General features: G+C 37.5%; 5 protein-coding genes, 1 long non-coding RNA gene and 1 pseudogene across 8 annotated transcripts; 5 read left to right on the forward strand and 2 right to left on the reverse strand.

Annotated features, from left to right (window-relative positions):
• Nucleotides 1-3,825: 3,825 nt before the first annotated feature.
• On the forward strand, nucleotides 3,826-26,181 carry LOC122036749 (sodium/hydrogen exchanger 7-like). The gene is made up of 13 exons (XM_042596155.1): nucleotides 3,826-3,871; nucleotides 8,847-9,031; nucleotides 14,368-14,421; nucleotides 14,498-14,605; nucleotides 15,024-15,255; nucleotides 19,274-19,576; nucleotides 20,663-20,760; nucleotides 21,030-21,161; nucleotides 21,258-21,476; nucleotides 21,571-21,777; nucleotides 22,116-22,380; nucleotides 25,273-25,574; nucleotides 25,661-26,181. The coding sequence occupies exons 1-13, from the start codon at nucleotides 3,826-3,828 to the stop codon at nucleotides 26,009-26,011; spliced, it is 2,502 nt and encodes an 833-aa protein (XP_042452089.1). The 3' UTR covers nucleotides 26,012-26,181.
• LOC122036755 lies at nucleotides 18,380-18,526 on the reverse strand (annotated as a pseudogene).
• A 3,018-nt stretch (nucleotides 26,182-29,199) lies between the features above and the next one.
• LOC122036753 (F-box/LRR-repeat protein 15-like) lies at nucleotides 29,200-42,733 on the forward strand. Of its 2 annotated transcripts, XM_042596157.1 has the most exons (17): nucleotides 29,202-29,576; nucleotides 30,768-30,999; nucleotides 31,094-31,226; nucleotides 34,496-34,595; nucleotides 34,685-34,882; nucleotides 34,973-35,243; nucleotides 35,331-35,429; nucleotides 35,505-35,593; nucleotides 35,677-35,776; nucleotides 35,886-36,053; nucleotides 38,297-38,449; nucleotides 39,857-40,017; nucleotides 40,098-40,296; nucleotides 40,676-41,139; nucleotides 41,228-41,291; nucleotides 41,875-41,964; nucleotides 42,309-42,733. In XM_042596157.1, the coding sequence occupies exons 2-17, from the start codon at nucleotides 30,823-30,825 to the stop codon at nucleotides 42,378-42,380; spliced, it is 2,538 nt and encodes an 845-aa protein (XP_042452091.1). In that variant the 5' UTR covers nucleotides 29,202-29,576; nucleotides 30,768-30,822; the 3' UTR covers nucleotides 42,381-42,733. The 2 variants fall into 2 exon arrangements, with proteins under 2 accessions (XP_042452092.1, XP_042452091.1); XM_042596158.1 differs by lacking the exon at nucleotides 38,297-38,449 and having other exon boundaries at nucleotides 29,200-29,576.
• A 903-nt stretch (nucleotides 42,734-43,636) lies between these two features.
• LOC122036751 lies at nucleotides 43,637-46,744 on the reverse strand. Its single transcript, XM_042596156.1, has 7 exons — nucleotides 46,482-46,744; nucleotides 46,357-46,396; nucleotides 46,104-46,174; nucleotides 45,219-45,313; nucleotides 44,483-44,550; nucleotides 44,295-44,405; nucleotides 43,637-43,965 (listed from the first exon to the last, which is right to left on the reverse strand). The coding sequence occupies exons 1-7, from the start codon at nucleotides 46,687-46,689 to the stop codon at nucleotides 43,830-43,832; spliced, it is 729 nt and encodes a 242-aa protein (XP_042452090.1). The 5' UTR covers nucleotides 46,690-46,744; the 3' UTR covers nucleotides 43,637-43,829.
• A 295-nt stretch (nucleotides 46,745-47,039) lies between these two features.
• LOC122036754 (stress enhanced protein 1, chloroplastic-like) lies at nucleotides 47,040-49,685 on the forward strand. The gene is made up of 4 exons (XM_042596159.1): nucleotides 47,040-47,190; nucleotides 47,275-47,367; nucleotides 49,024-49,202; nucleotides 49,481-49,685. The coding sequence occupies exons 1-4, from the start codon at nucleotides 47,127-47,129 to the stop codon at nucleotides 49,583-49,585; spliced, it is 441 nt and encodes a 146-aa protein (XP_042452093.1). The 5' UTR covers nucleotides 47,040-47,126; the 3' UTR covers nucleotides 49,586-49,685.
• Nucleotides 49,686-59,699: 10,014 nt separating this feature from the next.
• Nucleotides 59,700-60,690, forward strand: LOC122036750. Its single transcript, XR_006127431.1, has 3 exons — nucleotides 59,700-60,036; nucleotides 60,128-60,408; nucleotides 60,646-60,690. It is a non-coding gene; the product is annotated as an uncharacterized LOC122036750 (long non-coding RNA).
• Nucleotides 60,691-60,990: 300 nt separating this feature from the next.
• LOC122036748 lies at nucleotides 60,991-64,605 on the forward strand. Of its 2 annotated transcripts, none has more exons than XM_042596153.1 (7): nucleotides 60,991-61,074; nucleotides 61,234-61,270; nucleotides 61,752-61,817; nucleotides 63,032-63,133; nucleotides 63,215-63,368; nucleotides 63,919-63,995; nucleotides 64,305-64,605. In XM_042596153.1, the coding sequence occupies exons 1-7, from the start codon at nucleotides 61,022-61,024 to the stop codon at nucleotides 64,368-64,370; spliced, it is 555 nt and encodes a 184-aa protein (XP_042452087.1). In that variant the 5' UTR covers nucleotides 60,991-61,021; the 3' UTR covers nucleotides 64,371-64,605. The 2 variants fall into 2 exon arrangements, with proteins under 2 accessions (XP_042452087.1, XP_042452088.1); XM_042596154.1 differs by having other exon boundaries at nucleotides 60,996-61,074; nucleotides 61,729-61,817.
• Nucleotides 64,606-64,626: the final 21 nt, after the last annotated feature.

Raw genomic sequence — 64,626 nt, forward strand, 5'->3', positions numbered from 1 at the left:
TTAACGGTACCATGTTTTCTAATAGGTTATTGGATCCTGGCTTTGCGTGTGAGTAGTCTTGCCCCAACATGCGGCACTGAATAAAGATCATCTCCCTCAGTATCAGTTTACATATATATTTTTCAATCAAAATTATTGTCGTAGTTGGTCCCCTTCGATCACATAAAAATTGGGGTTATAAATAAGTCTAAGGTAAATTCAAACAAAAGCTTTAATTGTAAAAGATTTAATAATATCTAAGTAAAATTCAATTTAAAGACACTCTTCAGAATTTTTCTTTCGAAAAAAAATTTAAGTAAAATATTTTTCAGATAAAACAGTCATAAAAAAAATTTTAAGTTTGAAAAAAATTTCAATTTTCTAATTAATTGAAAAAATTCTAAGTTAATATTCATAAGAAACAATTCTAAGTCAATTTTTTTTTAAAAAAAAAAAAATTATAAGGCAATATTTTAAAAAAATTCTAAGATAACTTAAAAAAAAATTCTAAGTCAATTTTCATAAATATTTCTAAGATAATAAAAAAAATTAAGAAAATAAAATATTTTCTAACACAAATTGAATAACTCTTTTAAAGCATCAAGTAATTTAAATTAATGCTTTTTCAGTTAGTCAATTAAACTTTTCATTTCGATACTTGGCTTCCAGGTCGTAGCGAGGCACTAGGCCTTCTTGGTTATTGGAGCAACAACCACTTCCTTAATTAAAGCCTCATAAAGAAATTAGTTGTTTAATTTTCTTGCTGAAAATGCTAAGTCTAATTTTAATTTTAAATTAAACAGGTTTTTAGAACCCAACAGAGGTTCCTACCTACAGGATTAACCAAGTATTTCCTAGGTATATAGATTTTTGATATATTTCTAATTTGACTTTGATGAAATCTATAATACCAATTTAAACCTCCATAATTTCTAAAAGTAGAAATATTTGAACCATTAGATTTTTTCAATCTTTCTATTTCTTCTTTTAGTTTTTCATTTTCAATTTTCAATTTTTCAAAATCCTCTATAAGACATGATTTTGCCAAAATTCTCTTTGCTTCTAAAATTTCATTTTCTAATTTCGCATTTTATTTTCTAATTTATACATGGATTTAGTCATAGCCTGATACCAAAGTAAAGTTCATCAGGTAAGAGGCACACCACTTACCATACTCCTGACTAAGCCCCGACCCCCGCCGCTACTCCATCCGAGGTCGCCCCTTCATCGACATGCTCGACAGATTATTCTTCGGCTCGCCATCGCAATCCCCGTGACATTCTCGAGCTTCTGTCTGGAAGTGTCATCCCAAGTCGCTTTTAGGTCAGGTTTCGTGTCTTCATTTTAGCCTCTCGAGTTCGCGCCTCCTCAGTGTCCCTCCTTCCTTCCGACATCGAGCAGCACCGCATCTTTCTTCTACCTCGATTCTTTTTATTCTGTGATTTTAAATTTATTGATCTAAAAACTTTAAAGTTTCTTACCACGACGCTTCGATCATCTTCCGAGTCCGACCTGGTTCATCCGCTGTCATGTCACCATAGTCCGGTCAGGTCCTTCGATATCTCCGCATATCTAGTTTCGTGTAATCCAAGGCAGAAAACACTCTAAAGTACTTACCTGTGTCTTCGAGACGTAGTAAGCATCACGATCATGTCCATTCCGAGTTCTTAGAACGCATCGAGTTGGCAACAATAGTATCCTGCCATACTGCTTCACCCAGATTTTCGAGACCAAGAACTAGTTCTTTACCTTCAGATGTAAACCCGCCACTTTCTCACCTTTCTCCGCATGATGTTCATCGTTGTCATGGAGGATGTCCTTCTAGCGAGCTTCATTTCGACGTGCCTTTTTCGAGTTCCAAGAACTTCCCAAAGTTCTTTAGCGTATAAACACTCGATGCGGCTGACCTCTCGAGGCTGTGAACATCAACAGTATGTTCTGCACTACTGTTGCATACCGACTCATTCCTCGCCCTTCTTCATTCAATCGCTTCTTTTTCTTTTCCATCTTTATTCATCGAGCTACAAAACCATATTTCATAATAAACCGAATTTCAAAACTGCTTTTAGAATACCTCCACGACGCCCAACATGGTTCTCCTCGAATTTCGTGGGACAACACTGGTCCGCCATCTGCTGCTCGATCGGTTAGTCCTCCCAAGCTACTGCCTCGATACCACTGGCTGTCCCTTCGAGGCCTGCAAGAGGGAGGGTGAATCGTCCTACAAAATAAAACTCAACCTTTCTGATTTCAACTATATAACGAACACTTGTAATAAATAAATAAAAGAGACTAAGTAAAGAAAAGCACACTTAGTTTTACTTGCTCGCAATCGTGATCATAATCCAAGGAACGAAGCTGACTATCCGATTCTCCTCCGCGAGTAGCCTCTTTACAACGCCGACAAAGACAAACGAAGAAAGAATGTAAGGACGTATGAATTGATTATGTTAGTTTTTCTAATCAGGCAAACCAAAGGCTATATTTATAAGATTGGCCGGGGCGCCTGGGGGTTCCGGCACTGGGGGATAAAACTTATCCCCAACGCTCGATCGAGCTCGACTCGATCTAGTCAAAACCTCGCCCGGCACGGAGGGTCCGGCCTGAGGTCCAGCAGACCCCAAAAGTCAACTCGTCGACTTTTTCCATCCGGCCGCCTCCGCTCGGGTTCAGCCTCGTCTTGTCGGGTCTTCTGCTCCGCCCACTAGCTTGGGTGATCTCGCCATCCGAAATAGGGCTCACCCAACCCATGTTCCGACCTTCTCCTCGGCAGCCTTCCTTCCTGCCGCCCTCGAACGCCAAGACGCTCTTCTCGCCCACCTGTACTCTTCCGCTGTCACCTTTCCTGACGCACCAAGCCCGCTGGCCTCTCCCGTGCTTCCTTCTCGCAGCTCCTGCCGACTGTGTTCCTAAGCTCCCGCACACTTAGACACAAGGGTTAAACAAACGCAGGACCTAACTTAGCTTGTTTGATCACATCAAAACACCTTGGGGTTCCAACAGTGTCTTCTAATGAAGACTTTGATTTCAACTCTGTGTGGGCAAATAACTCGTACAGTGGGTATTCATTCTGACCTAATGAAATCAGACCCAAAACTTGGATTCTTTTGGTCTTATTTAAGCTGCTATACAATGTTGTAAATGACAGTAGACGGTGGCGGTCATTGACCGCCTAAGCACCGCCTAGACGGTTGAATTTTTTATTATTTTTTATATATAATGTTATAAATAGTCATTATTCTTATATTTACTTTTAATAAAATATATTAATTAAAAATAAAAAAATTAATCTAAATATTTAAAAATAAAAAATAAAATAATTTTTAAAAATATGTATATTAAATTAATGGGATAATTTTATAATCTTTTATTAAGTTTATTTAAATTATCCCAATCATAGCTAGGAGTTGATTAAAATTATTAACCTAAAGTTTAATTAAACCGTGCACCTTGTTTTGGCCAAGCGAAGAGTCTGATGATGCGTCGAGCTCGGGCGAGCCCATCGCAAGCTCGGGTGACGTGTTTGGGCTAGCTCAATGCGTTCGAATGCGTCGCCAGGCTCACCCGACACGTTCGGACGTGTCGCAGACCAAGGGACGTGTCTGGGTCCGTCGTCGGGCTCGTGCGACACGTCCGAGCCCATCGCAGGGCTCATGCGATGCGTTCGAGCCCATCGCCGGTCTCGCGTGACGCGTCCAGGCCCATCGCAGGGTTGGGCGACGAGCATGTCATTGTGGTGCTTGGGCGATGCTTTTGGGACCATTGTCGAGCACGGATGATGCGTCTGGGTTCACACGACGCATCAGACTCGTAGTTGGGCCAGGCATCTCTTCCTAACGTGTCGCGATGGCAGCGGAGGTGGCAGTTCCCAGCGCGGTGATGATGGAAGGAGGTGAGTTACCCCTTAAAGCACCGCCTTTGCCTGAGGTGGTGCGGTTGATACCTGCCTATTGCCTAGGCAACCACCATTTAGAACACTGCTACTATAAAACGTGATCGACTGGTTTATCAATCTTTCTTTTCCTCAGACACCAACCTTGTACGCACTTGCTTATCTACCTCTACTCATGTGCTATTGATTGTGCCAAGAACATTTCTTGCTAGCAAAAGCAATCTGGTGGTCTGTTTTACTGGCCAAAACATGTATATATCCTTCTGGTTCAGTTTAGTTGTTTGATTCAAAATAGCAACTGTTATAACTTGACCTATGTTTATTACATATATAATATACCATTTGCTAGCTAAGTAATTTACTGTATCAAATTCTTACTTGTTGAATTATAATGTCAGTAATAGTAATGAAAGAGTGTTACTAAATTTGACAATAATTTTGGACTTAGATATTGCATATTTCAATCATTTCCCTTAATTTCAACCATGTTCACATAATAAATCTATGCTTCTTGACTTGTTCTATGGTCCAATTAGAATGCTAATACTATATGGCCAGTACAATAAAATATCATCAGTGGAACCAACAATTTGTTAGTGTAGTATTTAAAAGATGGAATATATAGGGAACTTAAAGATAGTTTTAAAATAGATCACTTAAATTTTAAATAATCAACTACAACAACCAAGTCTCCCACTAGGTGAGGTCGGCTATATGGATACTTTTACACCATTGAGTTTTATCTTCTACCATATCATCATCTATAAAAAAGATAGCCCGGTGCACGAAGCTTCTGCTATGCGGGGTCCCGAGGAAGGATCCATTGTACGCAGCCTTACCCTGTTTTTTGCAAGAGGTTGTTTCCAGGATTCGAACTCACCTTTTGATCACAAAGCAACAACTTTACCATATCATCATCTATACTTAAATAAATTTTATCTTGTTTTATTATTGCTAATCAAATTTTTTTTTTGTCTTCTTCTTCGTTTGATATGCATGTTTGTCATATTTTCACATCACCTAACTGTACATGCCCGTATCATTTTAAACGTGTCTCTCGAAGTTTCCTTTCAATAAATGCAATTCCGACTTTCTTTCTAATGTTCTCATTTCTTATTCTGTCTATCCTCATATGTCCACACATTCACCTTAACATCCTCATCTCTGCAACTCTCATCTTCTGCTCATGTGCTCGAGTCATAGCCCAACATTCAACTCCATATACCATAGCAGGTCTAATTGTGGTTTTGTAAAACTTTTCTTTAAGTTTTAAAGGTATTTTACGGTCACATAAAACACTCGCCGCTCTCCTCAAAGACATCTCTCTCAATCCTTTTATCGTTTTGTAAAAATGATCCTAAATATTTAAAGCATTCGGTTCAGGGTAACTCGTTACCTCCTATCTTAACAATTGTCTCATTACGTCTAATATTAATAAACTTAAATTCTATATATTCTGTCTTTATTCTACTAAGCCTAAAACCTTTCCCTTTAAGTGTTTCCCGCAAATATTCTAGTTTAGCATTTACTACTTCATGTGTTTCATTTACCAAAACAACATCATCTGCAAACAACATGCATCATGGTACTGTGTTTTGAAAGTGTGCAGTGAGTTTGTCCATAATTAGTGGAAAAAAATAGAGATTTAAGGATGATCCTTGATGTAATCCTATCTTTATTAGAAATGATTTAGTTATTCTGTCTAAAGTTTTTATTCTGGTTGTTACATCTTTGTACATATCCTTAATTAGTTCAATATATGTTTTGCTAACACATCTCTTTTCTAGAATTCTCCATATAATTTCTCTTAGGACTCTATCATAAGCTTTTTCTAAGTCCATGAATACCATGTGTAAATCTTATTTTTGCTCCCGATATTTTTCAATTAATTGTCTAAGAAGATGTATAACTTCTTTGGCGACCTTCCAAGCATGAATCCAAATTGATTTTTGGTCACCGAAGTCTCCTTCCTTAATCCTTTTTATATTAGTTTTTCCTAAAATTTCATGGTATAACTCATTAGTTTAATACCTCTATAATTTGCATAATTTTGTACGTCTTCCTTGTTCTTATATAAGGGAACTACAGTAGTTATCCTTTATTGATCAGACATTTTTTTCATTTTCAATATCATGTTAAATTAAGTCATTCAATACCTTGTTTCCTTAGGCACTTCCATACCTCTATTGAAATATCATCTGGTTCAACGACTTTTCCATTGTTCATCCCATTTAAAGCTTGTTCTACTTCTGAAGTTTGAATTTTACTATAAAAAATTAAATTTTTATGATCAATTGACCTACTTAAATTACCTAAGTTAAGTTGGTCACCTAAACCTTCATTAAAAAGTTGATGAAAATACCTCTTCCATCGCTCTTTTATTTCTCCATCATTTACTAGTAATCTAGTACATTCATCTTTAATACATTTTATTTAGATAAGATCTCTTGTCTTCCTTTCTCTCACTTTAGCTATTCTATAAATGTCTCTTTCCCTTTTTTTATCCAATTTTTGATATAATCGTTCAAAAGTTTCATTTTTTACTTCATTCACTACTTTCTTAGCTTATTTCTTGGCTATTGTATATTTTTCTAAGTTTTCCTCGTTCTTACAAATATATAATTCCTTATAGGTTATTCTTTTTTTCCTTCACTTTTTCTTGTACTTTCTCATTCACCACCAGGATTCTTTACTTAATGGTGCATGTCCCTTTTACTCACCGAGTGCATTCTTAGTTATTATTTTCAACTTTTATACCATCTTATCTCATATTGTATTAGAGTATTATATATTTCACATAATGTTTGTACTTGTACCTTCTCCTTAAATATATTTTGCTTTCCGTCCTTTAACTTCTACCACTTAATTTTAGGAGTCGTATATATTTTCCTTCTATTGATACTATGTTTGAGGCGCATATCCAACACTACTAACCTATATTGGGCAGTTAAGCTTTCTCCAAGGATAACCTTGTAATCTTTACAAATCTTTCTATCCTTCTTCCTAACCATAGGAAAGTTAATTTATGATTTATTATTTTCATTTTTAAACGTGACTAAATGTTCTTCTCTTTTTCTAAAAAATCGTATTAGCTAATATAAGGTCATATGTTATTGCAAAATCTAGCATAGTTTTTCTTTCCTCGTTTCTTGTTCCAAACCCATAACCTCCATTTACCCTCTCATATTCATCATTTTTCACTCCGACATGCCCATTTAGATCACCTCCTATTAAAATCATTTCATTTGGCGGAATATTTTGTAATATCTCATCTAAGTCGTCCTAAAACTTTGATTCGATAGCTTCATCTAATTTTACTTGTGGTATATATACACTAATTATGTTCATAGTTTCTTTTACCACTATTATCTGAAGGATTATAATTCTATCCCCTTTTCTAACTACTGCAACTTCATCCTTTAACGAACTATTTACAACAATACTCACTTCATTTCTTACTTTACTTTTTCTCGTGTATCATAATTTAATACCCGAGTTCTCTATCATCTTAGCCTTCTTGCCTCTCATTTTTGTTTCTTGTATACAAAAAATACTAATTCTTCTCCAAATCATCGTATCTACTACCTCCATTGATTTACCAGTGAGGGTTCCTATGTTCCATATTCCAAATCTTAAATTATCAGTTATCCTATCATATTTGTTTTTATCTAACTTATGGTGTGAGAATTCTTACCTATTTAACACTACACCCAAGTTTTTTTTTTTTGAGATATAGCTGTCCTTGCCGAAACGTTACAATCGGATCCTGCAACGCGAACTCTTGCATATTTAACACTACACTCGAGTTCTGGAGATGTAGCGGTTTTTGTCGAGACGTTACAGTCGGACCCTGCAACGCGTTCCTTCTGGGGAATAATATAGTATTAACACAATAGTTTAATGGATTCATTCATTGAATATTTATCATAGTTTTAATGTTGGTTGACAACCTAACGCAACCCTCCTCCTTTATCTGGACTTGGAATCGGCCATGACTGGTTCGTCATGGGCTTGGGACCTTCCTTTAGATAATCAAAGTTTCCAAAAAGTGTGCACTAGTGATATGTGGTCCACCCACATGAGATAGTGCATATACACTATTTTGGAAACATATGTGGGTAGTATTAAAAAAATGTTTATATTGATTAAAAGGACTGCATGTTATACAATAAAGAATATTGGTAAGGATACTTCCACATTGAGAAAAAAACAATTAATCAAACAATGTGAGACACATGAGCATGAAGTATAACAATCAAAAATAAAATACAGTGCAGAATAGATGAAATTTAAGATGCATATACATGGCATTTGAAGATTTAACAATTAAATGTTACAAAACATCAAATATAGTAGCTTAGGATTGTAAGTCATTTTTGGTTCAATTTAAACTAGTTCAAATGAATTAAAAAAATCAACTGCATATGCAAGGCCTTGTATTTGCAGCTACTATGCAACTCCCTTTCAAATCTTTCTAGCTGATCCATGAATTACATGGAATAATTTGCTGGCATTTTGCACATAACTCTTATTGTTACCATTTAATTTTGATTATTTTTTATATAAACTTCACAAAATGTTTCTTTTAACTTAGCTGTCTCACAGGAGCAGGAAGCTGTCTCTTAGCTGTCACCTAAAATAAATGCTTGATGCTTTGGAATGAATAGTCACTATATTTATGCAGATTTTACCATTCTAATCATGCTAGTACTCTGAATCTCTTATACTGTTAGGACTGAACATCAGTTAGCATTAAAAGAATAGTTCGTGCTCATAACTTATGTGTCTTTTTTCTTCTCTTCTTAGTTCCCCTAATCCTCCTTAATACCAGCAATATTCTAATTAAAGAAATGTGAAGGATTAGGATATTGTTGGAATATATTTGGTAGTATCTTCGTCAGACTGTAATAGCAGTTGTCGAGTTGGATATGGAAACACTAATTTTACTGTTTTGTTGTCAATATATTTTAACCAGGGAGTTCGTGGGGCTATGTAATGTTGCTCTATGTTTATCTTCAACTCTCGCGAATCATTGTTGTGGGGAGTTTGTATCCCTTTTTACAATACTTTGGCTATGGTATTACATGGAAAGAGTCCATAATTCTTATCTGGTCAGGATTGAGAGGGACTGTTGCATTGGCTTTGTCACTTTCTGTTAAAGTAAGTAGGTCCCTCTAAATGTTATCCATCTACAAGTTTTATTTACAGTCCTCTATGCAATATAACTACTGAACTTTCTTCTGAAACTACTACTCATATTAGAAGTCACTTTAAGCACTTTTCATAACTTTGCTATGACTGAAATTGTACTAGTTACTTTGCCATTCTTTTCAATCTTATTTATCAATTTGACAACAGAATGGTCTTGGGCCTTTGAATGGTATCTGTGACTGCATTTTTTTTCTGACAATTGATAAAGTCATGATTCAAGTATCAGGTAATATGGCCAAACGACAATGAACTAGAATGACCTGCCCAATTTAGCTTGAGGACAGGCCTGATTGAGAGTTCCTCACTGGTTCAGCTCATCTGAAGTGTCTGTAGTTTTTCCAAGTCACCTTAGTTTGACCAAAGGGACCACAATTAGACTGAAATATACCTTGATCAAGTAGCCCACCGTTTGTTTGAAGCACTACTGTGCCCCATGCAATCACCCAGGGTTCTAATGTGGATCCAGAGACAAATTGATTGTGAGGAAGCAAAATTCTAAGGAATGATTGAGCCAGAGTCAAAGACCAAAAGCTCTAGTCTCCATAAATATCAGTATTGGTACCCTTTTCACTATAGCATCAAGTCCTCTTTATAGGCCTCACGTTCAACTTCAAGCCTCCAAGTCATTACTAGAGGTGTCACGTGGCTCAACATGTGATGCTTCTATAACAATCCTATCATCTAATGAACTCTCCCTCTTGTCCATTGATTACCGCTTTATGTGCTAACTTGTAGTTGCCCTTGCTTTCTTCCTTAGGTTGAGCTCCTCTTCCCTTATGTGTGTGCTTAATTTTCCATGTGTATTCCTCAACAACAACAACAACAACCAAGCCTTATCCCACTAGGTGGGGTCGGTTATATGGATCTTTTTATGTCATTGAGCTCTATCTCCAACTATACCATCATCTATATTTAAATAAAGTTTATCTTAATTTATCGTGGCTAACCAAGTTTTTTTTTTGTCTTCCTCGTTTAATATATGTGTTTGTCATAGTTTCACATCACCTAACCGGAGCATTTATTGGTCGTTTAAGTACATGTCTGTACCATCTTAAACGTGTCTCTCGGAGTTTTTCCTCAATAGATGCAACTTCGACTTTTTCTCTAATGCTCTCATTTCTTATTCTATCCATTCTCGTATGTCCATGCATCTACCTTAACATCCTCATCTCTGCAACTCTCATCTTCTGCTCATGTGCTCAAGTCATAGCCCAACATTCAGCTCCATATAACATAGCAGGTCTAATTGCGGCTTCGTAAAATTTTCCTTTAAGTTTTAGAGGTACTTTACGGTCATATAAAACATCCGACGCTCTCCTCCATTTCAATCATCTTGCTTGTATTCTATATAAGACATCTCTTTCAATCTCTCCTCTCAGTTCCAGGCAACTCGTCGTCTCTTATCTTAATAATTGTCTCATTATATTTAATATTGCTAAACTTAAATTCTATATATTCTGTCTTTAGTCTACTAAGTCGTCTTTAGTCTACTAAGTCTAAAATCTTTCCTTTCTAGTGTTTCCCACAAAGTTTCTAGTTTAGCATTTATTCCTTCACGTGTTTCATCCATCAAAATAATATCATCTGCAAATAACATAAACCACGATACTGTGTCTTGAATATGTGCAGTGAGTTCGTCTATAATTAGTGTAAAAAAATAGGGACTTAAAGCTGGTCCTTGATATAACCTTATCTTTATTAGAAATGGTTCAGTTACTCCGCCTGAAGTCTTTACTTTACTCTAGTCATTACATTCTCGTACATATCCTTAATTAGTTCAATGTATGTTACGTTAACATCTCTCTTTTCTAGAATTCTCTATATAATATCTCTTGGGACTGTATCATAAGCTTTTTCTAAGTCAATGAATACAATGTGTAGATCTCGTTTTTGCTCCCGATATTTTTTTAATTAATTGTCTAAGAAGATGTATAGCTTCTATTGTCGACCTTCTAGGCATGAATCCAAATTGATTTTCGATCACCATGGTCACCTTCCTTAATCTTTTTTCTATTATTTTTTTTTCGAAGTTTCATGGCATGACTCATTAGTTTGATACTTCTTATATAAGGGAACTAGAATACTTATCTTCCATTGATCAGACATTTTTTTCATTTTCAATATCATGTTAAATAATTTTGTAAGTCATTCAATACCTTGTTTCCCTAGACATTTCTATACCTCTATCGGAATATCATCTGGTCTAACGGTTTTTCCATTGTACATCCCATTTAAACTTGTTCTACTTCTAAAGTTTGAACTCCACAATAAAAATTTAAATTTCTATACTCATTTGACTTACTTAAATTACCTAAGTTAAGTTGATCACCTAAACCTTCATTAAAAAGTTGAAAATACCTCTTCCATCGCTCTTTTATTTCTCCTCGTTTCCATGTGTATTCATGCTAGTAAATAATCTTATGACAATTATACAACCATCAATTACTCTCCCTATTATTATATTTTACACGATTCAAAATATTACCCTTGTGCTTCTACTAAATAGCCCACTTTGAGGAATTAGCCTATTAATCCTCTGTCTTATTTCCATAATAAACCCTTGCATGCCTATAAATTCAAGATCTTTGAGTAATTTTTTTTACCTTTCATCCTGTAATCCTTGTTTATCTTTCCTCATCAGTGTTCTAAATGACGGTCGAGGCGGCCTCCTAGGCGGGAGGCGGGCATCAACCGCACCGCCTTTGCCGAGGCAGTGCTTTAGGCGGCAACTCACTTTCTTCCACCATTGCCACACATAGAGTCGCCACTGTTGCCATTTCGCCACCGCGATACATTCGGATGCATGGCTTGGGCCCGACGATGAGTTCAGATGGTCGCGCGAGCCTGGAAACAATGTCTGGCCTGTGACGCGTTTGAACGCGTCATACAAGCCCGAACGTGTCGCCCGAGCTTGGCGATGGGTCGAGAAGCGTCGCTCGGGCCCAACGCTAGGTCTCAACATGTTGCTCAGGCCAATGACGCATCCAAACTCATCGTGCGGTCCCGACGATGTGTCAAACACTAAATAGAGTAAGTTGTAAGTCAGGATTTAATTAACTTACTTTATGTTAATAATTTTAATCAACTTCTAACTATGCTTGAGATAATTTAAATAGACTTAATTAAAACCTAATAAAATTATCCTATTAATTTAACCGGCTAAGCACTACCTAGGCACCGCCTAGGTGACCGAGGTGGTAGGCGGTCACTGACCGCCCCGCTACCGCCTGCTACCATTTACAACATTGTTCATTATCTCTTATGGTCTTATCTTCTTTCTCCAATTTTCATCTTGCTTCTTAAGTTTTACTTTTTGTGTCTTCATAAGTTTGGTAAGCACTTCTATCAAGTCCATACACACTTTATGCACACATTTGAAACATAATTCAAACATAATTTAAACCCTAAACATAAGTGAAATCTAACTTAAACTCTTTGCCAAACACATAAAAACCAATTGGTCAAATCCTTCCACTTTGGAGCATCATTGCATCACCACCTTAGGCTAAAATAATTTTTTTTGTATGGTTGCGGTATGATTTGTTATACTTTAAGAATAAGACTGTTGGGTCGATAAGAAACAACACATAAAATAGATAATGCAATAAAAATTAAAATGTTAAGATTGTTGTGTGAGGTTTCTAAAAGGATATACTAAAAGATGCTAATATTTGAGATGAATTAGGTATAGTTTTAATATATAAAAATGCTAAAAATATAAGGTAAGATGATTTAGATTGTTCTAAGGCGATTGATACATTTTTTTAATTAGAAGAGTCAAATTGTTTAGAGTAGAACCCATGCAAAAAGTAGAGAGACTAAAGAAAATTTTACTAGGTGTAATAAAATATAGTTTAGTTATTACTAGCGATATAGCCTTTACATTTAGATTAATTAAGGAATAAAATGCATGTAGTAGACTTTAAATAGTTTGATGATGATGATGAACAGGGTTTGAAATCTCGAGCCATATTGAAGTTTCAGCTTTTGACTGTAATGACAATTTTGATATTGTGTTCAAGTGTCAATGCATGATGCTAGTACAGAATTGGATGTGAAGCAAGGAGGATGATGAAAAAAAAAGAGAAAAGACAATTAAACACGGGAGCACAACCAAGTGTAAAAGTATTTTATTGGTGTTTTGAACTATAACTGGAATGCTATCATTATAACACCATGTTGTGTTGACATGCAATACGCTTTGTCATACATTGAAATATTTTGACATATTATAGCATGACACGATGAATTTAGATGAGTTTTACTTATTTAGTCCACTTTCACTTAACTTCTTTACTTTGATAAGATTATTGTTAATTGAATTTTAAAAAATTATTCATTTTTACTCCAATGCATGTTGAGAAGTATTATTTGTAATTGTACTTTTCTTACTTATAAAATAATAACTATTGTGCATGTTATGGCATGTTAAGTGATGTATCGTGTTAGCACGACACAATATTTATTCACCTAATCAACACAGGTGACATAAAAGAGATTATTTGCATTGGCTAGTATCGGATTTTAGTTAATTACTAGAACAATATATTTCAACCGTGTTGCCATCTCATACTATGATTATTATCTTGAACTGGTCCAACTCAATTCTTAAATTGGTTGTATTGGATGATTTGGTCTGATCATAAAACATTGATGTAATCCAAGGTGCATTGTAAGTCATACTTACAGAGATAGTAGCCTTCTAGCCCTACCAATTACCTTGAGTAAAGCATTGCTTTGGATGGTGTGGCTCAGCCCCATGACAAACCGACACTTTAGTTGGCCTAAACATTATGTTAGACCTCTGTAAAATGGTTCCCATCCTAAAATATCAAGCTTTTTTCTGATGCATGTAGTTATCCAGTAACTCAAACACTGTGACATTGTTACTGATTAGGAATGGGCACCACGTGTTAAGTCGGATAGAGACGGTTTAATGAAGAATGGAGGGTTCTAAATTAATGATAGAGAAAATAGATGAATAAAAAATTGCACACTAAAGGGGGGAAAAAATAAAGACTTTGATCTTGGTTTTAACTAGGTCATTATCAGTATGTTTACATTCCATATGTCTATACCTCAAGACTCTAAAAACACCCATGCCAGCCTGCTATAACTTGCTGGTCATAGGCCACATTTTGACTTTTGGGATTAATGCGCTTTTCAGTCCTATGCATAAGTCATTCTGTGAGTTGCCTTGAATGGATAATTATTTATTTGCTACTTGAAAAGGATTATCATCTCTTTGGATGCTAATGTAACACTTTTCTTTTGCTATTCTTCAGCGTGACAGTGACAACTTGAATCAAACAATTCTCACACAAGAGATAGGGATCCTGGTATGTTTTTTAGAGTTGCTATATTTAAATGTGCCAACAAAATTACCTGAAATATGATATTGTTTGTTTGATGCAGTTTCTATTCTTTACTGGCGGGGTTGTTTTGTTGACATTAATTGTGAATGGATCAACTGTACAATTCTTGCTTCATTATCTAGGCATGGATAAGCTCTCGACAGAAAAGGTTAGTACTTATATTAGTATCAATCATAATCATTTTCTATGCGAGTTATTACTTTGGACGGTCAAGTGAATCTAGCAATTTTTTGATATATTGTTAAAATTTATAACTCACACGCATTAGACCGGTTGGGTTTTTTTCTTTTTGGCTTGGCCAATTTTTATTGTCTTTGATAAGACGAATCAAAATAAACCCTTTCACAAGAGAATGTAACTAAATATTTGTTAGGAGTTTTAACTATAGCCTTCCCGGTTCCTTCATCATTTCCTTAATTTCTAGGCTTTTTTATTTTGGTATAGATTGAACAGGATGAATGTCTTTTATGCAACACAATTTAGCTAAAGAAAGTTTACAGTTTTCACATTATTGCTGGTTCCTTTACAATCTCTGTCTAAGTTCATTTTGTTATGTCACCTTGCAGATTCGCGTACTAAACTATGCAAGATATGAAATGCGGAACAAGGCCTTAGAATCTTTTGGTGATTTTAGAGATGATGAAGAACTTGGGCCTGCTGATTGGCCCACTATCATTAGGCATATCACATGCTTAAATAACTTGGATGAAGGTCAAATACACCCCCATAATGTTGGGGAGGGTGAGTCTTACTTGCAGACAATGAACCTGAGGGACATTCGTGTGCGTTTTCTGAATGGTAAGCTGCTTGTAAAATATGTGTATAATTAGTATATACTAGGACTATCAAGTTGGTCATTTTTCTTCTTTAGCATGCATGGTCAGCACCTTGCACATGTATGTGTTGGCCATTAAGTGTTAGACAACATAACATCAACATGTTATGCTAGAAGCTTAATGAAATGTCAGGCGCAACATTTTATTGGCACACATCCATTTTGATGAGGTAATTCAGGCAGAACACCATTTTCAAAAATAAATAAATAAATAAGTAAAACACAGGGTGAACATTCTTCCTGTTCTAACAACATGCAACAAAATTAAAAAAAAAAAAAAAATTAAAAGTTTTATGTACATTGAAGAGAAACTTAGAAGGTGTTGCTTAGAAGGTGTTGCACTTTTTGTTTATGAATATCATCTATAAGTGGTTTTGAGATTAAACATACATCACTCATTACAAGTTGGAAGTTGCATTCTCAATGAAGTAAATTTGTTGACAATACTTGGATACATCTGACAAAGGCCATATAATGCCCTAGCAATCAGTAAGTTGAATCAGATTGGATGAGCTAAAACAAACAGTAAGTTGAATCAGATTGGATGAGCGAAAACAAACAGCAATTTGTTTGTCATTATCAAAATAATTTTATGACAACTAATGAAGCTTAATCTTGGAGCATGATTAGCGTTTACTAAAAGTATTTTGGCTTTTTTTTTTCTTGCCTAGGTTGAATCTTATTTAAGATTCACTGAGAAAATGGCTCCAAGTGCTTTTTGTCTAGACACTTGCATATGGACTACTTATGGTGTGTGAGGATACCAAAATCCAAATGTGAAATTTGTCCAACTTATAACCTAAATGATATTGTGATTTGTGTTGAGGGTGGATTAAGATGGATATAGTTTGATAAGGAGGATAGACCGGGAGATAGAGTTTGATTCTTAGGAATAATTATTCTATTCTATGTAAATTTCCATGGAGTTATAATTTATTCCCCTTGTTCAAAAGTAGGAAAAATAAATCGTAAATTGATTTTCTAACGTGGAAAAAGGGATAAAAAATAGTCAAATTGCAAAAGTAATCCTTAGCGAAAGTTTAAACACCCAATATAGGTTGATGGTGTTGGATACGTGTGTCAAGCATGGTATCAATAGAAAGAAAACGTGCATGACTTCTAGGATCAAGTGTGTAAGTTAAAGGATGGAAAACAAAGTATCTCTATGGAAAGGGTAGGAGCACAAATATTAGGAGAAATACTTGACAACTCTAATACAACATAGAATAAGATGACATCAAATTTGAAAATGATGGTCAAAAGCGTACTTGGTGAGTCAAGAGGACTGATATCAATGTATAAAGTATCTTGATGGTGGAATGAGGAAGGAAAAAGTGACAACAACAAACAACCTATAAGTTATTGTACACTTTTAAGAAAAAAAAGCATATAATAGTAAAAAAAAGAGGCCAAGAAAGTAGTGAGTGAAACGAAGAATGAAGCTTCCGAATGCTCGATACAAAATAAGGGGAAGGAGACTTTTATAGAATAGTTAAAGTGAAAGAGAGGAAAACATGGAATCTTACCCAAATAAGATGCATTAAAAATGTTTCCAATAGAGTACTAATGAAGGATGAGGAAATAATGGAGTGATGAAAGAGATATTTTCATCAACTCTTAATAAAGGTTTAAGTGAGAAACTTAGCTTAAGAAATTTAAATAGGTTAGAGGAGTATAGAATTTTAAATATTTATCGAAAAATTTAAATTTCAAAAGTAGAGCAAACATTAAATAGAATGCAAAACGAAAAAATGGTAAACAAAGGAGACAATTGTATGAATTATAGGGGCATTAAGCTAATAAGTTATATTATGTAACTTTAGGAAAAAGTGATAAAAAAAAATTAAGGAGATCGAGGTGACTTAAAATCAATTTGGATTCATGCCTGAAAGGTTAATGATATATCTTCTCATACAACTAGTTGGAAAGTATCATAAAAGGAAGCAAGACTTACACATGATATTCATTAACCTAGAAAAAATTTATAACAAAATCTAAGGAAAATTATATGAGGAATTCTATAAAAGAAAAGTGTTAGTATAGTGTATATTGGAATAATTAATGATATATATAAGGATATAATGAGAAGAATGAATACTCTAAGCGAATTAATCGAAGTCTTTCCTATAGAGATCGGGTTACATTAAGGATAAATTTTAACTCTATATCTTTTTACACTAATCATGGATGAGCTCACTCGACACATCTAAGACATATTACCATATTGCATGTTGTTTACAGATAACATTGTTTTGGTTGATAATATACGTGAAAGAATAAATGCCAAGCTCGAATCTTGGTGGGAAACATTGAAAGTTAAATTTTTTAAGGTTAGTAGAGTAAAAATAGAACATATGGAATATAAGTTTAGTAGTATTAAACGTAATTAGGTGATTGTTAAGATGGGAGATGATGTGTTAAATTGAGAGCTTTAAATATCTTGGATTGTTTTTGCAAAAGGATTGAATGTTGATATAGATGTTTTACATAGGCTATAATTAGGATGACTAAAATGGAGGACTTCAAGTGTTCTGTGTAATTGTAAAGTACTTCTAAAGCTTAAATGTAAGTTTTATAAAACAACGATTAGACCTGCTATACTATATAAAGTTGAATATTGGGCTACGAATCGAGCACATGAGTATAAGATGAAAATTGCAGAGATGAGAATGTTAAGATGGATATATGGACATAAGAGGATGGATATGATAAGAAATGAAAATATTAGAAAGAAAGTCAGGGTTGTATTGTTGAGGAAAAACTCCGAGTGACATCTTTAAGATGGTACTAGCAATCGTGCACACACGTTGCGTGAGCTAGGCCTCTTATATCAGGTGGGGCAATGCAAGGAGAGATCTAAGGAAAGAAGAATTAACCTATAGAAAATAGTTTTAATTTTTTAGTATTGGCCCTACTTTTATTTTTTTTAGTGGGACAAGACTCTAATATTTTTATAATTTTATACCAAAGCTATACGTGGTTCTACCCCTGGTTACATGTATAATATAATACATGAACGCATGCGGGTAACGGACTCTCCTTTATAAAAAATTAATTTAATTTTTTATATATCAGATATAAATTGGGTAAGAGTGCGTCAGACCCATGCAATAGTGTAATGCTAGGGTGATGCTCGAGAATCCCAGCACCAAACTACTATAACGGACTTCCCCTTAATAAAAAAAATTAATTTACTATCATACTTGATTTTAGCCAAAAATCCTAGAAAAGTATGTTTTCTAACATCGCCGGCCCAAGGTATTTATAGAAGCTTTCCTGCTCACAGTGTGTCAATTCTAAGATGTGAGACTAAAGAAAACTCTAGATTTTTAATTAATTAATAATACACTAAGCTGAGTCTCGATCTTTAGATCCCTGATTAATAATGAGAAAAATTTCCAATAATACGCCGCAGCTGAGTCTCAAACTCTAGATCAATGATTGATTAATGAAAAAATTCCACACCACAGCTGAATCTTAAACTTTAGATCCCTGATTGATGCGTTTGTAGAAATTACTAATAAACCTTGAAATTATTTTTAGCGTGAAAAGAAAAAAGGACATTAACGTACTTTCATTTTGGGCTTCACCAAAATTAGTTAGTAAAGGGGGCAAATTTTTAATAAAATAGTAAGATGAACATGTAATTAGGTGGCCAATAAATACTCCAGTTAGACTATGTGAAAGCATGACAAATACACAAATTAATCAAGGAAGAAAGTAACCAAAGAAGACTTGGTTGGTAATGATAAAATAAGATTTAGTAGAGGATTGAGCTCAAAGTCATAGGAGGATCTATATAGCTGACTCCACTTTAAATAGAGGTTTGGTTGTTGTTGTTGTTGTTTGCTTAGTTCTTTCATTTTCTACATTTTTTGAGAACTCAATTCTATATCTCAATTGTAAATGTGAAAAATACCACTCCTTGTTGATTTTCAAGCTTGTCACTATGTAAGGACCTAAATGTATGGTATGTTTCAGGTGTTCAGGCTGCTTATTGGGGAATGCTTGATGAGGGAAGAATAACACAGTTTACAGCAAACCTCTTGATGCAGTCTGTCGATGAAGCTATGGATTTGGTAGCAAGTGCTCCTCTATCTGATTGGAAGGGTTTAAAATCCAGTGTTCATTTCCCAAAGTATTATAGATTCCTTCATATGAGAAGATTTCCACGGAGGCTGGTCACATATTTCACCGTGGAACGGTTGGAGTCTGCATGCTATATATGTGCAGCTTTTCTTCGTGCCCATAGAATGGCCAGGAGGCAACTTCATGATTTTCTTGGTACATTACTCGCCACTTTATGTGCATATCATTGTTTTTGGCTTATCTTTGTGCTATGAATAATCAGTTCAGAACTTGCTTCATAAACTAGTTCATGAATATTAAAAATGATATCTATGAGTCTGCTACACAATTTATCAGAGATGAAAAATTGTAGAATACTAGCAGTCAAGGTTTGCAATATAATTTTGTGCATGGGTTTCTATCGTTGCATAGAATGGTACAGTTTTGGACACTGTATTGTGGTTGACACCCAACATGCTGAAAATGTGCCGAGATAACTTTAAATGAGTTTTTACTTTTTTCTACTTAGTTTATTTCATTCAATAAACTTGAGGAAAATTAGATGAGTTTTCCTCTTTTAATATCCATCTTTATGTTTCAGGTATTTCCTTTAATGAATTTGATAGTGAATTCAATACTAAAATTATTATACCATAGTATATCTATACTCGACATATTTCTGCACATGTTAAAAGGTGCTAAGATGAATTCAAATGGATTTTGCTCATTTAATGATCGGCACTTAGATCGACCCCACCTAGTGAGATAAGGCTTGGTTGTTGTTGTTGTTGTAATGATTTGTACTTAGATTTTCTACTTTTGAAAATAAAATAATATCAATTAAGTAGGTATATTAAAAATGAATTATTAATTTTTTTACTTCAATGCAAGTTAAGTTGAATTGAGGTGAATTTTACTACTTAAATCTTCTTCCACTAAACTTTACTTTTTAAATAATTATTAGCAATTAGATTATCAATTGAATTAAAATTTTAAAACAACTAGCTACAAAAAATAACAAACATAATTAATTTAATTGAATTATAATTTTAGAGCAGCAAATACCAAAAATTACAAATATTAGCTTGATAAGCTCTGGTGTGTGTCAATGCATGCTAAAGTATGTCGAGTGTTGGCACTAATGCAATACTCATTGGTACAAACAGCAACACTAGCATAGAAGAGATTCTTAACGGCACAGACATCAGTTTTTTAGAATCTTGACTTTATTTTATAACTCTAGTTATAGATGGTTTGCCTGACTACTTGTGACACTTTTACTGAAAGTTCTTCCCTCACCAGGTGAGAGTGTAATTGCTACTGCTGTCATCAATGAAAGCAATGAAGAAGGTGAGGAAGCTAGAAAATTTTTGGAAGATGTTCGCTTAGCATTTCCCCAGGTATGTAACTTCTAAGTGCATTCCTTGAAGAATCATACTTCTGTTGGAGATGTTTAGGCTGACATTATAACAATTAGCACGTTTATCCTTTGTTTCAGGGACAAGTTGAGATAGTTAATAATGCCACACATGTTTTGTTTGTTCTCCTATTAGTTGAATAAAGTCTGAATTGCTGTAACATTTTTCAGAAAAATGGAATGAAAACTTTTAATTGTCTCTGATGACTATGCACTTCATGCTCTTCTCAAACAAATTTGTCTTGCTTCTAGGTCCTCCGTGTTGTCAAGACAAGACAAGTAACATATTCTATACTGAAACATCTGAGTGAATATGTGCAAAATCTTGAGGAAGTTGGACTACTGGAAGACAAGGAGACTTTTCATCTATATGATGCTCTGCAGGTAGCTGAAAATCCCCGTCTCACATTGGCGAAATTTCCATCCTTCAAAATTCCTTGGTTCTTCACATATGCAATGCTAATTCTACTGACTTTGCAGACTGACCTCAAAAAGCTCCTAAGAAATCCACCTATGGTTGAAATGCCGAAAATCGGTGAGCTGTTAAGTTCCCATCCTTTGCTTGGCGCATTACCCTCTAATATCCGTGAGCCTCTTGAAAATTCAACCAAGGAAACAATAAAACTACATGGTGTAAACTTGTATAAAGAGGGTTTGAAGCCCACTGGAATATGGCTCATATCAATTGGAGTAGTTAAGGTTAGATCCAAAGTCCTCCATGTGCTATGCTTTAGTTAAGCTCTTCTTTTCACTTCAACTGTATCTTGGTATTTAATAATGTTTATCTCCTCAGTGGACCAGTAAGAAGTTGACAAACGAGCATGCATTGCATCCAACCTTCTCACATGGAACTACTTTGGGATTATACGAAGTGCTAATTGGAAAGCCATATATTTGTGACATGGTTACTGACTCTGTTGTCCATTGTTTTTTCATTGACTCTGAAAAGATACTCTCACTACTAAGATCAGATCCAGCTATTGAAGATTTTCTTTGGCAGGTATACTATTATACACTATATCTCATGTTTCTCTTTATTTGTTACTACAGTACTACTACAGTTTAGCTTCGTTGACAACCAGGTATGTCGCTAGAATTAAAATTTCCTCTTCAGAGTAATTTCTAGTCATGTAATATTAGGTAGTATAAATATTTAATGAGAATGTGATTGATGTAGTTGCCAGTTGAACTACACTTTGCAATCATGATCTACTGATAATAATTGAATGAAAAACGTGTTTATTGTTAAGCATTTTAGTTCCTTATGTTTGAACTTTCAAGTTACTCGAGTTCATGCATCCCTTTCTATATTTTTACAATTTGATGTTTACTTTGCAGGAAAGTGTTATAGTTGTTGCTAAAACCATACTTCCACAAATATTTGAGAAAATGACAATGCAAGAATTGAGGAGTCTTATTGCTGAAAGATCAAGGATGAACGTATACATAAGAGGAGAAGTAGTAGAAATCAGACCAAGGTCTGTTGGTTTTTTATTAGATGGGTTTCTAAAGACTCAAGATTCAACTGAACAGTTGATAACATCCCCAGCTGCATTACTTCCCTTAAACGTGGAACAAAGCTCTATTGGTTTAGAGTCATCAGGTATTACATTCCTTTTATGTGTGTTAAAGTTTATTGGCAAACTATTTATCCCAAAAGCTCAAGCCAATAGGAAAGGAACCAATTTACATTTATATTTACAATAGACCACTGCAGTTGTCTATATAGGATGTAGAGCCTTCAAGACAATGGGATGCAGAGCCTTCAATATCATGTTTTTAATACTAAGTAGGATTTGAATCTTAGACCTCCAGTTGTCTATATGGGATGTAGAACCTTCAATATGCTCCCTAAACCACTTAATCCAAAAGCTCTAGTTATTAGGAAAAACATCAATTTATATTAATATTTAATTTATAATGGAAGCCGACCCCACCTAGTGGGAAAAGGCTTGGTTGTTGTTGTATTTAATTTATAATGGACTATTGCATTTGTCCATGTGGAACCAATGAACATGGAGCCCCTTAACCCCCTTAGTGTTGGGCGAGTAGAGAAGAGTGGAAAAGGCAACTGTCTGTGCAAGGAGAGACAGGAGGGAGAGGAAAGTGTTGTGCGAGCAAAAAAGAGAGGGAAAAGGAGAGAGAGTCATGACTCACGACAACAACTCTCATGGCTCATGCAGTGGCAGTTGTCCTGACTCTGAGTGGCAAAGGCGGCTGCTTGTGCAAGCAGAGACAAGAGGGAGAGAAAGATTAAGAGAGAGAGCTTCTGAAGGAGGAGAGGCCGATAGTGGCTATGGGCAGGGTAGGGTGGCAAGTAGAAAAGGGCATGAGACAGTGAGTGGTGTTGTGAGAAGAATAGATGAATCAAGAGGAAGAGGGGGAATACATGGAGAGAGAAAGAGGGAGGAGTTTATATAATTCCCTATTAAAAACTAAGGTAACTCAATTTAATGCACTTGAACTTGACTTTCCCAAATATGAATTTGGTTTTAACCTAAGCTTGTTAAAATGAGTCCAGATCTCAATCCGAACCTATGTGATCCTCTCACCTTGTCTACACAATGGATCCAAATTCAGTTGGACTTCAACTCAACCTTTCAAAATCTAAAATATTGGTCCAATCAACTTATTTTGTCGTCTTAAAAGTTAAAAAATAATTTTAAATGTGAATATTTAAATATGATAAAATTCGATAGCTGACACCATTTTTGGATTATTTGTGAGACCATGGGCTTGGAGAGAGTAATTTTTTTTAAAAAAAAAAAAATGCTCTTATCTGTTGTTGAACATTACAATGCTAAGAATGTGTGTCTGTACCTTGTACCTTGTGCCTTGCCTAGTTAAAACCACATTTTATTAGAATGTGTGATCTCAATTCTTGGTGTAACTAGTCAATGTAAATACAAGTAGCTTAAATCAATTGGATAAGTTATTTTTTATCTATATCAATAATCTCTTATCGTACCGAACGACACATTTAAAATTATTGTTCTAATAAATTATCATGTGACCTAGAGGTCACGGGTTCAAGTCTCGTTAATAACCTCTTCAAAGCAGGGTAAGGCTGCATGCAATAGATTCTTCCTCGCATTTGTGGGATCCTCATGCACCGGGCTACTCTTTTAATAAATGATCAAAATTCAAAACTACTTGCCATTTGCCAAATAGTATTGTGTCATACTAACATCCAAACCTCTCTTGATAGGCTACGTATAAAGCATGTCAAGATGAATTGAAATAATACTTGTTATTTTTCTTAACTTTTGTTAATGGAATTCAATGTCAAAATTGTATTATTTCATATGGGAGCTAAGAATATAGATGTGATCTTTCCTTATTTTTTTTTCATCTCCTTCTTCCCTGTCAAATTCTCCACTAGCACCATATATCGAAACACTGATATGGTATGATATAATACTGAAATAGTTTTGTTCCAATCAAATTTTGGAACTTCGATACAACTCGAAATTTTGGACCTTGGTAGCCGTAACGTCATTAATATTTATTTTCTTGGTTGGGCTTAAGCCAATTAAATTTTGATGAATTCAAGGATTGTCTCAATGAGTAATCTATAGATATTTCTATTATAATTTTGAGTTTTTTGCACAGGTCAGGCATATTCCTGGCAAAAATAACAAAGAAAATTTCATAGAATTTTGTCTGTTTTGTGGAAATAAAACAAATAGATTTAAGGGCCTTGGTCCAAATTTTTATTATTCACCTGTTATAAATGGGCAAATTGTACTTTTTTGTTTTCTGATATTTATATTTATAAAAGTAATGTGATTAGGAATTGAGAATTTATATCAAATAAGGTCCCATTGTTGAGATGATGGTATCAATTGTTATTTGATTTAATTCAATAACATTGGTGAATTAAGATAAATGGAAAGAGAGGGATTTGAATCCTTGGTAAACAAAAGTCTACGTAGCAGTTCCAATGCTACACCTTGAAAAACTCTGTCATCTCTCCTACATGATCTTATTATTGACTAGAAACCCAGTGAATAGTGAATAACAAGTCATTCATATTATTGCACTACAAGTGCGACTGATCCATTTGTTCATCTGCTGGTTGATCAGGCTGCATGAGTCTGTAGTAGGAAAAGAACTTCCAGTTCATAATTTGTTAAAACGAAAGTCTATGAAATCATAAAATTGATTTATGCATTTGCGTATACATTGCAAGTTGCTTGTGTCTAATTGTCCTGTAGTTTGATTACAAAGAGACGAGTTATACAACAGCTAAGATACAGCTTAGAAACAGTTTATTTTTGCATAAATGGGGGATTGGACTATGAATCTATGAGAAAATACTGGAAACAGTTTTTGAGCATTATTTGAACTGTGTTTTCATTTTATTATTATTCCCAAGTTCATTCAGGATTTGTCATGTTTCCCTTTCAATAACTGTCGCTTGCTGCAAGCAAATATTTCTTTCATCATTCTTAGTTTTGGAGCTAACCTTTTGAGTTGCTTCATTTGATTGCAGGCGTGAACAATCTCAGCTTTTGTCATTCTGCCTCTGGCTATCAGGTAGAAACAAGGGCTAGGATGATCTTTTTTGACCTTGCTATGTCAGAGACTGAGGTTTCTCTTTCAAAGAGAACTGCTTCATGGATTTCTCAATCTGGTGAACCCCATAGAACTCTAAGTAAGGAGCATGTCGGTTTGCTCAGCTGGCCAGAGAATTTGTTCAAGGGGAGAGGAGATCATCAGAATCCTAAAGAATCCGCCAAGCAAACAACTAGTTTATCAGCCCGAGCAATGGAACTAAGCATTTACGGGAGCTTGGTCTGTGAATCTATAAGCCAACACCATTTTTTCTCCTTACAAGTAATAAACAATTTCACAATCAAATTGAATGTTCTTCAATGCAGGCCAATATCCCAAGAAGCCATTGCAGAAATGACCTGTTGGGTTCATCAGTGAATCATTCACTCAGCCTGTCACACCCTAGCATTCCATTGCGATTGGTAAACGATACCAGAACTCTTGTGTCTGTTCAATCAGAGGGCGGTAGCCTCAAAAACAGGCTAGCTCCAACAGGATCCGCTAGCAGATTGGGTGCAGACCCTGCATTACCAATCAGAAACCGGAGGAACCCGGAGGATGGCGAAGATAACTCCAGTGATGAATCAGGAGGTGAGGAAGTCATTGTCAGGATTGATTCCCTCAGTAATCTATCCTTCTGCCAGACATCTGAAACTTCAAATGCTCAAAATAGGTAAAGTATGACAAGTACTTGCTCCTAAATGTTTGTGTGTATTATATATTGTTTACACCTCCAAACACACCTTGTATATCCTTCATAAGAGCAAAATGCACTTTGCTCTCTCCCTAAACTTGAGATCATGAAATAAGTATTTCCAAGTACTTTATCATGTTTGTTGTTCCCTCACTTGTCACCTTAGTCACCGTGATTTACCTTCTTTGTGATGGTCCTGGGGTTGGCTGACTATCGGAGGCGCTGGGGGCGAGCGCTTCGCCTTTTTGCCACTTGTTTGTTGTTCCCTCAAGGAACAGTTCTGACAATGATTTTGCTTTTCTTTAATTGCAAATTTTTTCCTTTCACTTTGATAAACTGTGGGTCTATCTTTCCTGTTATCTTATTATGTACTTGTAATTATTTAATTAATCTATTATTTCAAATGGTTGAATTAAGACAGTGTGATTTGTTTCATCTTAAAATGTTTATTATGTGGCTCTTTAGATTTTGGACGGTCAATGAATGTATTTATCTCTTATAGTCAATGAATATTTTTAATGTAGATAATTACATGGACAAGACATTGAATTTGGAGCTTGCCATTATATATGTATATTTAAAACTATTCTCTCTATTAAGAAGTTTTGGTTAATGTTAATAATATCCTTGTTATTTATTCTCCCCGTCTCCATTTTACTTGTCTATATTCAAGTAATCCGAGCTTAATAGTAGGTTATATTTGTGTTCTTAAATTACCAAACTAAGACTTAACAAGACAAGATTGATTTAGCATTCCTATGAGTATTGCATGGACAAGATTATAGTTAAGAAACCAAAGCGTAGAGACTTGAGTTGTGGACCTGAAAACATATAAATTGGCAGTATTAAAGGGGTAGCCTGATGCATGAAATTCTTGATAGTGTGAGGTTTGGGGAAAGTGTTGGATCATATTAAGTTTATTGTGCAATCTTACTCTGTATTGTAAGATGTTTATGCAATTTGAACTTATGATCACAAATTGATAGTGCTAGAAAAGAAAATAAAAAGATAGTAGAGTATTGGAATGCAATGCACATGGCCATGGTTCACCATTTTTCAACATAATAAAAAGCCTTACAAGTGAGCGTTGTACGGTGTTCACTCCAAGTTCTCAAATCAAAATACTCATGTCAAAAGGTGATTGGGTCACCCCAAAGACTCCTCATTATCAGTCTCACAATAAAATAAAGGAAGTAAATCTCGAGCGGCATCTTTAGGTGAGTGAGATTTTATTCTTCAAAGGATTGTTTTCTTTGAGATTCGATTTTTATTTTCATGTGACAATATATCACTTAAGTACTAATTCGACTATGTCCGTGGGGACACATATATGTCAAACATAGAGCCCATCACAATAATACAAGAGAAAAATGACTTAAATATTTATCCATTGCAAAATAATAGTTGGACAAATTAAAAATATATATTTTTGGATTATTTTTATCATTTTTTTATCCGTTCAAAAATCAAGCAAAATGAATTTTCCTTCCCTTCCTTGTCAACCCATGGTCTAGGTCAAATCTTTTGCAGCATTGTTGTGAGGTCACTCGCAAGTGGTCATGAGTTATCGTGAATTCTTTGGAGTAATGAAGTATAGACGTCAAATTATTTGGCTACTTAGGTAGGTGTATGGAAATTGAACGTCAATTTTGTTGTGTGCTAACATGATCTAACATTTTAAGATCAAATTAAATAATTTATAGTTGATTATATAGATATGATATGTTGGGCCCCCCTTGTGGGTGCCCAGTGTGGGTGACTGAGTACACGTGGGGTGTTCAAAATACTTTTGGGGGCTCTGTGTGTACTCAGTAACCCATGCTAGGCGCGACGCCCAAGGGGGTGTCATGTATATAGTGAAATGTTATATTGCACATATATCCATGAGCATTTAATTTTTTTATTTAAGGTTTAGTATTTAAGCTAAAAGAAATAAAAAATTTTAAAAAAATAACAATAAGTGCTCACAAGTTTTATGTAGGTGTATGCAAGATAATAAAACTATCTTTTATCAATCTTATTAAACTAAAAATTATACTTAGTGCTATTTCAAAAGTTAAATTATGTGTTTCGAATGTTACAATAGCCAAAAAGGTATTAATTGAAGGATCTCTTGATCTTGAAATTTAAAAAGAAAAGTTAGTTTATATCATATCATAATTACCTAAATCAAAAGCTTTAAGAATAGCTAGAAGCAAAATAGACTCGTGTAATAAAAAAATATAATAAAAGATAATTTCATTTATTCTAGGTATCTTTTATAATCTGTCTTCAAATTATATAAAAGAGAATAAATTATCAAATACCTAAAGAGAAATGTCTAAAGCATGAAAGATATATAAGTTGATGATGCAATCATCCTTCTAATCATTTGACAATGATAGTTAAGAATCACAAATATAATATATTTGAATATCCTTCATACTAGAGGAATTCTCGAACTATAAAAATACACATAATTTTTGTATAATTTATAAGCTTTATTAGAAAGCCAATAAATAAAATTACTCAATATCATAACTAAATAATAAAATCACATCTCATTATCTAATATATTATTTTCAATGCTATTTCTTTTGCTAAATAGAAATCTGAACACCTTGACCATTGCACCATAATCCTTGAAGTAATTTTTTATATACGAACTGTGTATGTTGATTGAGTAAACACGATTAAATTAGAGTCGTTGTTGCCCACTTACAAAAGAAGCCATGGGCTTGAAGATAAGAATATCTTTCTCTTTAGGGTAATTAGTAAACAGGTAAGATGGATCTTGAATCTCTCTATTCCCTCTTCTCTTCTTTCCTTCCGATTCAATTCACATTTCCATCATCTCAAATAAACACAGGCCATTTGCGTCTTTTGCGCGGGGATCACGGGCTTCCGTCCGTGTGGGGGGACGAGCTACACTCCACTCCGATAGGTTCGACAATCCACGACACAACAGCAAACTCCTTTTCTGACTTACACTTTTCCTCCACGCGTAAATCTCCGACGGGACCCGCGTGAGAGGCGACCGATGCACGGGCTCGGTGCCGATGAACACCACCTACAGCAGACTTCCATTTCCGCCACTAGTTAACTCCCACGTAGAGTCTAAGCAGCGGGTGGGACCCGCAACAGGGTCCATCCAAGCCGGTCGATTTCACTTCTTCACACAGCAAACCCGGAGGTCTCCTTCTCTCTCTCTCTCTCTCTCTCTCCCCCCTCAACTCGGTTCTCGAAATCGACGACTACGAGGTTTCAAAAAGCGGAGCGAGAGGACGAGCGGGGGGCGTCGATTGTCGGAGGAGGAGAAGCAAGACAGGGCGATTTCCAGACTCAGATTCATCATTACGATCCGACCATCGACGAGGTTTTGCGAAGCGATCAAGAGGGCAAGCGGCGCGTCGATTTTTGGAAGAGGAGAAGAAAGAGGGCGATTTTAGTTTCAGATTCATCGTTACGATCCAATCAGCTCCTCCGGAAATCCGATCTTCGATAGTCGCGAAGGATCTACATTTTCTGTTATTTTTTTTGGCTTTTGACCCCTTCTTGTTTCTCTAACGGTAAAGATCGCGAGCCCTTCTGGTTTAAATCGTGGGTTTTTTTTCTTGTTTTCTTACATTTTCTTGCATGGTATTTTGTGTTGACGAAAATGTTCTCACTTCAGTCTCGGCGTTGACAATTTGTTGGATTTTAGGTTAGGGTTTAAGATAGGGCGTATTAGGCGATTGCGCAGCTATGCTGATCTCAGATGTTGGGATAGTATTTTAGCTTTTTTCTGTTATTGTGCGTGGCTGAGGGACTGCGCCATAGCGGATGAACGCATGAAGGCGGTGGTTCACGAAGTTGAAGTTGAGGATGGTGGTGGGGAGGTTGGGTTGCAGGCATTGGTCGAGCACGAGGAGGAAGATGATGAATTAGAACTCAGCCTTTCACTGACCCATCGGGAATGGAATGTAGGGTTTACAAGTAGTGGGCCTGCAAGAAACAGATCAGCATCGTCAGAGCAAGGTTCTGGGAGCTCCCATGATGTCAAGAGGTCAGGACGTGTCAGGCAATTGGATATTGGAGAATGGGAGAAGAATTGTGGAGAGGTGGGTGACTCTAAAGAAAGTTTGATAGAGATGGGAGCAACATTGGACAAGGATAAGGATGCCCAGCACAAGTGGCCTAAAGTCTTTTCTGACCAACAGCAATATTTTTAGCGCCTCGTCTCTTTCCACGCACATATTTCAAGATTTCTTTTCGTTCTTGCTGATCAAAATACCATTTTAATGCTTGTTGAATTTTTGGTTTGAAGTATGTGCTGGTCTAGTTTTGGCCTATTAAATTTTTTTTTCCAACTTGAATTTTGTTACTTATTGGCTATTGCAATGGTTATATTACTTCATCATAATTTGCTGGTCATGTGATTGATATAGAAACAACATAGCTCCTTACAGTTGCTACCATGATTATGCAGTTGCAATGAATATGCATTAGGGTTTACTATAGAAACATTTGATTTGTTTGGAAATGGATTGATAGAGTTTAAACCAGCTACCTTCGGGTGTTTATTTGTATGCCCAGTTATATTTGTCATGTCTACATGATGGGTTGTCTACAACTACAGTCTACTTTTTTTAGCAATATCATGTTTGGATTTGTTGTCATAATGTTTATTGCCTTGTGTTGTTGTTATACTCCAACTTTTAATTCTTCAAACATGGTTTCCTTTTCACTCCCTCCCCCTGATATTCTTTTTCTTTGCTCAGTGAAGTGCCTACCTCTTCTACTGAACCAGTTGTACCAGCATCTGCTATTGATTTTATGACACTAAGTTCATCATACCAACCTGAAGAAATGAAAGGTCAGAGCTCCAGCACTCTACCAGATGATGGAAATAACAAATCCGATGGTGGGGTTGCTTATGGGGATATCTCAGGTACTAGAAATACTGAGGATGTGGAGTTCAGGATGGATCTTTCGGATGATCTACTGCATCTGGTATGTCTTGGAATTTCTTTTGATATGTTTCTTTAGTAATCATTTACTTGAAGCCTTGAACTTGCATTCATTATAAGTGGGATATGCTTTGCAGGTGTTCTCTTTCCTAGGACAAAAAGATTTGTGTAGAGCTGGGTCTACATGTAGGCAGTGGTTGGTAGCTAGCACAAATGAAAATTTTTGGAGGTGCCTAAAGTTTGAAAATACAAGGATCTCCATACAGAACTGTATGACTTCTTCTTGTCTTCTTGCTTGTCATGTTTATCTCTATTAACTGAAAAATGATATTGGCAAATATTAGCTTCTATAAATATCATTTACCTTTTTTAGCAAAGTACACTTTTATGGACTATTTTTTCTCTGATATGTTAATACCCAAAGGCGAATCAAATTCAACCCAAAATGCCGTTGCTAGGAGGTCTCTCTAATATTTAAGCATGCCTGTAGGACTTGCCTTTGTAATGTGAGACTAAAAAGAGGAATTGTGTTCTCTTCTCTCTTCCTCCTACCCTCTTTAGCATGTACTCTCGGCCCCAACATAGCTAGCAGTGGAGCTATCTCTAATATTGTGTTAAAGCCTAAAGAACAACCGATCTAATCCCAAATGTCAAGATACTTAGATAATAGTCCCTTTGATACTTAAACATGCTCATGAAGGCCTCAAATAACAATCTGAGACTAATGTAGCATCAATTGCATGTAATTGGTTGTTTCCCTTTGTCAAAAAAAAAAAACATGGTTCCATTGCAAGAACAGGTTCAACAGAAGTAGAATCAAAAGTAGATCCACATGCTGATCCAATTAAAGAACTAATGGATCCAAACAAGAACTTGATTTTACTGTCTCAAAATCTAAGATTAGGATAAAGGCTTAACCAACTATTATTTCTACAACTACTACACCTACTGTTTAGGGATATATCCCTAGCCGAATACCTGACCGTAGACCCCCTTTATATTTCCATAGGCTACACCATTCTCCATAGATTATGCCATTATTGTCCAATGAGGCAGTTGGGATGAACTGGATCAAAGAAGGGTTGGGTTCGAAGAGGTCAGCCCCAACATCATCTCCATTTCGGCTTAGGGAAAGCATGCAATTTGGTCTCTTCTATTTCATCTATTTTGTTTGAACCCAAAAAAAAAACAAAAAAAAAAAATTCAACCATACATCGTTTTCCCTTCACTTTCTCTATGTTTTTCCATTTCACTACTTTCTTAGTGACAATACTTCCTATTCCTAAGCTTTACCTACAGTAAATTGAAACCAATGAGTATCTATAATTTGAAAAGAAAAACCTGAGAATGTCAAAACTGATCTTAGTAATTTCCTAAAATCAAATAAATACTACTTCCTTGCTACCAACTTATGCTATATGCTGCCCTTCTATCAAACACATTTTCTATCTCCTGATCATAGAATGTGACAATTACTTGTATGGGCTTCCTTCAGTTAAGTTCCCTGCTTGAACTTGGGGTTCATTTAATTCCTTTGTTTTGGTAGAATGTTGGACGCCTGTCTCATCACACTGGTGGCTAAATCATAATAAAGAGATTATTTCCTTAGCATTGTTATCAACAGTACCATGTTATCAAATTTAATAGTTTTTCATGTATATGTGTGTCATTTTATGAACTTCAATTATTATTTTCTTAGAAGGGGAGTCTTAACGCAACGGTAAAGTTGTTGCTTTGTGACCTAAAGGTCATGGATTTGAATCCTGGAAACAGCCTTTTGCAAAAAACAGGTTAAGACTGCATACAATAGATCCTTCCCTAGAACCCGTATGGCGGGAGTTTCGTGCACCGGGCTACCCTTTTTTTTAACATTGTATGTTATTGGTTATTGTGACTCCACACTACTTTTGCAATAAAAATCTGCTTTGTAATAAAAGAAACAATGGTTATATCATATTTTATCATACGATAGTATTATATATCATCATCATAGCGTATTGATCTCAACTACTTGGGATGGTCTACATAGATCCTATCCCTCCATTGACTGTTGTGCAAGGTTATCCCAATTAGTAATATTGGGATCCATTAGATTATGTGGTATTACGTTAACTGGAGTGTGTTTAGATTTTCCAATCTTATTTAGTGAGACAGTTGTTAAACCATGGTGCATTAAGCAATTATAAGCTTAGGAAAGTTTCAAGCCCATTTGTATGGCTCATTGGCCCACTTTCCTGCTCTCTTTTCAAGTTAATTTGTAGAACAGTTTTTCATAGAAAATTCCAAACTTCATCAGTGAGGGAGCCACTGAAGGAAAGATGAGTCAAATTTCACATTTCATACAAGGGAGGATAGGTAAAATGCAAAACTAAAAGCAGCCAGAAGCCTAGAAACTTTTCTTTTTTCTCTATATGAAGAAGCTTCAGGTAGAAAAACCTCAATCTGAGGCTATTTGATATTGCCATACTTAACCATTTAACATGTTTTTGGATAGGATAGAATTAAGTCACACAAAAGAAAGTGATGTTGGTGCAGCGGGACCTGCAAGAGGGGAGGAGTGAATTGCCTACAAAATAATAACTACCCTCCTCGTACTTTCAACTCAAAAATTAGCAACAATAAAATAAAAAATAACAGAAAAGAAGGAAAAGGAACTCAGCAATTGACTTGGTTACAACCAATAAGGTTGTTAATCCAAGGCGGTTGAACGATGCACTAAAAGTCTCCTTCTCTGAAGGCGGAGAAGCCTTTTACACACTTAGAGAGCTCAAGAGTTACTAGGAATTGATTACAGAGTTGAATGATTAATTTCCTAGCTCCAGGGGCCTTTATATAGCTTTTGGAAAACCTATCTCGAATGTTGAGGGCGCATCCAAAGGGATTGAGGGTGCCTCCAAGGTGGATAAACGGATAAAGTTTTATCCGCTTGCCAACGATCACAAAGACTGGGTTGAGGGTGCCTTCAACCTGCATGGTATAAATAGCTTCCAGTTTCTCTTTTTCTTCTTCTTCCGAAGCTCCGATCGCTTGGGTGATTTCGGCCAGCCGAAATAGGGCTCACCCGAACCCAATTTCCGACCTTCTCCTCGAGCAGGCTTCCGCTCCGGCTTCTCATCCCTCGAACGCCACGTACGTTCTTCTTGTCCACCGATGTACTCTTCCGCAGCTCTTTCGTCCTTCGGACGCACCGAGCCCGTCGGCTCCCTTCCCGTGTCGTCCTTCTCGCTAGTTGCGTCTTCCGCTCGATTTCCTGCGCTACTAAGCTCCTGCACACTTAGACATAGGGATTAAAACCAAACAGAATCTAACCTAACTTAGTTGATCACATCAAAACAACCATGGGGTTCAACAAGTGAATGGTCTGCAAGAGGATTCTTCCATTACATTGGTTTTGTTTCTAATTCCAGATTTCAGTCTTGTGCGAGATCACTACTTGTTGACTCTAAATAATTCCTCATAAATCAAATGATATTCCAACTATTTACTTCATATTGAATGTTACTTTGCTTACCAACTGCTAATGTATGATTCTGTTGCAGTTATTTCTATTTGTGATCATTACCCTAATGCTACTGAACTGACTATGAATGGCACACCAAATTCTGATGCCCTTGTCATTCATGCAATGAATTCTCTGAGGTTTATTTACAGCTCTCTTTGACTTTGGCTCAATTTTTATTTATTTAATCATTGCTAGCCCTTATATGTTGGTTTGTCATAATTCACAGGGGACTTCAAACCTTAATCTTGGACAAGGGGCATTTTAGTGATGTTTTTTTTCATACATTGACGAGCTGTCCTGCATTAACTAGTTTGAAAATTTCTGATTCATCGATTGGCAATGGTATTCAAGATGTAACTGTATACCATGAAAATTTACACAACTTGCAGATGATAAAATGTAGAGTTCTCCGAGTTATTATCAGGTGATTGTAGTGCCAATTGGTTGTTTGTTTTGCTCTGACCATATTGTAATGTGTAATCTAATTACTTTGCACAACATGAGTGCTTGGCAGATGTCCTCAGCTACAAACTTTGTCTCTAAAGCGCAGCAGCATGGCCCATGCTTTGCTTACTTGCCCACAATTAAATGTGCTGGATTTATCATCCTGCCACAAATTATCAGATACTACAATTCGAACTGCTGCTATGTCATGCCCTTTATTGGCATCAATAGACATGTCATCTTGCTCTAGTGTCACTGATGAAACCATACGCGACATAGCTTCCACATGTCCAAACATATGCATGTTTGATGCTTCAAACTGTCCAAATATTTCATTAGAGGTTAGTTTCAAATGCCATGGTATTTTGTTGCGATACTCCAACGTCATATCTCATATGCACGTAAGAGTATGTGTTTGGACTTTTCAGGCTGTGAGATTCCCAAAGTTAATGGATTTAAGGCTTGAAAGCTGTGAGGGTATAGTATCTGCTTCTATGACTGCAATATCATACAGTGTGATGTTAGAGGTTAGAGACATACAACAATTTTTCCTCAGTGTGTTTCCTTGATTTTGTCAATTTTCTGACCTTGAGATATTGCAGTCATTGAAGCTCGATAACTGCAGCATGCTTACTGCCATGACACTTGATATGCCAAAGCTGCAGACTATAAGTCTCGTTCACCTGCGCAAGTAAAAGTTTCTTTATTTTCTCTTTTCCTCTTTGATTGTGTTGTTTCTTCTCTATAACTAAAACTAAATCACACATGTATTAGATTTGTTTATTTAGATTTGCGGAGTCCTGTGCTCAAGCAGATCAAAATTTCTAGGTGTTCAGCACTTCAAGACATAAGTATCACTTCAAATGTTCTTCAGGTCTGCTTTCTCTTATGTGAAGCTAGAATTTATTTTTCTATTATAGAATAAAATGCTATTGAAGTGAAATATGATTTTGAAAGTATGACCCTGATTCTTGTTCATGCAGAAACTGGTGTTGCAAAAACAGGAAAGTTTGGCTTATTTGTCTCTGCAATGCCAAAGCTTGCTAGAACTGGACCTTAGCAATTGTGATTCTTTGACAGATTCTCTTGAAGTTTTCAATAGTGAGGGAGGTTGCCCCAAGTTGAGATCATTAATTCTTGACAATTGCCAGGTCTGTTGTTTAGTTATATCAGTTTGTGATAATTAATTCTTGACAATTGTCAGTTCTGTTTTTACTTCGATGTAGCATATAACAATATTGAATTTCCATGAACACATGTTTCCTAAGCATGCATCATGTTATAGACATTGTTTTACTGAAATAGATGCTATTTTAGGTTCAGTATATTATTTCAATCATAAGTAACAAGCAGAATAGACACTACAATTGATTAGTTAATCACATAAATATTCTGTGTAGTTCTCAAATGTAGAGTGAACACTACAATTATATTTTAGTATGTATGCATATGCCATCATTATTAAGTTATTATTTGACATTAATTGTATTTGTTAAACTGGAGTTCAGGTATTTGTTGAGAACTTGGTAAAAGCAATCCAGAAAGATGCCATAGTTAACAAGATGTAAATGAAATGTAAGTTTGGTTAAAATATTTAGTTTACTTCCACATGGGATATTATACTAGAAGCTAGTATGTAGAAGTGCTATATACGTGGATGTCATTGTTCAGTTTTCTATTACCATTTTTGCTGGCATGGTCCACCCATAGTCCCAAACGTTTTTTTGAGGGTTCTTTCATCCCAAGTAATTAGTCTACAGAATGAGCTCTACCCCACTTCAACATGGAGCTAAGTTTGTATGCTTGAGTTATCTCAGACCTAAGAGCACTTGTTAATGGCCTAAGATGCCTAAGTTCAAGTATTCTTGAGTTATGAGGCCTGAAAGGGTTTGTATTCTTGAGCTCTAGCCCATTTCGAGTTGGTAATTTTGATGTCAGTGCTGGGTGTCCTTGGTGTAAGTTATTTGCCAAGATATAATGCTAATGATGAGAGTGTAAATACAATAAATTCAAGGATTGAAATGAGAACAAATTTAGAACTAAAAGTTTTAAATTAAGGGAACTAAAAATAGATATGTGAAATGTCATTTCAATAACAAGAACTGATGGAATATTTAAGATAGATGGTCATGAAATTCCTATAAGAGTTGTAGATATGTAAGTGTTGTATCTCAAGGAAAATGATAAAGATGCAACTAACAGTATATAGAATCAGCCTACCAATTTCACCTTGTGAGTATTTCATGAAACATGGTACATGATGATTGTGTGCCCCTAGCATAGATCAGAATATAAAGATGGAGGTGTTGAACAACTAAAAGGATAAAATAAAGAAATACTAATACCTGAGAATAATTAATTGATTCAATCACAATAGAAGAAGTTGAATCAATTATCATGGAAGTTGCAAAGAATAGAGGGAAAACAAACAACAATCAATTAATGAAATAAAAAAATATTCAAATTAATTTGAACATTACTAGTAATGTAGCCTTGCATAGGGCTTAATGGCATAGTAATGTGAGGATGAAAGTTGTTGTAAGAAGTGTTGCACAGGAAATCTTGTACTGTGTCGAGCATAACTGTCGAAACATTTTGCTCCGATAAATTACCAAAATTCCATACTGCTCAGCCTCAAGACAATATCTCCTATGCCGTATCAATCATGTCGACGAGCATTATTTCATGTGAACACTTGATGACATGCTAAAATTTGAGATAATGTTCTTTTTTTTTTTTACTTTGTGTTCATATAAGATAATCTCAAAATTGTAGCAAACATTGAACTATATAGTTGTTTAATTTTTTCTTTTTTGTCTTCATCTCTTTCCTCCGTTCACCTCTAATTTATTACCAACATCATACATCAACAGTATCCTTCTAGTCAAGGACCAAAATACCGGCACGGTTCGAGATTTCTAACCTTGCTGCAGGTACTTATACATGATCCAATAATAACAACATTATCAACATCTTATACTACAAGCTGTTAGTACCAACTATTTTGGACTTTGGATATAAAAGGCTATATCACTAACAACACTTAGGCTTCTTACTTAAGAAGGCCCAATTCATTATCATGCATAATTCATGATGTTATTATTGATATATGGTAATCTAGCCGTTATGTTGAGCATTTCGTTTTGGCATGTTTGAAAGGCTTGATTCAGTTCATGACTTTCATTTCTGAAATCTTTATTTATTCACCTTTCAAACTCTGGTAGTTATCTGAAGTGATTTAATTTGAAGTTTTAGATGCATATTATCCGTTTTCATCCATCATAACTATGACTAGAGTTTTTATTTTTTATTTTTTGATGTTATGTTGTAAATTATGCTGAAAAATAATTGTATTGTTTATGCCTTTATTCTTTGATGGTTTCATTTTGTCCAGAGCTTAATTATAATCAATATCAAAAGTTATACTCTAGTCTCTCTATCCTTGGATGGGTGTCGTGCCATCACTACCCTTGAACTGTCATGTCCAAATCTTCAAGAACTAAATCTTGATGGTTGTGATCACCTTAAAAAAGCTTCATTTAGCCCGGTATGTGGCCATTATTGACTCAATCATTTATGTTCTTATAATAACTTTTATCAAGTTTTCTACTAACAGGGAATTTTCTTTGTCATTAGATCATTTTTAGCAAAATATTTCAGGTTTACTATTGTAATTTCCAGTTAATTTTTCCTTTTTGTGTAGCTTATTGAAGTTTTTGAATTTTTTTTTGTATGTTTAAATGATACATTTTCTATACTGTATTGTATATATGTAAACTAAAAGTTAAATAAGACCGTGTTCTTTTTATGAAGAGAGTATAATATCTTTTGAGGGAAATTTTTCAGATCCATGAATTTAAATCATTAATAGAGTAAATTCTCGGCTCTATTAAAATTCAATTTTGAACATCCTTGAGGGAGAGCTGTTAATGATAGATTGATTATTTTGATATCTATTTTGGTGTTGTTAATTAAATCTTGTAACTCATATTCTGAACAATTGCATAGTTAGGCGGCTGTTAAAATCTTGCAGCGATGACAATTTTATCAATACATTGTTGGAAACTAATGCTGATTAATTGTTCTGGTAATTTATTTGGGCTTGTTGATGAAATATCATAGTTATTTAAGGTGTTAGGCGCCCAAAAGCGCATAGGTGCTATGGGGCCTGAGGCGCATAGCGCAAGGTGAGACGCATGTCTTTACCAAAGTAATGCACTCTGGGTATAAAGTTTTACAATTCAAACTTATATAAAGAATTTCTGCCAAAATATTTCATTAACAAAACTATAATCCATAAAATATTAAACAATAATGTTAATATAAAATTCAATAACAAATAAATATGTTATGCACATAATTCAAATTTTTTTAAAAAGAACTTCAAATATCTAAATCTTCATCATCTTTCTCAATCATATCATTATCATTATCACTAGATGTTTCATATTTGTATAAGATTTATGGGTTCCATCAAGACTGATTTCTTCCTCTTCGACAAGGCACACGCTTAAGGCACAAGAGGCTACTCCTTATGCCTAGGCACAAAAGGCTACGGCTTATGCCTAGGCACAGCAGGCGAGTGCCTTTAATAACTATGTGAAATATTAAACTTATTTGAGCAGTTGTGTGGTTATTAATTGCTTAAATCTGCATGGTTGACTTTCTTAAGGCAATATCTGTTGGGAACTGACTCTAATGCTTTTTCCTTGTTACACATGTGCTTGATGTGTTCTACCTAGCTGTTATTACCAAAAAAAAAAAAACTGTTTTCAGTTTGATGCTTTGCAACTTTGGCTGATTGCCACCAATTACTTTTCTGAAATTTTCAGTAAATATGGTTTTTTTAGTGTAAAACGGTTTTTAAGTATCTTTTGAGCAAATTCAGTCATCTTATATATGTCCACGACAACTCCTTTCATATGCCTTGATATCAATCGTGACTGTTGTTTAGGTTGGCCTTGAGTTGCTTGATTTGGGTATCTGTCCACGATTAAGTGTTCTGCAGATTGAAGCGCCAAGCATGCAAGTGTTAGAGCTTAAGGGATGTGGCATACTGTCTGAGGCTTATATTAGTTGTTCTTGTTTGAAGTCCTTGGATGCTTCCTTCTGCAGGTTATTTACTGTCATCTCTTCTCTGGGAATGTGTTTTATTTTCTTTTAGATGAACTTGTGAACTTTTGTCTGTTTTGCAGGAACTTAAGTGATGAATCATTGTCTAGAACAGCTAGATCTTGCCTGCAGATTGGATCTTTGGTCCTTTCATCATGCCAATCTGTTGCATTTGATGGGCTATCTTCCTTGCATTTGCTTCGACATCTGGTTCTACTGGATCTGTCCTATACCTTTGTGACAGACTTACAACCTGTTTTTGACAATTGTTTTAAGTTGGCGGTAAGTTTATATTTTTGTTTTCTCTTGAGCTTGTATCTTCTTTATTTGGATTCATATTTGTGATTTTGATCTGAGCTGTTGGCATTCATTCATGCTGGTTTCCTTGAATATAGTTGATAAAAGTTCAAATTGGTGACATGTATCATAGTAGTTAAATTATGCACCATCTGAGATTTACTCTAAGCTGTATTATGTGCAAGATGTATCAGATTAAGTGGAGAATGATATAAATTGTTTCAGATAAAACAAATGTTTGAATATCTAAGATTTTTACATGTATATTTTATATTTCCTCAATTAGGGTTATGCTTATAAATCCAGTTATATGCTTGGAAAAAAATGATACTGTTTTATTGAGCTTTGGGATTTTAACATGCAGGTCTTAAGGCTCTCTGCGTGCAAGTACCTCACAGATTCCTCCTTGGGTGCCCTGTATAAGGAGAGTGCACTTCCAGCCCTATGCAAATTAGATCTGTCATACTCATCTGTTGTGCAGCTTGATATACTAAATATTCTCGCTCAATGTACGAATTTGGCTCATCTGAATTTGAATGGCTGTGCAAATATGCATCAACTTGTCTGGAACAGAAGTTATTGCAATTTATCTCAAAAATCTGTCAATGTCTGTTCACCTTCCCCATTGAAAGACAATGAGAAGGATGTCTACCTGGAGACTGGCCATCTGCTTGAAATTTTGAACTGCACCGGTTGTCCAAACATTACAAAAGCCCTTATTTCTTCAAGTGCCAATTGTTTTTATTTATCAAAAATAAACCTTAATTTATCTATAAATCTGAAGGAGGTAGATTTGGCATGTGGAAGCCTTTGTATGCTAAACATAAGGTAATACTCATCCTGAATAGTTTCCACTAGCAGTAGGCTTTTGCGCTCTCTCTCTTTCTACCTTACACACTGTGCACCTTTTGTTTAGCTATTGTAATTCCCTGGAGTTCTTGAGGCTCAAGTGTCCAAGGCTAAACAATCTCTGGCTTCTGGTAAATGACTGCTTGTGATTATGAATTTGCTAGTAATATTTCTTCAATTATCAAAAACTCTGTTGTATTTTCCTTTAAACTTCCTGTCCTCATCTCAGCTATATTATATTTTTGCAAAGAAGCATGATATTTTGAGGGAGGAATTTTTTTAGTTTTTTGTTTTGGAAAATATCGTCATATTTCCAATGAGAGGTAAACTGAGTTTATGAATTTCTGATGGCATTTAACAATATTGAAACTTGGGGGACATTTTGCACAGAAAGGTGGGAGGGAGTGTGAACTTTCCCTTGTATTTTATGTGCTTTTTTTTTTTGCCACACTATTTTGTTCTAGTTAGTTGTTATGTTTTTGTATTTTAATTTTTTTTTTCCTCTAATGCCAATATTCCAAAAGATATATCTTGTGTAAAATTCAATTTGGCCATTTATTAAGGTAACATGGGATTTTGTTAAACAAGATGCTCTATATCCTTGCATTATTGTTAAGAATCAATTTTACAAATGCCTTCATGAAAATTGGTATTATATGCTTCTTTTTCACAATTTGTCACTTCAGTCTTGTTCTGATTTATTTTTAACCACAGGCTTGCAGCATGCTAGCTGAAGAAGAGTTAGAAACTGCCATTTCTGAGTGTCCCACACTGGAAATTATGAACATCGACTCTTGTCCTAAGGTTAGATATCATATCTACATCTTGCTAGATTATTGGATATCAGATTTAGTTATTTACAACATGCAATATTTTTTTCATTGGCTCAATTTACAAATAGAAAATGACATTTGATAAAGTTATACATTTCCGGTCATATAAGCAGGATCTTGTGATTTGGTACATTTTCATAAGCACCACTATATTGATTGGATTGCCCTAGTAAAATAAGCCAATCATCGGACCTGTAATAGTGAGATGCCTTTGGCAGCGGTAGGCTAAAACGAAATGCAATTATGGTGTGCGACACAATATGCAGTGTTATCCTTGAAAATCTTGTACAACATTCATCGTGTTTTCTGTGGCAGATACGTGCTAAGGATTTGACCAAATGGCATGCGATATGCCCGAGTCTCAAACGAATACAAAGCTGCGTATAGAAGCTGTTTTCCAGCAGGCAATCCTTCGAGTGCAGCTATAGGAGCAGCCACTTTGTGCCCCCTTTTTTTTAAGATGTACATAATTTGAATGTGTTGTTTTTCGCTATTTGAGGCTATCTGGTGCAGATGCACACTATCATGTTTGCTTTGTAGCTTCACTCTACTGATCTTTCATCTTTTTTCTATTTTTTCATTGTAAAGAGGGAGGTAGGGAGAATAATATGTAGCAATACGGTGAAAAGTTATAGTTCGTAGACACAATTGGAGAACCTTGTGAAAACTGAAACAGACAGAAAGCTTGCCCTGGAAAATAAAACAATAATGCAGTTCCCTGCATGATGTTTCATTGACAAGCATCATAGTCCAGCTCTATACATGAAATACAGTTCAAATGTCTGATGATGCCTGTCGTATTTTATTTCAATGACTAATATTTTCAATATTTAATGCGATACAAGATTATGATTCAAGGTATTATTTAATAGAAAAGCACAAGTTTTTTTTTACAAGGCTTTCAAAAAAATGAATTCAGTTTTTTTTAAATAAAGATATTTTAAAGAATCTGTAACGTAAATATGCCATTAGTATCTGTAATTTTTTAGGGTCTGGAGTACGGGTGCAGATGAATTGAATTGAGTAGACTAGTATGAAAGTATTAATATTGCAGTTTGAATTTGAAAAATACATGTGATATTTAAATTTGATTCAAAGTTCTAAAATATAAATGATTATAGCTCAAGGTCGATTTGAAATGAAATTTGAGCTCTCTAGATTTTGATTCGAGCAGAATTAAACCGTATATGGAAATGAATTAAATTTGAATTATTCAAACCAAAGTATATTTATACTAAAATTATAAAAATAAATAAATAGAGTTGAGTACGAATATGGCTATAAAGTGATTGATGAATAATTAAATAAAATATTAAAAAATTATTGAACGTATTAAAATTCCACTCGAATTTCATAATTTTAAATATTTTTTTAATCACCAAGGCAAATTGGGCTTAACAGACAACCCAACGTCACCTGTTTTTTCAAACTTTCTAAGTGTAACGTGCGTAGGTGAGATTTGAAACCAAGACCATCTCTTTTATCTACATATATTGTTTGTATCTATAATTCGTCATCAAGCTGCCGTAGCACATACATCATTCACAAACAGATGGTTAATTTTCACATCTAGATATCTAACACATTTAGATACATCCCTAATTTTCACATTTTGATCCCTAATACATCTACGAGTAAACTACTTGTAAACGAATGTTCCAATCGAACAGATAAAAATGCATCACTCGCCTGAAGCTTTGAGGTTCATTCATTTACAGAAAACTTTTACATGCTATGGCTTTTGAAAGCTCCCTAGGTAAAACTAATTAATTGGTCATGCTACGAAAACATGTACTCGATTTCCAAACTGAAACCCTACTTAGGAAACAAACTCACTCAAAAAAGTGCTTCCAACTTGGTAATCTCCGTGTCCGAAACCGCAGGCTTGTCACTTTGGTAGCTTGGGTCCATATAAGCATCTGCAATTGCCTTCCCTTGATCTAGCACCTTGGATGGTACAGTTTGCAAGAGGCTGCAGAGAGATACTATATACCGTCAGAAAATTATGTGACTGTTTCGTCTATTCTATTCTTTCTTATGTTCTGGAAAACAGGAGACTTTATCTCAGGGTGGTTGATGTAATTAAAATAGATCGCATTAGTTTTGAATTACTAGACACTAACATGATGATGATGATGTAGGAGTGGTTAACATTAGTTATGAAGAACTTACTACTTAAAATAGACGATTAAACGGATCAAGTTTCAAGCCACAAGTTGTTTCGGGAATAGTTCTACTAAATCGGAAGAAAATATGTGCTTAGCAATTTAACATTACTAAATATAATAAATTCTTCAGTACCTGTCCAAGGATCCCAAAACAATGTCAAGTTTTCCCTTCATGGATTCAGTGGAAGCTCTGGGATCATTTCTTATTGCATTCAACAAAAGCGAGTCAAGATCCTCTAAGGCCCTGTAAATGAATAAAGTAAATCGATTTATAAACCCAAATGCTTTAATCTAGATACATATCTAGAAGACAAATTTAACCTTAGGCATTGCTCAACAGCATCGGAGGCTGCTTTTCCATTACCATCTTCAGTTGCATATTGTGCCACCTATAATTTCCAAGATCATGTACAATGCTAGAAGGAATCAACCTCATTAAAATTGCAAGGTAAAACCCTCAAAAATGGGAAATTTTAGACCAAAACTACTCTGACAACATCGAAAGGCAGTCAGAAACTACTAGCTGCAGCAAGTTTGAGCCCAGAGAATATTAATTTTTCCCTTTCTTTCAGAAACCAAGTCATTCAAATCTCATCTAAAATTTCCGCAGTTAACAAGGCTGGCAAAGCAAATAGTTCTGAGAGGCATATATTTGAAGGAGTTATCTAATAAATAAAGGTTGTTCATTTGATCCAAACTGAACTGGACTGTGTTGAACTGAAATTGCTTTTAGAAAGCCAAACAGAACGATAATTCTACTGAGACAGTAGTTTATCTGATCAGTTTGGTTTAAACAGCATTACTCTAAAAAGGATTCTGGTTACTATTTTTATTTGGTGCAAACAAATATTTAAACAACTAATGTATAAATACTTATCAAAAGCCAATCCAATCAAAATTGAAACTGAAATTCCTTAAATTGAAGTGAACTTTTTTTTTCATGAAACCAAAGTAAATTGAAAAGCTTGATTTAACCTGACTCGGAATTTTGGTTTGAATTATGAACTGCATAACAGACACCCATAATAAATAAAAAAATCATAACATAAATACTTACGGCTCGGATGTTAATGCGTAGAGAAGCTGCTGGGCCAGAACGCAACAAAGATCGACTTATGTCATAATTTGGCTGCTTGCTATCCAAGAATTTCTCTGTGTAGCAGAATAAGGAATTGCTCATCAAAAAAGATAATTTAAGAGCCTCCTGTATTCTTACTCCAAAAAAGAACAGTAGGGAGATTGTATGCTATAACAGTCTTTATCATCCATACTAACTTGCATGCCACTTCAAGGGTGATTGAGAAAGTAAGCAACAATCTCATGTCAGCCTCCACTTCTGCTACTCATCCTCTCTAGTCAATCCCCTGCCCTCTTTGTCACTCATCCTCTTTGCCCTATCCACCTCCACTGCCACTTCCCTCTCATCTTCATTGCCCCCACTGCCCCCTCGTCCTCTGTCCCAAGATTGGGTGGCCCTAGTAGAGCTCTGGGAATAAGAAGATAACAACGAGGTTGGAGCAAACACTTAAAGGGTTTGAGATCATCACAAAGAAGCGTGAGAGGATGTGATGGTTGACCAAGCAGAAGCAAAGGAAGCACCAGAAACATTTTAGTTATCACAGCCAAATGACATCAAATAATCTATTTTTCCTGTAACTTTTTTCTCCAACAAAGGAAGGGACCCCTAAATGCAGAAATAGCTACAAGTTCCTTGTTTTATTGTATAGAGCAAGGAATGGTGATAACTCAAATAGAACGACCCGTGTGACCCGTGTGCAACTAGATAATTCACATAGTAGAGAGATGGTTTCATTGAGTTCCTGCAATTCATTTAAAAGCTATATCGATATAATTAAGATGTTTTAGTAATTTCTAGCAATGGCATTAGGGTAAGCAATTGAGTTCCACTAAGTAGTGTAAGAAGATCAATTGGAGAAGTTACCCAAGTCCTCAAATTGTGCTCGACTCAGTAGAACAGCAGGAACATACGATTCCAACGGATCCAACTTCTTCCTAGTGTCATTCCCAAATTGAATCAGTGTCAACCACAAGCAGAGAGCAACAACACCTCACATGAAGGTTCAATTCTATTCTCTTTTCCATTTGATCGAATAAAGAACTGGTATTGATTCCACAACGATGAAATTTCTAAATAAAATCGACGTCAAAGAATCTCTAGGAAGAGATTAGCTTACCGCTTCAGGTACTTATCGAAGGGATTTGCCGCATCAGCGCCTACGGATGAAGAAAAAAAAAGGAGATTAGCAGCTGTCGATTTCGGCTGAAGAAGCAGTGAGAGGAGAACGTGGCGGAGGATCACGTTTGGAGTGGGCGGAGAAGCCGCCGAGGAGGAAGAGAAGCGCGATCGAGGCGGCCCGCCTGGTGGACGTAGGGGCATCTCGAGGGAGTGGCGGAGGGAGCGGCAATGAACACTTCGCCCAGAAGTGCCGCCTCCTGGTGGAGTCGTCTCCGGTCGTGAGATGTGCGGCGGCGACAGAGGGAGAAGTGAGCACAGTGGACGACGCCATGGCGGACAGAAAACGAGCGACGGCTGGCCTTATCGCTCCCGGATTTTGGTAACACGATATTCATCGGAAAGTAACGGACGTTATATTAAATAAAATGGCAATGATAATATCAATTTAGCGCCTAATATCTCTCTCTACATAAATTTATCCTTGTCAGAGATGAAATGGATTTGAAAATCTGGAGCTGTAACTGATAATTTTAAAACTGCGAGAGGTAAACTAAAAGGTTTGAAAACATTTGGGTGGTCCGAGTGAAATTTCCTCCTGAAAATAACAGATTCCGGTATATATTATGTAGAACGATTTTTTCTGATATACCAAACCGCTACAAATCAAGTGGCGGAGAAAGCGCCGGTGAGAAGATAAAACGGGGACCAAGACGAGATTGATGGCCAACAGCGCAGGCTGGCCTCGAAATTTTGAGATTTGATCTTCTGATGGCCGCCGCCGGTGCCCCAGCTCTTCTCACCGTCGTCTCTCATCATCTCTTCTCAGTGCCACGTCTCTCTCTCCCTCTCTCCCTCTCATTCTTAACCATCCAGTGTGTTGTATGAGGTTATAACAATCGTTGGTGTCAATCCGCAGGTGCTTCTATCTCAAAATCCTGCAGCTTGACGCGCTTCTCCTCATCCGGAGCTTCGCCACTCACTTCTTCCTTCACGCCTGGCTTAGCTACTGGTAATCGACCCTTGACTTACAAAGATTTGAACTTTTTTTTTTTTTTTGGAGTTTCCGATGATGAATGGCACTGCCACTTCGATCCAGTGAGTGTTGCCAAAACTGAAGGTTTCAGTGTCCTTTGTTGTCCACACATTCCAAGCCCGGGCAATTACAAGTCGTAGTTTCAAAAGTACTTCTTTATCCCTAAATGAAAGATTGCTCGATTTTCTCTCTTTTTATGGTATTTATAGAGATTGTGAAAAACCAATTTTCATGCAGATTCCACCCTTGTACCTCATTGCAGAAACAATTTTAAATGTTTTGTAGAGCTTGCTTATGTAATGGCCTTCTACTCAGGTTCAGTAGTTCCACTTAAGCAGCATAACAATACCATTTTCTTCTGTTGTTATTGTTTGCTACTTTGTGGAAAAGGTAGTGTCTCTATTTCTCTTGTTGTCTGACTTTAGCTCTTTCTAGCCAATATTATTTGTCATCTCACATTGCCTATCAAGCTCAATTCTTTATCAACTGTGGTGCTGTTTCTGCTTCAGAAATGGTGCATTGTTCAATGCTCCTAGTCAAGTCCTGTAATTGATCTTCCATTTTGGTGAATGTGATTCTTAATGTTTCCTCCTTTTTTCTTCAATGGAATAATGTACTGTTTGAGTGATCAATGTTTCTTTATCAAACTTCTCAAATTATGGCTTCCACAAGCCTGTCATTATGTTGTTGGCATAAATAAATTGGATGCTTAACATAAGCACAGAGTTCAAAAGATCTGATGGTTTACACAAGTAGCTTAGTTCAATAAATCCAATGCCTTACACATTTAGAAAAGTTTCATAAATCTGATGCAATATTTAATAAATCATATAATTCTTGTTAAAACTGATATGGGTGAGTGATAGTGATAGTGACAATAGTGATAATAAATTACTGACCAAAAGGGGGGCATCAGCGAACTCACTTTATTGTGTGTCGATATAACTCACTTTATTTCACCCTATGCTTAACAGAATGAGATACTACTGTGATATGTCCTGTGCATTCTTTTTTGTCTCAAAGAATATCCTGCTATAAGTATTAAGACTGAATGCTGAATGTCTTGGTTAACCATCTTCATTAATAAGGTTCGATGTTTAGAGATACACAAGCTGACCTTTTGTCAAATAATCACCTTTTCTGAATGAAATAAAGGAAAATATCTGTTTTTATGAAGTTCCTCAAACGGTGAGTTTATTAAGTGAATGTTCCATGTTTGAGGATCTAACTTTCCTAATCCTACTAATTGCCGAAATCATAGAGAGTAGAGGAAGGATCTTCCACAATACTCAATAGCTACTATATATATACCATGTCATTATTTTGAGTTAGATTCTGGATGGTTATAGTTCTTTGCTGAGTAAACTCAAATGTGCTCTCCTGAAAGGCATACATCGGAAAAGGAGATGATGGATAATTATCTAATTTGTTGATTTTTTCTCTTTTTCAGCATATTTTTCAAGCAATGCTGCTTCTTTCTTCTCATGAATCGATAGATTTCTGTCTTAATGATCGCATCCCTTGCTTTAGCAATAGTATTCAAATTAGGCTCTGTAACCTAAATATTCTTCGCGATTTTCTGTCAGACACATTACCTTATGATCCTAAAATTTGAAAGAATTTTACATGCAGCATTTTGGATTACATCCAACAGAAGGAAGATTAATGAGCAAGAAAAATCTATTTCCATAAGGTGTGAGCAGCGAACCAAGGAGAATACTGGATTGAATGTATGGCTGGGTCGGTTTGCTATGGTCGGTTTTGCAACAGCTATAACTGTCGAAATATCAACAGGGAAAGGACTTCTAGAGGTATGAGACGGGATATCTTCGTGTCTATTAAACCGAGTCTGATTTCAATAATATTGTTTAAGGTCATTAGATTTATAGTTGCTAAATTGGAACTCGTGTGTGCTTAGAAATTTTAGGTGTTCTGTTTTTGTATACATTGTTATTTATAGTTCCAAACTGATAGTTAAAACCCCTTGGATGATTTTCTTATGCTACCATGTACCTTTTTCGACTTTTTCCCCCCTTCAACTCGTGTTGCCCGGCGTTACAAAATACCAATAACTAGCTTTGCTTTGCAGAATTTTGGGTTTACAGCACCAATTCCAACTCTAGCACTGGCTGCAACAGCATTAGTTGGAGTTCTTTCTGCATTCTTCATCTTTCAGTCAGCCTCTCGAGATTAATCGCCGTCTTGTTTAAAGTTCATTGACATTCATGCAAGCTGTATTGCTAATGTTACTGGACAAGCTCTATAAGAAGTCTATACATTTGTGTTCCCGTTCATTCTTTGAATTTCAATCAGTTTGGTTTCGACGCATATGTGGAGCATGCGAGAAGTTTAACCTCATCACCGTGAAAGTATCGATGAACATCGACTGATCTACACTGCATTGTTGCGAAGCTACTTTATGGTCCTGCAGACATGATTGACTCGCTCGGTCGTTGAACACTTCAAGTTCATTTGCTTCTTGGTGAGAAACTTTTTTTTTAATAATTCAGATATCCGAGTTTCTCTCGATTAATCCTAGAGGTAGACAGTTTTCTTCCCTAGTTTGTCGCACAATTTATACAAAGATCTAACTTTTATAACATTCGTCTCTATCAGAATTCTTGGTGAGAATCCTAGCTTCCGACCATGAGAAGAGGAGATAGAAGAACCAAATGAGGCCTCACTATCGTGGAGCAAGTATTTAGAGGAACAAATAAAATGATAATTTGAATCATAATAAAGATGAATATTCTAAAAATCTGCCTCCAAGTATGTATAAATTGTATTATGAATGTATCCATAAGCGAATCAGGAAGATCATCGATCTTTAAGATTTATCATAAAATTGGAAGGGATTATAAAAAAACACTTTAAATATGGAAGGCGGCAATGATTTAGTTAATTAACAAGATAGGAGGCAAGATCTCCTGGACCATTTTTTGTGGTCCAGGAGATGTGTCACTCATATTTGCGGTTGGATCATGATTGCGATCCGGTTGTAAATGGTTACGATCCCTTCTTGGGTTTATCGTCTCCAACAGGTTATAGTTTTTATTCAGAGCGGGTGGTCGGAGGTCGCTCGGAGAACACCCTCGCTCGGCGCCCAGTAACCTGGCCACTTATCTACCACGGGAGGCCTTCGGGCGACCTTCGGTCGCCCGCTCCGAACAAAAACTATAACTTGTTGGGGACGATGAATCCAGGAAGGGATCGTAACCATTTGCGGTCAGATCGCGACCGTGATCCGACCACAAATACGAGTGGCACATCCTCTGGACCACAAAAAAAATGGTCCAGCAGATATGTGCTCACAAGATAGAGCTCTAACTTTAACATGCTATTGTTAGCTCTTCAGGACGTAGCACAGACGGTGGACACATGACATTTCTAATGTAATGATTAGGGATCAATTTTCAAAAACTGATGATCTGGGTTTATCCCATCATGTGTTTAATGTCTGTTGATCCTGTCCGAGCGCTGAGTCGATGGATACTGGGGACGTGGCACTCTTCGCTGTCTTCGACTGGTGATGTAGATCTCCGGCGAACCTGCAAAGAAGCCGAGCCGGGAGGGGTTTCCCGACGACGACCCTCCGACGCTCAAGTCAGGCAGTGAAGAAGAAGAGAAACGAAGTAACGCTACTGTGGCTACAGTAATGAGAATTACATACCTCCGTCGAAGTCTGGGGGTCCTTATATAGGACCCCGGGGAGGCGCGGGCACGCTTCTCGATGCGTGCATGCTTCCCCAAACATAGCTCAGTAGGGTTGTGTCAAAAAAGCATGTCTAACGTCATTCCGCAATCGTCCGAGCATATCCCGGATGCGACGGTGGAAACTTCCCTTGTACGATACTCTGTCCGCTCCGGCTGCCGACCATGCTGTTTGTCGACGACAGGTGTCTCGAAGATGAAGTTACCAGCTGTCCTTTTTGTCTCCTAGCGCTCTTACCTATTCCCGTGCCGAGCGAACCAGCCACTCAGCGCTCATGGCCTCCGGGAATGCGCATACCTCGTGGGGCGGGGAAGCTCTGCTCGATGTGCAGTCGGCCGAGCGGCCTGTCCGCCCGGCCCATAGACTCTTTTACCTGAGCATCGGAAACCCGACCCCTGGTCGGGCTGTCTTTCGTCCTGTCCGGGAAACCCCTGGCCGGATGTCCGGTCGGCCGGATGCTCGGTCGGCCCGCTACTCCGCTCGGCACGACCTCTGTCCGCTCGGCACGACCTTGGGGTTGACCTTCTTGACCATTGACCTCCACGTGTCATTGACCTCCCGCCAACGAGGGTCTCCCGTCCTTACCACCGAATCACATGCCTCACACTCAAGTCTAGTCGAAGGAGGCGCTAAGTCCGACTGACTGAACTGCGTCTGGGTGGCGTGTCTGCCGCTCATCCACCGAGATTAGTGTCCGGCCATCCGGGGACTATGCAAGTAGGTAACGCCACTCGGCGTGTCCCCGGTTGGTACTTGGATAGTTTCGTTTGCCTGCCGTTGTCCCACCGCTCCGACATTGGTTACGCTGATTATCCCTAGAAAACTCCTCGGCCTTTGTGTAAATCACCATCATTAATGCTGAGCACGCAGCCACGCTCGCATGATGGTGCTCATTAAATGCAACCTGTGAGCGAGTGCCACGTGGTCGCGCATTCGTCACTGTTCACTCGAGCCGTCAGGTCTGATGTGACCTTTGGCTTTTTCGAATTTGACGGTTAGATCCCCTCCTTGGATCCCGTAACCTGGATCGAACGGCTCCGGTTGATCGAGCCCAATGTTTATAAGCATATCTCCTCTTCGGCCGCTTCACGATATCGCGTGCGCATTCGAAAGCTTCTGCTTCTTCTCGTCCAGCGCTCCGGCGAGCTCGTTGCTTTGCTTCCCGGTGATCCGCCGCCTCCCTCTTTGGTTCGATCTATCGTAAGGCTCCTTCGCTCTTTCCCTTTTCAGTTTTTCTGTGTTTTTCTCCGCACTTTTGCCGTATTCGTGCCTTCTTAGACACTGTTCCGGCCATCCTTTTCCTTAACCTCTGTCATCTCTTCCTTTGGCCCTTACCACCAATGGTCAGTTCTTCTCGTCAGTCCGGACTCGCCCCCGGCCTCTGGTATACTACCACATAGAGTCGTTTCGACGAGAGGGATGCGCTGAGCCTTACCCGAACCTTTGAACTTCCCTCTGACCACGAATTGATATTAGCCACACCTTCCGATCGACCACACGACCCTCCGCCCGGCACTGTTTGTCTTTTCCGAGACCAGTTCGTGGCCGGTCTGCGCTTCCCTATTCATCCGTTCATCCTTGAGGTGTGTAACTATTTCCGCCTCCCGCTCGGCCAACTCGTCCCTAACTCCTTCAGGTTGCTGTGCGGGGTGGTTGTCCTCTTTAAGCTACACGGCATCCCCTTAGTCCCTAAGACCTTCCACTACTTCTACTACCCCAAACAGTCCGAGTGGGGAACCTTTCTCTTCCAATCGCGGATCGATCTAGTCTTCTTCGACAAGATGCCGACCTCGAACAAGCATTGGAAGGAAAACTATTTCTATCTTCGTTTTCCCGAGCGGCCGTCCTTTCGCACTAAATGGCAAACCACTGTGCCGAGCCCGCCGGATCTCGGTAAATATAAGAGTCAGCCAGACTACCTTCACGCAGCCAATTTGCTAGTCGGGCAAAGATTCAACATCAACAAGCTGCTCTACGAGGGGGTGCTATATATATTTGGACTGAGCCCGATCAGAACGAAGCTTCCGAGCAGCATGAGTAAGCGTTTTCCCCATCCCCCTCCCTTTTGGTCTAACTGATTTATTCTTCTTTTATGCAGCTGACATCATGTGGCGCGCCAAGGTTGCCGATCGGCTAAAGTTGAAAGCTGCCGAGGTGGAGGCGACAGCCGCGAAGGAGATGGTCAATCTAGGTATCGAACCGGTCGGCTCACACGAAGGGGAAAGTGAAGAAGCTTCACCCGCGGTTGGAGAGTCAGCCGCTCGGACTTCTGCAACTGCACCAGTCGGTGATGTTATCTCGTCCGCCAGACAACCAACATCGAAAGAAGCAGGGCACTCGACCGAGGACTCGCCACTGATCGTACGCAAACGGCGCCGGATGGATCTCCACACCCAATCAGCTGCATATGTGGAGCCATTGACTGAGCCGACCGGCGCCCCTACTGTAACAATCACCCCGCCCCCTGCTCCAGTCGAGGCCATTTCTTCAGATCGAACTCCTTCCCAGCTTGATCTGCCAGTGGCTTCTCTCGGCGTGTCGCCCGTCAGTTCCCAGCCCCGAGCTCCTCTTCGGCTTAGGCGTTCGGGTATAATATCCGCCCCGCTCAGCGAATCATCCGGGCGCGCAACCTCAGCTCAATCTGATCCGAGCGGCCGTCGAGTGGTTAAGGCCGTCCTCCACCTCTCTACAGAAGAATTTCTTCTGGCGGCTGACCGGCCAGTCGCTCCTGAGCATCAGATTACTATCCGCGGACCACTCGCCAGGATATGGGAGGATGCGAGGGCCCGTGTCGCCTTGATGGCTCCCGGTCAGCTCGGCGATAGCCACTTGCAGCAAGCTACCGGGGTATGTTTCTCAACACCATACGTCCCAATTTGACTTGGTCCGTAATATTATTTCCTCTGTGCGCAGACTTGGGTAGAGAACATCGCGGTCAGCAACCGCCTGGCTGCACTGGAGGAAGAATTAAAAAAGCTTCAAATTTTTGGAGGGGCGTCAGCTCAGGGGCCCTCATATGCCATGCTCCGAGCCGAGCTGAGCAAATCGGAGAAATTACTAGCGGCCGAACGACACAAGTCCTCTGGCTTGGAGACCAGGGTAGCTGGCCCTGAAGCCCAGGTCAAGTCACACGACCAGGAGATGAAGCTGGCGACCAATAGAAAAAATAGGACCGTCTTCAATTTAGAGGCAAAGAATGTGCAGGCCCGAGCGTTGGAGCAGCGTGTCAAGGACCTGGCCGATCTGCTATCTGCTGAGCAGGAGGGCCGATCGGCCTCCGAAGCTAAACTTCAAGGAGACAAGAAAGATCTCCAAGACGCTCTTGATGCTTCCCGAGCGACACTAAAGGAATATCAAGACGGTGAATCAGGCCGCTTTGAAGTGATGAAACAAAACTATCTCCGCTCGGACGAATTCGGCGAGAAATTTAGCGATCGGCTAGTTCTAGCCTTTGAGGAAGTCATCCGGGCGACAACGGTTTATCTGAAGGCTAAGGGCCAACTTCCGGAGACGACCTCCACCCCTCCTAAAGACTTTGCCGGTTTACTAGAGACCATCCCCGAGCCCCTTTTTGAAGCTTTGGAGTGAGGAGCGTCTTTCACTTGTCTCTGTCTATGTTTTCAAGTTTTATCAGATGTCGCCGTCCATGAAAGTTAACATTATCGCCTTTAATTCGACTTTAACTTACTTGTCTGCGTATTTTTCGACGGCAGGGTCAATAAAACTCCGCTTCTGTCGATGTTACTTCTTCGAACGCATTTTTCTCGAGTGGTATTTAGTAGTCCTTGGTCCGGGGGGTTTATAGTCGTTGATCCGACTCAAGGCGTTAACGTCGCCCCTCAACGGTCCTAAGGGCGGGGGGCTTATAGTCGCCGGTCCGACTCTCGCGCTTAACGTCGCCGCTCGACGGTCTTCAAGCCGGGGTTCATAGTCGCCGGTCCACTTTAGAGTTTAACGTCGCCACTGGACGGCCTTCTGGGGGTTTATAGTCGCCGGTCCGACTCTAGAGTTTAACGTCGTCGCTCGAGGGTCTTCAGGCCGGGGGTTTATAGTCGTCGATCCGACTCTAGAGTTTAACGTCAGCCGATCGGCGCGGGGTCTTCGACATCGAGCCTGTGGCTCGGATAATATACGCCCGGCCGATCGGCACGGGGTCTTCGACATCGAGCCGGTGGCTCGGATAATATACGCCCGGCCGATCGGCACGGGGTCTTCGACATCGAGCCGGTGGCTCGGATAATATACGCCCGGCTGATCGGCACGGGGTTTTCGACATCGAGCCGGTGGCTCGGATAATATACGCCCGGCCGATCGGCACAGGGTTTTCGACATCGAGCCGGTGGCTCGGATAATATACGTCTGGCCGATCAGCACGAGGTTTTCGACATCGAGCAGGTGGCTCGGATAATATATGCCCGCCCGATCGGCACGGGGTTTTCGACATCGATCATGTGGCTTGGATAATATACGCCCGGATTTAACGACACAGGGTCTTCGACATCGAGCCTGTGGCTCGGATAATATACACCCGGCCGAATGACACGGGGTCTTCGACATCGAGCCTGTGGCTTGGATAATATACGCCCGGTCGAACGACACGGGGTCTTCGACATCGAGCCTGTGGCTCGGATAATATAAATTCTATGACCGAAAAAGAATATAACTAAAAAACTGACCTGCCGACCAGCAGAAAATCTGACTCAATTTCTCGACTCCCGAATACCCGTGGAGTGAGGATACAATATACTCGTCGAAACCCATCAAAGTCATGAGTAGGGCGAAACTTTCCGGGTCGTCCGTCTTCACGTTCCAGACCAGGTGCGTTCCCATCGGCCCTTTGTTCTGGCCCCATATTGAGAGCTGCTCCGGCCGGTCGTCTGGTGCCGCCCGACCGCCTGATGCCGACGTTGCCTATTGCGCTATCCGATCGGCTTGAGCCTTTTGTTGTTGCTCGACTATCTTGGCCGCTCGTGCTTGGATGAGCGCGTCTAGTTCTTCGGGAGAGAGTGTCACCATGAGTTGGCATCCAGCTTCTTCCATCGTCTCTGCTCGGATTCAGGAACGTTCCCACAGGGACGTAGTTGATCATGTCTGAGCGTTGAGTCGACGGATACTAGGGATATGATACTTTTCGCTGTCTTCGACTTGGGAACCTACAAAGAAGCCGAGCCGGGAGGGATTTCCCGACGACGACCCTCCGACGCTCAAGTCAGGCAGAGAAGAAGAGGAGCAAGATAACACTACTGTGGCTACAGTGATGAGAATCACATCCCTCCGTCGAAGTATGGGGGTCCTTATATAGGACCCCGGGGAGACGCGGGCACGCTTCTCGATGCGTGCACATTTCTCCAAATATACCTCAGTAGGATTGTGTCAGAAAAGCATGTCTGACGTCATTCCGTAAGCATATCCCTGATGTGACGGTGGAAATTTCCACCGTACGATACTCTGTCCGCTCCAGCCGCCGACTATGCTGTTTGTCGACGGCAGGTGTCTCGAGGATGAAGTTACCAGCTGTCCTTTTTGTCTCTTTGCGCTCTTACATGTTCTCGGGTCGAGCGGACCAGTCGCTTGGCGCTCATGGCCTCCGAGAATGCGCATACCTCGGCCCGGGCGGGGAAGTCCTGCTCATGTGCTCGGATAGAATTGCGCCTTACTGTCCTGTGGCTCGGCCGAGCGGTCCGCTCGGCCCATAGACTCTACTTGAGCATCGGAAACCCAACCCCTGGTCGGGCTGTCTTTCGTTCGGTCCGGGAGACCCCTGGTTGGATGTCCGGTCGGCCGGATGCTCGGTCGGCCCGCTACTCCGCTCGGCACGACCTCTGTCCACTCGGCACGACCTTGGGGTTGACCTTTTTGACCAATGACCTCCACGTATCGTCGACCTTCCGCCGACGAGGGTCCCCCGTCCTTACCACCGAATTATTTGTATATCTACATTTATCTTTCTTTATATTCATGGAGTTAGCACTAGGGGTGTTATTATAGCGAATCTATATTTTTTTTAACACGCTATTGTTAGACAAATTCTAAAATATCATGGATTTAAATCTAATCTAAAAATTTTATTTATTCTGTGAAAAATAATTCATGTGTGCAAAATTTTCTTTAGTAATGCACACATAGGTTTCCAAATTAACTAAAAAAAACACATACTACTTTAATATTTATCAAAGTATATACTCAATTATGTACCCATCTATCAAATCTGATTTCTTCTCTTTCTTTTCTATTTTCCCTCTTCTATTTTCTCTCCTCTTTTCTCTCCTCTTTTTTCTTTCCTCTCTCTTTTACATACATCCATAAATATTCATGGGTCTTGATATGAACTTGATATATTTATATTATGTTCACATTAGGTTTTAGAGATAATTCTTTCGATAGCATGTTAACACCTCTGAAGAAGGTTAAATAAATAATGGAGGACATCGTTGGACTCCTTGTAACCTCATAAAATTATAAGTTCTAAAATAAGTCAAATCAGATTTGTCTAGACCCATTAATGAGTTACGACTAAAACTCACTAATGGACTTAGACATATTCGATTAGACTCATTTCAAGTCATTTGAATTTTTGATGATGTAAGTAGTCCAACGATATCCTCTATTGCTTATTTCGATTTTTCCAAAAGTGTTAAAATGTAATAAGAAAAAATCAACTCTAAACCCCAATGTGGGCATGATATGAATTATAATTCATATCACGCCTACATTGGGGTGAGCCTGATATGATTCATATCATGTCCACATTGGGGTTTAGAGTAGATTTTTCTTTATTACATTTTAACACCTCTGAAAAGCTGAAATAAGCAACAGAGGGTACTGTTGGACTCCTTGTAATTTCAAAAATTCACATGACCTTTGGATTTCTGAGGCTATAATGAGATCAATGGTACCCTCTATTGCTTATTTTGATTTCTCCAGAGGTGTTAAAATATAATAAGGAAGAATTGACTCTAAACCTCAATGTGGGTCTGATATAGAATCACATCAGGCCCAATAAATCCATTAGTGGTTTCAGTCAAAGATTACTAATGGACCTAAACAAGTCTAATTGGACTCATTTCAGATCCTTTAGATTTATGATGTTACAAGAAGTCCAACGGTGCCCTCCATTACTTATTTTGACTTCTCCGAAATTGTTAAAATATTATTGGAAGAATCGACTCTAACCCTAACGTGGGTCTGATATGAATCATATCAGACCCAACGTGTCCATCCGTGAATTTGGGTCAAAACCCACTTTCGAACCTAGATAAGTTCGATTGGACTCATTTCATATCGTATGAATTTTTGAGACTGTAAGGAGTCCAACGATGTCCTCTGTTTCTTATTTCAACTTCTCAGATGTATTAAAATGTAATAAAGAAGAATTGACATGAGTATGATATGCTTCATATTAGGCTCAACGTGTCCATCAGTGGATTTTAGTCAAAATCCACGGATGGACTTAGACTGTTCCGATTGGACATATTTCAGATTTTGTGGATTTCTAAAACTACAAGGACTCCAACGGTGTCCTTTGTCATTATTTAGACTTCATGTAGGTGCTACAATGTAATAAGGAAGAATCGACTCTAAACGCCAACGTATCATGCTTACATTGAGCTTGATATGATTCTATATCAGACCAAATGTATCTATCAGTGGATTTCAATTAAAATCTACTGATGAACCTAGACAAGTCCAATTGTAGTCATTTCAAGTATTGTGCATTTCTGAGATCGCAAGGAGTCCAATTGTGCCCTCCATTACTTATTTCGGATTATCGGAGGTGTTAAAATATTATTGAAAAAATTAACTCTAAAGCTAACGTGGGCCTGATATGAATCACATCAGGCTCACGCTGGACCTAATATAAAATTATATCAGGTCCAACGTAAACCCACGTTGAGGATTAAAGTCGATTCTTCTAATAAAATTTTAATATATCTAGAAAAGCTGAAATAAATAATTAAGAACCTATTAGACTCCTTGTAGCAACATGAATCCAAAGGATCTGGAATATTTAGATATGTTTAACTTCATTAATAAATTTTAATCAAAACTTATTGATAGACTTAAGTAGATCTAATTTGACATATTTTAGATCAAATAGATTTTTAAAATATTAAATAGTTTAATGACACCCTTCATTACATCTCTGAAAGTATTAAAATATAATTAAAAAAATCATGTCTAAACCCCAACGTGATTTAGCCGGAGGAATAGAACATGAAAAATACATAATTGAGGTCTTGTCTTTCTCTGGATAAATACTAAAGCAGGGCGCTTATTTTGATTAATAACTTTGGAAACCTTCGTTGGTGGTAAAAAGATGAATATGTTTGTCTCCAGTGTATCCGTCAATTCGTCCCAGTGCCAACACGGAGGAGGTAAATCACGGGCAACTACTAACTTTTGGAATAATGATTAACATACAAGGGAGACATTTACCTCAATTTTACTAAGATTCGAACCTCAAATTTTATTGATGATAACACCTTATATGCTAGTCACTATACCCATCCGTGTAAACCTTCGTGCTCTTTGATAGATTATCGAATTTTCTTAGACATTTTTTTCCTTAAAAAAAAAAGGTATGATTTTTCATGTTTAGAAGTAGAAAAAAGAAAACATTTTCCCGTTGTTTCTTTCTCCTTTTTTCTTTTCTCATTCGATCTCCATTACATCGCGCTTCAGATCATCGGAATCGAACTTCAGCTTGATCCCCGCCTGACCTAGCGAATCGAATGGAACGACAACTCAATTTGCACGAATTTGGGTCTCCAGAATGCCGGCGAGGGAGTTAGGTTGCTTCTCCTTGAGGGAGCTCTATCAGATCGGTTGATGCGATGGAGGTAAAAGGCGGCACCGTCAGTCGAGGTGGAGAGTTTAGGGTTTGATCGTTAAAGAAGGGGGTGAATGGATCAAACAGTGGAAATTTTTTAGTGGTAAAAAGTTTTAATTTTTATTAATCATACTGTTTCTGGCGCACCTGCACTTGATTATGTGATGCATATTTGACTGCTTTTGATTGTGAAGCTTTCAGATGGCTTGGGACGATTCCTCCGCACCTGGAGCTTAGGCGTTGTCGATCAGGCGCCACCGAAACAGCCACCACGGTTCTTCCTTTTCTACAATCATCCAAATTAAAAGCAAAGAATCCTTTACCTCTAGCTCTCGGCACAGCTCGCATCTTGAAACTCCCTCTTCCTGATGGCGGTGGTCGCTGCTCCCTCTTCCGGTCTCCGACGAGGGGGATGTCTGCTCCTCCGCATTACGCAGCAGCGAGAACCGCCTGAAAGACACGCCTTCCGTGCCATGTAAGTCGTTTTTTTTTGTTCCTCGTCTTATTCCTCTCTGGAAACAAGCACGCGATCCAGATCCCCTTTCTTGCATCATAGAAACGTAGGAAAGTTGCTTCTGGTTCTGTCGTCTGATTTCTTTCCTAAAACAATCAAAGCGATGCGGGTTCTCCTCTTTTTCCTCATTATAAATTGTTCTTTTTTTGCCGATGAAGCTTTAGCCCTTTTGGTGATACTCGTCGTTGGAAATTGTAGGAAGGATGAGCGTGCAATGTCTTCTGGCGCCATGAATAAGGTGAGCATTTCCGGCGATCTGGTTCCATTCCTAAAATTTCCTCAGATGAGGTGTCCTTCTAGTGATCAGCCTCATTGATCGATCAATTCTCGCGCCGAGCCAAGCCAGTCAATTGGAGGACAAAACTAGAATGCTTGCACAGGAAGGTCTTGGCCGTTTACTGCCGAGCTCTTCTTGGCGAAAAATTTTGGGTGAGCCTAACCTTGTGCTGGATACAAGTTCCATTTAGCTGATGATTGATGCTTCTATTTTCTGTTGTTTTCTGACAATTGGTTTTGTCCTATCTTGATCTTAGTTTTTAATTTCCCTATACCAATTGTTCACGAATCATTATAGATGGCGGCATGCTTGAGAGCGGAGAGTCACTGGGAGGATCATTCTTATGCACGGTTAGCATATAGACACAACATTATCTTTACTCCTTTCCTCAACAACAAGCATCAACTATTCAACTTCACTCCACTGTTTCAACTCCTAGTTTGATTGACTGAAGATAGTTGCTTTACTTTTTTGGATTCTTAACTTTTCCTTTCAATGTATTATTTCAGCTTCATTGAAGCCTACAAAAGGCAATTTGCTGAGCAGGTAAGAACTATTTTGTTTTATTCAGTGAAATGCATTATTGGTAGCACATAGTTTAAAGAGAGAAACTAGTTTACTAATGTTTCAACGAGATTCAGTTAAAAGTTAGTTGTAGGTGGGTTGGAATGATGTCTTGTTAACTCATAGTAATCAGCAATCTTAAAGCGCAGCCACTTTTCTTAAGAAAATTTGTGCTCACCAATGGCGTGCAACTAGGGTCCAATAAAGTTTCTCTAGATACAATAAGATTGCACTTGAATTTGCCTGTCGAAGTGGAGAAATCAGGAGGTCAAAGCTTTGTCTGAATCAGGCCCACAGCAACGCTCTCTTATATGCATAAGTGTTCTTAGATTAACTAAATGTCTTATTGATGGATATATTTTTTTTAAAAAATCCCTCATGCTTTTGATTTGCCTTGTGAAGTTATTTGGTAATTCTTTAAACTGACTCGGCAACCTTAGATTTAGGGTGCAAATTAATGCAGGAATTTTCATCATTAAAGAGAAGATGCAGAAGGAAGGAGGCTGAGAAGTGTATCTGTGTTGTTGCAGTAAGATCTACTTTTTGTTTTATTTAGATACTAAATTTCTTTTAGTCTTGCATGACAGCAATTTCTAGTTAACCTTATATATAACAATAAATTAGTCATGTATGAGTAGAATTTACAGATATGGTTAATGACCTAGAACCTGTGTTTGAAGTGGTTAATGATCTAGAACCTGTGTTTGAAGTAAACAAGATCTCTCGTTCATGACACAGTCTCACATTGCACCATCTTAACCAATTCTGGTTGTAAATAGTTGACCTGTTTATGGTATGAACATGATTTTTACTGACCCATCTAAATTTGTTTAGGTTAAGCAAACATGCCATATTAAAATTTAACAATTCTATTTGTACTTTACTCCTGTAAGTAAAGAAAACAGTTAATTTGCATATACTAGAACAACAGATTCATCCTGAAGCTTTTCCATATCTTACAAGAGAACAATATATTCTCATTATTATACATGAAACAATTACGACATTCTTCAGTTGTATCACTTTGAAACTTAAATTGTCTGGTGGCATGATACTGGGTGGTTTGTTATAGTAAACAACTAGTTTTTTTTCCTTAAAAAAAATTATTTGTACTGGACTGGACAACAAAACACACAAGGTGTTGCATGCTTGCGATTTCTGTTGTGTATAAGGCATATACTTTATCATCCTTTATTTATTCATTTCCCTTTCCAAGGGTGCCCTTGATCACGTGACCAGAAGGCTAATATTTGAATAGTGAAATCTGGCATTAACACAAGAAACCTCTAGGTCATACACTGATGGTTAGTGAAAGAGGCAACAGGCTACTAGGATTTATTTAATGCTGTAATATTGCTTAGCCCCTTAATGTTTTAGTATGAAAACATAACTAGAATTTCCTATGATAAAGATATGTTCACACATTAAATCTGAAATTCATTAGAATGTATATAACCTCTTGTACTTGTATCATCAATTAGGGTTGTAGTAACTTTTCAACTTAGACTTTTCACCCATAAGTTTTGTTGCAACCTTTGGACTTTTCCCAACATTTTGTCAAGAGCTTCCATCATAGCCAATTTCAATCTGACTAGTTAGGTGTAATCTTTCTTAGATTGCAAAGATGATTGATTCCTTCTTAATTACTATGAATCTTTTCTTCAAAGCCATTTTTTCATAGTATCACTGGAAAACTCTCAACAATTTTCATATTTTGTTCTTGCTGTTTCTCCAAATTGTCAGACGAGGATGGATGAGAATGTCAACCACACAGAATTGAGCAGCATAGTTGGGACCCTAGACCTCAACATAAGACAATTTTACTGTGGAGATACAATTCTTGGAGTATGAGTCTATAATTACACTCCTTTTCATTCTTTTCTTGCAATTTATGGTGAGAAACTCATGAGTCAAGTTGTTGACTAGGAGCATGTGAAGTCACCTGCTTTCTCCAATATTTATGGATTGGATCAAACAAGATATGTATATGTAGCAAACTTGTGTGTCGCCAAGAATGCTCGCCGCGAAGGAATTGCAACAAACTTGTTGTCATTGGCTGTTGATGCAGCTAAATTACATGGTACGTGAGATTATGTTTCATTGATTATGCCTTAAGGTTATGTGTAATAGCAGGAGAGGGCTCATGCTAAGCAACCAAATGGCACATAGTGTGCTTACTTTAGCACATCAAAAAGGAGGGAACATACATGGACTCGGAGGGTGGGAAAAAAAATTCATTCTGATTGATGGCAAGTATTTTAGCTCCCATAACTAGTGTTTCATGGAAAGTTAGTCTGGGCATAAATGGTGAACGATCTAGGTTTTATGTGTGGACAATAGAATCAATCTATTTGAGTGGAAGGAATAAGGAGTACAGGTAGATTGATGATGAAGAAGAATTCAAGTTTTCAGTAGGGTGAGTTAGATAAACAAGCAGAAGCCATGGGTTTGTCGTGTTGGAGCATCAATTCCATCCGAATGACTAGTTATTTTGAGTCGATGGTCCTTGTGAATGTGATGAGTACTTCCCTATGTACAAGCATTGTACTTTCCAAATACCATGATTTTATTTTTGATGGTTGTTTTTCATATTTGTTTTTCGTACCACTGACATCAGCTTTAAATGCCAGGCATCAACCAGATATATGTACATGTAAACAAGGATAACATTGCAGCTCGAAGGTTATATGATCAAATAGGATTTCAGGTCTTGATCCTGCATGCTTTTGTTTACCTCTTGTAAATTCTTTTAGTCTTTTATTTTTTATTTTAAAAAAATGAATTTAGAAAATAAAAAAGAAAGATAAAAATCCAGTTGTGATCTTTTTCTTTTGACGTCTTTGTACCATAAAATTTATTTTTCATGTGAATGCTTGATCTTTTCAAATGTAAGAAAAGACAATGAATATCAACTATGTTTTTTCATAAAATATTTTCCATTTTACAGAAAGAAATAAAAAGTAGTTTTTTAAAAAACACAGACAGAGACTTAAATTGTTACACTCTTTGTGAACAGATGGTGCAAACTTCTGTTCCTCGTTTGCTGGTGGACGACAAGTATTTACTGTGCTTGAAGATTTAAGCTTCCTTTCCTTCCCTCCATTGCGTTGTAAAGGTCAGTAATAGCTGTCAAAGATCAACACTCTTAGTGTACTTGAGATCATTAGATTTTGGTTAATGTTTTCTTAGTCGTCATATTTTCTCTGGAAAATTTTACTTTGATCCTTATGTTTTCGAAATGCTTATTAGAATATGGAAGTCTTACCTTGCAATCCAAACTTTTCTTTCAGTTTGCACCTTAAGTTAAATGGCATTCCCTCAACTTATGGTGAATTGAC

The sequence above is a fragment of the Zingiber officinale genome, unplaced genomic scaffold, assembly GCF_018446385.1.
Source record: "Zingiber officinale cultivar Zhangliang unplaced genomic scaffold, Zo_v1.1 ctg205, whole genome shotgun sequence".
Lineage (NCBI taxonomy): Eukaryota > Viridiplantae > Streptophyta > Magnoliopsida > Zingiberales > Zingiberaceae > Zingiber > Zingiber officinale.

Coding starts and splice junctions, on each gene's coding strand:
- LOC122036749 (XM_042596155.1), top strand. CDS start 3,826: ATGGCAGCGGAGGTGGCAGTTCCCAGCGCGGTGATGATGGAAGGAG. Junction 9,032..14,367: donor CTTTGTCACTTTCTGTTAAA/GTAAGTAGGTCC, acceptor GCTATTCTTCAG/CGTGACAGTGACAACTTGAA. Junction 21,778..22,115: donor TTGAAGATTTTCTTTGGCAG/GTATACTATTAT, acceptor TTTACTTTGCAG/GAAAGTGTTATAGTTGTTGC.
- LOC122036753 (XM_042596157.1), top strand. CDS start 30,823: ATGACACTAAGTTCATCATACCAACCTGAAGAAATGAAAGGTCAGAGC. Junction 35,244..35,330: donor GTCCAAATATTTCATTAGAG/GTTAGTTTCAAA, acceptor TGGACTTTTCAG/GCTGTGAGATTCCCAAAGTT. Junction 41,140..41,227: donor CTTTGTATGCTAAACATAAG/GTAATACTCATC, acceptor CCTTTTGTTTAG/CTATTGTAATTCCCTGGAGT.
- LOC122036751 (XM_042596156.1), bottom strand. CDS start 46,689: ATGGCGTCGTCCACTGTGCTCACTTCTCCCTCTGTCGCCGCCGCACAT. Junction 44,551..45,218: donor TACGCATTAACATCCGAGCC/GTAAGTATTTAT, acceptor TGGAAATTATAG/GTGGCACAATATGCAACTGA. Junction 43,966..44,294: donor GTTTTGGGATCCTTGGACAG/GTACTGAAGAAT, acceptor ATCTCTCTGCAG/CCTCTTGCAAACTGTACCAT.
- LOC122036754 (XM_042596159.1), top strand. CDS start 47,127: ATGGCCGCCGCCGGTGCCCCAGCTCTTCTCACCGTCGTCTCTCATCAT. Junction 47,191..47,274: donor TCATCTCTTCTCAGTGCCAC/GTCTCTCTCTCC, acceptor GTCAATCCGCAG/GTGCTTCTATCTCAAAATCC. Junction 47,368..49,023: donor CACGCCTGGCTTAGCTACTG/GTAATCGACCCT, acceptor TTTTACATGCAG/CATTTTGGATTACATCCAAC.
- LOC122036748 (XM_042596153.1), top strand. CDS start 61,022: ATGGCGGCATGCTTGAGAGCGGAGAGTCACTGGGAGGATCATTCTTAT. Junction 63,134..63,214: donor GTGGAGATACAATTCTTGGA/GTATGAGTCTAT, acceptor GTTGTTGACTAG/GAGCATGTGAAGTCACCTGC. Junction 63,996..64,304: donor ATGATCAAATAGGATTTCAG/GTCTTGATCCTG, acceptor CTTTGTGAACAG/ATGGTGCAAACTTCTGTTCC.